The sequence below is a fragment of the Leptodactylus fuscus genome, chromosome 2, assembly GCF_031893055.1.
Source record: "Leptodactylus fuscus isolate aLepFus1 chromosome 2, aLepFus1.hap2, whole genome shotgun sequence".
Taxonomy (NCBI): Eukaryota; Metazoa; Chordata; class Amphibia; order Anura; family Leptodactylidae; genus Leptodactylus; species Leptodactylus fuscus.
In genome coordinates, this window is record NC_134266.1 from 101,731,158 (window position 1) to 101,803,246 (window position 72,089).

The 72,089-nt window shown below is 44.4% G+C and overlaps 2 protein-coding genes across 4 annotated transcripts in view; both read left to right on the forward strand.

The window, feature by feature from the left end:
• Positions 1 to 21,322: 21,322 nt before the first annotated feature.
• On the forward strand, positions 21,323 to 57,609 carry PARL (presenilin associated rhomboid like). Of its 3 annotated transcripts, none has more exons than XM_075264346.1 (11): positions 21,324 to 21,378; positions 29,120 to 29,229; positions 34,538 to 34,706; positions 35,801 to 35,941; positions 39,589 to 39,637; positions 42,793 to 42,888; positions 45,244 to 45,393; positions 49,802 to 49,872; positions 51,992 to 52,093; positions 55,523 to 55,620; positions 57,430 to 57,609. In XM_075264346.1, exons 2-11 carry the CDS (start codon positions 29,168 to 29,170, stop codon positions 57,533 to 57,535), a joined length of 1,044 nt encoding a protein of 347 aa, XP_075120447.1. In that variant the 5' UTR covers positions 21,324 to 21,378; positions 29,120 to 29,167; the 3' UTR covers positions 57,536 to 57,609. The 3 variants fall into 3 exon arrangements, with proteins under 3 accessions (XP_075120449.1, XP_075120447.1, XP_075120448.1); XM_075264347.1 differs by lacking the exon at positions 21,324 to 21,378 and adding an exon at positions 23,540 to 23,557; XM_075264348.1 differs by lacking the exon at positions 29,120 to 29,229 and having other exon boundaries at positions 21,323 to 21,378.
• A 6,578-nt stretch (positions 57,610 to 64,187) lies between these two features.
• The window catches only part of TMEM167B (transmembrane protein 167B), an 8,694-nt gene continuing 792 nt past the window's right edge, over positions 64,188 to 72,089 (forward strand). The window contains exons 1-3 of the mRNA XM_075262702.1: positions 64,188 to 64,258; positions 66,120 to 66,251; positions 71,457 to 72,089. The exon at positions 71,457 to 72,089 is cut by the window's right edge and continues 792 nt beyond it. Coding sequence (XP_075118803.1) covers positions 64,249 to 64,258; positions 66,120 to 66,251; positions 71,457 to 71,539 — 225 coding nt within the window. The 5' untranslated portion in view covers positions 64,188 to 64,248 and the 3' untranslated portion in view covers positions 71,540 to 72,089. The remainder of the gene's footprint in view (positions 64,259 to 66,119; positions 66,252 to 71,456) is intronic.

Below are 72,089 nucleotides of genomic sequence, written 5' to 3' on the forward strand. Positions count from 1 at the left end.
CTCTAAAAACCCCAGTTTAGACCAATTCATGGTGGAGGGAGCCTCTAAACAGCCTAGTTTGGACCAATTCATGGTGGAGGGAGCCTCTAAACACCCCAGTTTGGGCAAATTCATGGTGGAGGGAGCCTCTAAAAACCCCAGTTTGGACCAATTCATGGTGGAGGGAGCCTCTAAACAGCCCAGTTTGGGCAAATTCATGGTGGAGGGAGCCTCTAACCAGCCCAGTTTGGGAAAATTCATGGTGGAAGGAGCCTCTAAAAACCCCATTTTGGACCAATTCATGGTGGAGGGAGCCTCTAAACAGCCCAGTTTGGACCAATTCATGGTGGAGGGAGCCTCTAAACAGCCCAGTTTGGGCAAATTCATGGTGGAGGGAGCCTCTAACCAGCCCAGTTTGGGCAAATTCATGGTGGAGGGAGCCTCTAAAAACCCCAGTTTGGACCAATTCATGGTGGAGGGAGCCTCTAAACACCCCAGTTTGGGAAAATTCATGGTGGAGGGAGCCTCTAAAAACCCCAGTTTGGACCATTTCATGGTGGAGGGAGCCTCTAAACAGCCCAGTTTGGGCAAATTCATGGTGGAGGGAGCCTCTAACCAGCCCAGTTTGGGCAAATTCATGGTGGAGGGAGCCTCTAAAAACCCCAGTTTGGACCAATTCATGGTGGAGGGAGCCTCTAAACAGCCCAGTTTGGACCAATTCATGGTGGAGGGAGCCTCTAACCAGCCCAGTTTGGGCAAATTCATGGTGGAGGGAGCCTCTAAAAACCCCAGTTTAGACCAATTCATGGTGGAGGGAGCCTCTAAACAGCCCAGTTTGGACCAATTCATGGTGGAGGGAGCCTCTAAACACCCCAGTTTGGGAAAATTCATGGTGGAGGGAGCCTCTAAAAACCCCAGTTTGGACCAATTCATGGTGGAGGGAGCCTCTAAACAGCCCAGTTTGGGCAAATTCATGGTGGAGGGAGCCTCTAACCAGCCCAGTTTGGGCAAAGTCATGGTGGAGGGAGCCTCTAAAAACCCCAGTTTGGACCAATTCATGGTGGAGGGAGCCTCTAAACAGCCCAGTTTGGACCAATTCATGGTGGAGGGAGCCTCTAAACAGCCCAGTATGGGCAAATTCATGGTGGAGGGAGCCTCTAACCAGCCCAGTTTGGGCAAATTCATGGTGGAGGGAGCCTCTAAAAACCCCAGTTTGGACCAATTCATGGTGGAGGGAGCCTCTAAACAGCCCAGTTTGGGCAAATTCATGGTGGAGGGAGCCTCTAACCAGCCCAGTTTGGGCAAATTCATGGTGGAGGGAGCCTCTAAAAACCCCAGTTTGGACCAATTTATGGTGGAGGGAGCCTCTAAACAGCCCAGTTTGGACCAATTCATGGTGGAGGGAGCCTCTAAACAGCCCAGTTTGGACCAATTCATGGTGGAGGGAGCCTCTAAACAGCCCAGTTTGGGCAAATTCATGGTGGAGGGAGCCTCTAAAAACCCCAGTTTGGACCAATTCATGGTGGAGGGAGCCTCTAAACAGCCCAGTTTGGGCAAATTCATGGTGGAGGGAGCCTCTAACCAGCCCAGTTTGGGCAAATTCATGGTGGAGGGAGCCTCTAAAAACCCCAGTTTGGACCATTTCATGGTGGAGGGAGCCTCTAAACAGCCCAGTTTGGACCAATTCATGGTGGAGGGAGCCTCTAAACACCCCAGTTTGGGAAAATTCATGGTGGAGGGAACCTCTAAAAACCCCAGTTTAGACCAATTCATGGTGGAGGGAGCCTCTAAACAGCCCAGTTTGGACCAATTCATGGTGGAGGGAGCCTCTAAACACCCCAGTTTGGGAAAATTCATGGTGGAGGGAGCCTCTAAAAACCCCAGTTTGGACCAATTCATGGTGGTGGGAGCCTCTAAACAGCCCAGTTTGGGCAAATTCATGGTGGAGGGAGCCTCTAACCAGCCCAGTTTGGGCAAAGTCATGGTGGAGGGAGCCTCTAAAAACCCCAGTTTGGACCAATTCATGGTGGAGGGAGCCTCTAAACAGCCCAATTTGGACCAATTCATGGTGGAGGGAGCCTCTAAACAGCTCAGTTTGGGCAAATTCATGGTGGAGGAAGCCTCTAACCAGCCCAGTTTGGGCAAATTCATGGTGGAGGGAGCCTCTAAAAACCCCAGTTTGGACCAATTCATGGTGGAGGGAGCCTCTAAACAGCCCAGTTTGGGCAAATTCATGGTGGAGGGAGCCTCTAACCAGCCCAGTTTGGGCAAATTCATGGTGGAGGGAGCCTCTAAAAACCCCAGTTTGGACCAATTCATGGTGGAGGGAGCCTCTAAACAGCCCAGTTTGGACCAAATTATGGTGGAGGGAGCCTCTAAACACCCCAGTTTGGGAAAATTCATGGTGGAGGGAGCCTCTAAAAACCCCAGTTTGGACCAATTCATGGTGGAGGGAGCCTCTAAACAGCCCAGTTTGGGCAAATTCATGGTGGAGGGAGCCTCTAACCAGCCCAGTTTGGGCAAATTCATGGTGGAGGGAGCCTCTAAAAACCCCAGTTTGGACCAATTCATGGTGGAGGGAGCCTATAAACAGCCCAGTTTGGACCAATTCATGGTGGAGGGAGCCTCTAACCAGCCCAGTTTGGGCAAATTCATGGTGGAGGGAGCCTCTAAAAACCCCAGTTTAGACCAATTCATGGTGGAGGGAGCCTCTAAACAGCCCAGTTCGGACCAACTCATGGTGGAGGAAGCCTCTAAAAACCCCAGTTTAGACCAATTCATGGTGGAGGGAGCCTCTAAACACCCCAGTTTGGGAAAATTCATGGTGGAGGGAGCCTCTAAAAACCCCAGTTTGGACCAATTCATGGTGGAGGGAGCCTCTAAACAGCCCAGTTTGGGCAAATTCATGGTGGAGGGAGCCTCTAACCAGCCCAGTTTGGGCAAAGTCATGGTGGAGGGAGCCTCTAAAAACCCCAGTTTGGACCAATTCATGGTGGAGGGAGCCTCTAAACAGCCCAGTTTGGACCAATTCATGGTGGAGGGAGCCTCTAAACAGCCCAGTTTGGACCAATTCATGGTGGAGGGAGCCTCTAACCAGCCCAGCTTGGGCAAATTCATGGTGGAGGGAGCCTCTAAAAACCCCAGTTTGGACCAATTCATGGTGGAGGGAGCCTCTAAACAGCCCAGTTTGGGCAAATTCATGGTGGAGGGAGCCTCTAACCAGCCCAGTTTGGGCAAATTCATGGTGGAGGGAGCCTCTAAAAACCCCAGTTTGGACCAATTCATGGTGGAGGGAGCCTCTAAACAGCCCAGTTTGGACCAATTCATGGTGGAGGGAGCCTCTAAACAGCCCAGTTTGGACCAATTCATGGTGGAGGGAGCCTCTGAACAGCCCAGTTTGGGCAAATTCATGGTGGAGGGAGCCTCTAAAAACCCCAGTTTGGACCAATTCATGGTGGAGGGAGCCTCTGAGTTATCCCTGATGTCAATCAGGGATTCTCTCAGAACACACAAGAGCGGGATTGTAAGGCTCACCATCGCATCCTCAGAGCTCACCCTCCTTGTGGACTCCTCAAACACCCGTAGGATGTCACAAAGGTCTCTCATCCATGGCCACTCATGGATGAGAAACTGAGGCAGCTGACTTTGTGGCACCCTAGGGTTTTGTAGCTGGTATTCCATCAAAGGTCTCTGCTGCTCAACCACTCTATTCAACATCTGAAACGTTGAGTTCCAGCGTGTGGGGACGTCGCACAAAAGCCGGTGTTGTGGCACATGCAGGCATTGCTGGAGAAATTTTAAGCTAGCAGCGGCTACTGTCGACTTGTGAAAGTGGGCGCACATGCGCCGCACTTTCACCAGTAGCTCTGGAACATTGGGGTAGCTCTTTAGGAAACGTTGCACCACTAGGTTGAAGACGTGGGCCAGACATGGAACATGTTGGAGTCCGGCAAGCTCCAGAGCTGCTACCAGGTTCTGGCCGTTATCACAAACGACCATGCCTGGGACCAGGTGCAGCGGCTCAAACCATATTGCCGTCTCATCGAGGAGGGCATCCCTCACCTCGGAGGCAGTGTGCTGTCTTTCCCCCAAGCTGATCAGCTTCAGCACGGCCTGCTGACGTCTACCAACGCCAGTGCTGCAACGTTTCCAACTCGTAGCTGGGGTCAATCTAACAGCGGAGGAGGAGGCGGTGGCGGAGGAGGAGGCGGTGGAGGAAGAGGAGGAGGGGGGTGTTCTTCTCGTGTCCCTGCCAGGAATGTTAGGCGGGGAGACGAGGTACACCGTGCCAGTTTGGGAAGCAGTCCCAGCCTCAACTACATTCACCCAGTGTGCCGTCCCTGTCCGCATGCACTTGTCCACGCGTCGGTGGTCAAGTGGACCTTTGTGCAAAGCGCGGAACTAAGGGCCCGCCTGATGTTGAGTGACACGTGCTGGTGCAAGGCGGGGACAGCACACCGGGAGAAGTAGTGACGGCTAGGGACGGCATAGCGAGGTGCCGCAGTTGCCATCAGGTCCAGGAAGGCGGGAGTTTCAACAAGCCGGAACGCCAACATCTCCTGGGCCAGCAGTTTAGCGATGTTGGCGTTCAAGGCTTGCGCGTGTGGGTGGTTAGCGGTGTATTTCTGCCGCCGCTCCAATGTCTGAGAGATGGTGGGTTGTTGTAAAGAAGCGCCTGATGGTGCCTTTGATGGTGCAGGAGAAGGAGATAAGACAGGAACAGGGGAGGATGAGGAAGAAGTCATCAAAGTGGCGGAGGCAGATGAAGTGGTGTCCTGGCTCGTCCTCTGGAGTGCATCGCCAGCACAGTCAGCAGTGGCAGTGGCAGTGGCAGAGGCAGAGGCGTGAACGGCAGACGGCCTTTGTCCTGCCGTTGCTGCCTGCCACTGATTCCAGTGCTTGGATTCCAAATGACGGCGCATTGAAGTGGTGGACAGGTTGCTCTTCTCAGAGCCCCTAATCAATTTTCGAGAGGCAAATTGTGCAAACAACACTATATCTGTCCTCGGCGCATTCCTTGAAAAAACTCCACACCTTCGAGAAACGTGCCCTTGAGGTGGGAGTTTTTCGGTGCTGGGTATGAACTGGAACATCTTGGGAGATTCCGGGTGTGGCCTGGCTTTGCCTAAGCTGCTGACCTCTGCCTCTGCCTCTAGCTACCCTTTTTGGTGCTGCACCTGCCTCAACATCCACACTACTTTCCCCGCTTGACATCCCCCCTGTCCAGGTCGGGTCAGTGTCCTCATCATCCACCACTTCCAGTTTACTGTCAACTCCAGGGCTCTGCAAAAACAACATGGCCCCCAGAGGGTCCCTCTAAATCTGTACCCCAAAAGCTAAAAAGCGCAGTGCTCCTTCCCTTCTGAGCCCTGCTGTGTGCCCAAGCAGCAGTTTATACCCACATATATAATTTTTTTTGATTAAAGGTCTACCTGAAGCTACTCAAGCAGAGGATCTGCAGGCTACTCTGGAGGGGATATTTAATGCCATTCTGGAGGAACCCCCGACTCATAAAATCAAGCTTGACAGAACGCACTGTGCTCTACGTCCTAAAGGCGTGGGGTCTTCCCCCAGGGATGTCATCTGCTGCCTGCATGACTTCGCCACGAAGGAGGCTATTTTGTCTAAGACCCGAGGTCTCAAGGACTTTGACTTTGATGGGGCCAAGATACAGATCTACCAGGATCTTTCCTGGATTACCTTGCAGAAACGGAGAAACCTACGCCCCTTGCTTCAACTGCCCAAATACCCTACTGCTGGGGTTTCCCCTTTGTCTTAACTGCTCGGAGGAATGGTTGCTCTGCTACCCTTCGTGCCCACACTGATTTAGCTCAATTCTGCGAGATGCTGGATTTGACTCCTCCGGACTTGCCCAATTGGGACCTTGTGGCCCCTCCACCACCTCCTCCACTGATATGGACTGTGGTCCCCCCTAGGCGTCGCAGTCGCCAGTCTCCACGACATCATCCTGTACCTGGCACCCAACAGGCGAATGCATCGCCTCCCTGAGATATGTGACTTTCATTTTTCTCCTTGTGGGATGCCTATGCTAAATTTTTTCTTTTCCTCTCACATGTTCTTATTTTGGTTGGTCCTGTATTGTGCTTCCCTTTAGCTGTAATTTGCCTGGCAGGGGGAGTGGGGTGTGAGTTTTCTTGTTGCCTTTTTTCAACCCCCCCCCCTCCTCTTGCGAATATTTTTTTTGTATGATCTCCTGGTGGTGTACTGCCCTCTCCTCCCATTCCCTCTTATAGGGCTTAGCCTAGCTGCGAGGCGTTAGTTGGTCCTCGTAGGGTGCACCTGCTTAGGGCACTTTTTGGCCCTGGTCAGGGGGGTTAGCCCTGATCAATATGATTGCATTTTATGGTTCTTGGTTTTTTTGCCTGTCTTGTGTCCCCCTGTTTGTTCTCTTTCCTTTTGTTTTCTCCGTTTGTCTGTGTCTTTACAGGTGTAGCATGCTAGGACGTCTTCTGTGGTGGTCTTCGGATTCCCTCCCGTGGGTCCTTGTTCTTGGGGTCCTACATTGGGTGAGATCCCTCTGTGCACTTTCTTGCCTAGCATTTGCTGTATTGTTTTTCTTATTTTATAATGGTTAATTGTATTACTTTTAATGTGAAGGGTCTGGGCTCCAATGTCAAACGCCGCATAGTTCTTCGTGAGCTTCGGTCCCTCCGGGCGGATGTGGCCTTCTTGCAGGAGACCCACTTCGACCAGACGGGCTCTTATAATTTTGTTCGCCACTACTACCCTGTAGCTTACTCAGCGTTTGATAGTCGTAGGAAGGGAGGGGTCGCTATATTGTTGTCCAGGTCATGTCCTATCTCTGTTAAGGCCTCTCACTTAGATCCTCGTGGGCGGTTTATTATATTGGAGGGCCAGCTTCATGGGCACCCCATTGTCCTCTGTAATGTTTATGTCCCTAATACTTCACAGGTTCCCTTTCTTAAACAGGTTTTGCAACAGCTTCGGAATTTTTCGGGCGCAGCGCTCCTTTTGGGAGGTGACTTTAATATGATTTTCTCTGAACGTGTAGTCCGTTTGTCTCTTGTTGATGAACCTCTCAATGCTTCTCAGTTGCGCTTAGCCCGAGAGTTCCGACGACTCGTTCGATCTGCGGCCCTTTATGACCTTTGGAGGGTAGACAACCCTACTGCTCGTTCCTATACTTTCTACTCCCATCCTCATAAAACACATACCTGGATATACTATTTTTTTGGTAATACGCTGACGCTTCGACTTTTGGCAACCACCGATATAGGGACCATTTCATGTTCTGATCATGGTTCTGTCTCGGTTACTCTGTCCCCTGCTCCCCCCTCTTCTAGGCGTTGTCATTGGCGTCTCAATGAAACTTTATTGCATTCTCTTCCTTTCCCGTGAAACTCTCCGTCAGCATCTCTCCAATTATTTTTCCTCTAATGTAGTTTCTGTTCAGTCGCAGTCTGTTCTCTGGGAACATAAGGCTGTGATGAGGGGACACTGCATTGCCCTAGCAACCCACATGAAAAAGGACAGGTTGGCCAGAGAAGTAGTACTGCGTGCTCGAATAAAATCCCTGGTTGATAGTCTAGCGGCCCGTCCCTCTGTCACCTTACTTCGCAAATTGGTTGTTGCTCGGGCGGATCTGCGGCATGTACTCTCACATGCCACTCAACGCCTCCTACTGTACATTCGACGACGGTATTATGAGCGAGGTAATAAGGCGCACACGCTCCTAGCTAAGGTGTTGCGGGATCGCCAGGCCTCGTCAGTCCCCCATGCGATACGTGACTGCGGAAGGGTTCTCCGTCACCATCCTGCTGAAATCGCCTCTCTTTTTGGGGATTTCTATACCAAGTTACAGGGTTGGACTGGCCTACCGGGGAACCGGTGTATCCCCCGGTGGGCCCCGACCTCCAACTGTTAATTCCTCATTTACCCACGGCAGATGTTCAGGGGCCCAAATGGGATCCTGAGCAATGCATTTGGCTCAACACACAGGGGCCCCCATTAGCTGATGCAGAAGCTGTACATGGTGCACTCCCGATATATAGGGAAAGTATATATATAGGAGGACACCAGGTAAAGCTTCAGCATTAGCTAATGGCCGCTTGTAATCCCTCACTTATCTGCTCTAGCAATCGTTCCTTTCTTCCCTGTCCTTGCTGCCTGAACTTCTCCCCTCCCCCTCCCTCCTTGTAAACTATTGCCTCATCTCTCACATCGGAGCGTGTGGGGAAGACAGGGACAGTCTACTCCGATGCTTCGCTTCTGACAAAGATGAGTATACTCTTTTGGTAAAATATGTATATTTAATCCTACTAATATTATAAAGGTGAAAGTTTGTGTGTTTGGATGTTTGGATGTTTATGAGTTTGGATGTTTGTTCCTCAATCATGAATGAATGGATTTTGGGGAAATTTCACACACACACACATATTGCCCAGGAAAAGGTAATAGGCTACTTTAAATTCAGATTTAGATTCAGCAGGGAAACAGTGAGCAAGATGGCGGCAGCCCACATGGTCCCGGCGCCGAAGTTATCCCAGACCACCTACACACTTCGCGGACGGCTAAGGAGAAGGCTGCTGCACCCGACACACCACATAACAGGTCAGTGCAGCGGGTACAGGAGGTTGGGGAGGGGGGTCCCGGGGGGGTGTCCCTAGGTCGGTGTCCCCAGGGATCAACCACATTCCCCAGCTTCATGTCCCCCCCCTACATCGGTCCCAGTGTAGTTGGATTCACCTTGCCACACTCCCCCGCCGCTCTCTCCGCTCGCTCACTGCACATAGGTGTCGGGCGGCTGGCTGAGTATAGCAGCTAGACTGCAATAGAGGCGCCGTAATTCTGCAATGCACTGCAGAATACCGGCGCCTCTATTGCAGTCTACCTGCCTAGGCAATAGCAGCGAAAGACTGACAGGCCAGGGAAGCAGCGCAAGGCTTCCGGCTGTAATAGCAATCTAACGCCAGCCCCCGCTATGCCTCATATATGCCACACGCAGCCAACCGCCCGACAACTATGTGCAGTAAGCGAGTGGAGAGAGCGGCGGGGGAGAGTGGCAAGGAGAGTCCAACTACACTAGGGCCGATGTAGGAGGGGGGACATGAAACTGGGAGCAGAGATGGGGGGACAAGAAACTGGGGGCAGAGATGGGGGGACAAGAAACTGGGGGCAGAGATGGAGGGACAAGAAACTAGGGGCAGAGATGGGGGGACAAGAAACTGGGGGCAGAGATGGGGGGACAAGAAACTCGGGGGCAGAGATGGGGGGACAAGAAACTGGGGGCAGAGATGGGGGGACAAGAAACTGGGGGCAGATGAAGGGGGCGACAATATACTGGGGGCAGAGATGGGGGACAAGAAACTGGGGGCAGAGATAGGGGGACAAGAAACTCAGGGGCAGAGATGGGGGGACAAGAAACTGGGGGCAGATGAAGGGGGCGACAATATACTGGAGGCAGAGATGGGGGGACAAGAAACTGGGGACAGAGATGGGGGGACAAGAAACTGGGGGCAGATGAAGGGGGGACAAGAAACTGGTGCCAGAGATGGGGGCACAAGAAACTGGGGGCAGATGAAGGGGGGGGGGACAAGAAATTGGGGGAAGATGAAGGGGGACAAGAAACTGGAGGCAGATGAAGGGGGGACAAGAAACTGGGGGCAGATGAAGGGGGGGACAAGAAACTGGGGGCAGAGATGGGGGGGACAAGAAACTGGGGGCAGAGATGGGGACAAGAAATATAAGCGGTTCAGCGCCACCGCCAACCCGCAGACGAAGTCGCGGGTAACTGATAGTATGGTATATGAATGTATATAAGTGTATATGTGTGAGTATACTGTATATGCTATAATGTATATGTGAAAGTATATATAGTATACCCCCATCTCTCCCTCCAGTTTCTTGTCTCCCCATCTCTGCCCCCAGTTTCTTGTCCCCCCATCTCTGCCTCCAGTTTCTTGTCCCCATCTCTGGCCCCAGTTTCTTGTCCCCCCCTTCATCTGCCCCCAGTTTCTTGTCCCCCCCTTCATCTGCCCCCAGTTTCTTGTCCCCCCTTCATCTGCCCCCAGTTTCTTGTCCCCCATCTCTGCCCCCAGTTTCTTGTCCCCCCTTCATATGCCCCCAGTTTCTTGTCCCCCTTCATCTGCCCCCAGTTTCTTGTACCCCCCTTCATCTGCCCCCAGTTTCTTGTCCCCCCATCTCTGCCCCCCAGTTTCTTGTCCCCCCTTCATCTGCCCCCAGTTTCTTGTCCCCCCATCTCTGCCCCCAATTTCTTGTCCCCCCTTCATCTGCCCCCAGTTTCTTGTCCCCCCTTCATCTGCCCCCAGTTTCTTGTCCCCCCCTTCATCTGCCCCCAGTTTCTTGTCCCCCCATTTCTGCTCCCAGCTTCATGTCCCCCCCGTACATCTGTGTGTAGTTGGACTCACCTTGCCACACTCCCCTGCCGCTCTCTCCGCTCGCTCACTGCACATAGTTGTCGGGCGGCTGGCTGCGTGTGGCATATATGAGGCAGAGGAGGGGGCCGGCGTCAGGTTACTATGACAGCCGGAAGCCTTGTGCTGCCTCCCTGGCCTGTCAGTCTTTCGCTGCTATTGCAGCCTAGGCAGGTAGACTGCAACAGAGGCACCGGTATTCTGCAGTGCATTGCAGAATACCAGAGCCTCTATTGCAGTCTACCTGCCATACGCAGCCAGCCGCCCAACACCTGGAGCTGGGGAATGTGGTTGATCACTGGGGACATTGACCTAGGAACACCCCCTCCCAACCCCCTGCACTGACCTGTTATGTGGTATGTCGTGTGCAGCAGCCTCCTCCTTAGCCGTCCGCGAAGTGTGTAGGTGGTCTGGGATAGCTGCGGCGCCAGGACCATGTGGGCTGCCGCCATCTTGCTCACTGTGTCCCTGATGAATCGGCACGCCCACCTTCAGCTCCCAACCTATGGTGCCGCAGCCCTGGCTCCAGAGCCCACCCACAGCCTGCCATGCACCAATAGGAGGTGCGTGCACAGATCAGTGCTGGCGGAATGCCAGCTGCTACAGCCGTGTCGGAGGGTTCTTTGGAGGGTCACGGTGGCAATTTGGGGTGAGTGACCCACATTTAAAGTAGCCTATTACCTTTTCCTGGGCAATATGTGTGTGTGTGTGTGTGTGTGTGTGTGTGTGTGCGAAATTTCCCCAAAATCCATTCAGCCGTTTGGCTGTGATTGAGGAACAAACATCCAAACTCACAAACATCCAAACACACAAACTTTCACCTTTATAATATTAGTAGGATAATATTAGTAGGATGTATAAGGCCTGGTTCATATCTGCGTTTGGTAATCTGTTCGGGGAGTCCGCATGGGAACCCCCCTGAACGGATTACCAAAAGCATTAGCAAGTGGTGTGCAGTGAAAGCACACCGACCCCATAGACTATAATGGGGTCCGTGTGGTGTCCGCACTAATCATGTGGACAGGAAAGTAGATCATGAAGTACTTTTCTGTCCGCATGTTCTCTGCAGACACCGCACGGAAAGCACATGGATCCCATTATAGTCTATGGGGTCCGTGTGCCTTCACTGCACACCGTTTGCTAATGCGTTCGGTAGTCTGTTTGAGGGGGGGCCCATGCGGACTCCCCGAATGGATTACCGAACGCAGATGTGAACCAGGCCTGAGTGTATAGGTATATAGTGTGTACAGTCCCATCCACACATTGCAGTAAAATACACGCAGCGGACACACTGCAATTTCTAAAACTGTTGTGGTTTTGGAAATTGCAGCATGTCACTTATACCGACAGACACACCGGCAGTGTCCCTATAGATATAAAGGAAGCAGAAAGTCCTCAGAGGAAACCTCTGTGAGGTTTCTGCAATAAGCGGTGTGGGGCCTTTGCCTTAGTGTCCATTCACATGGAGGAAAATGACGGTGAATTTGGTGCTGAATTTCAACACTAAAAAAAAGCCTTCCATTAGGCTTAGTTCACACTTAAATAACGTGTGGCTTATTTTGGCACCAGAAAAAAACGCTTCCTAATTAGGAAGTGTTTTTTTGACCTTGGCACGCTTTTTGTGGAGCGTTTTTTTGTAAAAAGCGCTTCCAGGCAGTTTTCCCATCCTTTAAGAGAACGGGTCGCAAAAATCGTTGCGTTTTTTACCGTGCATTTTTTTTTGTAAAAAAACGCAACGCGGTTTTTTGCAAAAACCCACGCAGTAAAAAATGCTTCCCATTCACTTCTATTGCTTTCTTCAGGCGGAAAACGCCTGAAGAAAGGTCATGTCGCTTCTTTTTCTCTGCTAGCAGAAAAATCTGCTAGCAGAATAAAAAAAAGCTAGCAGTCTACATAGATTAACATTGTAAGAAGGAGAATTATGACGTGGATTCCGCTGTCAAAATCCTCCTCCATGTCCCTGTGTGAACTAGCCCTAACACTTCAATGTCTTTTTCTGCTAGCAGAAAAAGGAACCCATTGACATCAATGGGAGGCTTTTTTTCAGCGCTGAAATTCCACACCAAATTCCTCACCATTTTCCTCCATGTGAATGCACCCTTTACAGTGTAGTACACAGTATATTGAGATGATCAGGATGAGGCACAACAGCGAGACTCAGCTAAAAACCCTGTGGAAAAAAATAGCGGTGAATCACAATGTATTTTTTTCCACAGTGTATTTCATTGCACTTTTGATGCAATTTCCCTGTACTTTCTCTCAATTGCGTAGCTGAAAGTAACCGGCCACGTTTTTTGAAGTGCACACATTTTAGAGTTTGTGGCTGTTCCACATCTTATTTTTTCCTGCAATGTGTGGATGAGGTAAATTTCTTTCACTTTGTTGATTCTGTAAAACACATTTTTTTTCTGTAGTAGCCAAAGACGTTGTGTTTCTGCAATGTGAGGTTTGAGGTATTTATGGCTTATATACTGAGCATAGGCCAAAAAAAAGTTTAACCATGGACAACCCCTTTAATATGTCCCACACAGTTTAACATCCCCTTTCTGCACAGGATGTTACCCCATCACTGCTCCCACACAATATAATGGCCCCATCACTGTTCCCCATACATTATGGGGGACCAGTAAGGAGGCCACTTTATGATGGGGAGCTCACTGCCATACAAGATTTGGCTCAGAAAACCCCTTAAAACAGGTTGTCTATAAACTGGAGTTATCACTGTAGCGGCCACCAGAGAGATGTAAAAAAAAAAAAAAAAGTATACTAATCTGTCCCCAGCACCCCGTTGTCCTCCGCCTGTATCTGTTCAGTATCATGGCGGCAACTAATTTCTGGAAATCCTGTACCTAATTGGTCTCAGCGATCACAGGACTCCCAGCAAGGAGGTGCCAGCACGAGACTGAACAGACACTGGCGGCGATCAAATTTTACTTCATCACGTACGTTTGAAAGTGTCGGATTCCATCTGAAGCTGGATTTTTATCTACATATTGAATACATCATCACCTGGAGATCCAAAAGGTGTCCGTGCTCGTTGGTGCCGACAATATATATCAAGATTGTGATGAGCTGGATAAACAATTTCTATGTATTTACTGAACATTATGGCTTGGGAACCAACAAAAGATACCCAATATTAGGCTTGGGATCCTAGGCAAAGACACCCACCCTCAGGCTTCGGAACCTGCAATAAAGAGACCGCCTGTGGCTGGCCTTGCACGGCTATCGGCCATGGCTCCTAGGCGATGGGGCTGCCAATTCTCGAAAGACAGCATTATTACAATTCTTAATAGGATTATAATACCAATTCTTAGGGAATTGGTAGTGGTATAACCACCATGGACCAACGCAAGGGTTTGAATAGTGCAGTTACCATTCATTGTGTATGATTAAAAAAAAAACCATGTTCAGTGGCATTTTTCTTTTCTTAAACCGAGAGACTCCAAAAAAACAAAACAAAACGATGATCCTTGTAGAGAAAAATGTGCTCTTTCCAATGATATCAGAATTAATAGATTTTAGGGGTACCCTTTTTGAGAAATTTGACCTAAAAAAAAAGGTAAAATTTGAATTTTATACGTTTTTCATCATATGTGGGTGTGAATATCTCCACAATTACATATGCTTTGACCATGATATTGCAGCAATGCAAAGTCATGTAGATGTTTGGTATACAGGGCAAAGCACCAGTTACTATTGGTTTTTGGTCTTGAGTTATATTTGGGCAAAGTTTGGCATAAATGTCATGCGGCGTGATTTTCAAGCTACTTTGACACAAAATTGCGGCCGATATATTGTTTTCTGATAGCTGGTAATAATTTTATCGCGTTTAGCAGCAAAAGTTGAGCTAGTATGTCAAATTTCAGCATCATAGCCAGTATAGAACTCTAATGGCTATGTGCCAAAGTTTGCCACTCTTAAAGAGGACCTTTCACCATTTTTCCCAAAGGCAGTTCTATATACTGCCGGAAAGCTGACAGTGCGCTGAGCTGCACAGTGTGAGCGAGGAGGAACGCCCCCTCCCTCTGCTCACACAGCTCGTCCATAGACGAGCATTATCAGGGAGGGAGGGGGCGTTCCTCCCCGCTCCACAATACAGCGCGATAGGCGCCGCGAGGCAGAAGGACGTTCCTGGCTGAACTCAGCGCACTGTCAGCTTTCCGGCAGTATATAGAACTGCCTTTGGAAAATTGGTGAAAGGTCCTCTTTAAGAGGTTCGGTCTTTCTGGAGCATTCTGACAGCAATTCGTTCCTTGTATTCGGTCCCTTCTGCTGATGTTAAACTCCCAAATGCCGCCTCCCGTCTCTTTCCCATACGGAATGGGACACGACAGGGTTGCCCTCTTTCCCCTCTAATTTTTGCCCTTTGTGTAGAACCGTTGGCTGCCAGAATTCGATCGAACCCGAACATTGCTGGGGTTAAGGTGCGTGATAGAGAATTTAAGATCTCCTTGTTTGCGGATGATGTTCTTCTTACCCAGACTTCCCTTCACACTACCCTTCCTAATTTATTAACTACTCTAACGGAGTTTGGGGGTTTCTCTGGCTATAGAGTGGATCCTACTAAAACCGAAGCTCTCCCTATTAATATTCTCATCACCTCTTTGCAATTACTTAAGAGTAACCATAACTTCAGTGGCGTGCTACATGCCTTAGATCACGGGTGCCCAATACATTGATCGCGATCTACTGGTAGATCGCAAAGGACGTATGGGTCAATCGTGGGATGCAGGGATCCTCGGTGTCTGCTTGTTCACAGTGCAGGCTGAGAGTCATCTGCGGACACTGGCAGGCGGGGCTGCCGCAGCCCCAGCCTGCCAGTGTCCAGAGTTAACTCTCAGCCTGCGCTGTGAAGAAGCAGACAGCGGGGATCCCTGGGCAGCCACAGAAAGCCGCTGTCTACTGCTGTCACGATCCGCCTGGCCCCGCCCTGGAACGCCCTCTCCCTCTGTTCACACAGCTCGTCCATAGACGAGTATTATCAGGAGCGGGAGGGGGGAGTTACTCCCCACTCCACAGTACAGCACGATAGGCGCTGCTGGGCAGAAGGGCGTCCCTGGCTAAGTGTCAGAAACGCCCTTCTGACTGTAAAGCCCTACGGTACCGGGACCGATAGCGTTTTACACCGGGCACAGATCGGGAAAGCTGAATTCAGCGCACTGTCGGCTTTCCAGCAGTATATAAAACTGCATGTGCCCGATCTGATGAAAGGTCCTCTGTACCCATACAGCAGATTATGACCACATATGGGGTATTGCTGTGTTCAGGACAAATTGTGTAACAAACTGTGTGGGCTTTTAATTCTTTAACTACTTGCCAAAAATTTTAAATATGGCGCTAAATGGACGATTTACTGGAAAAAAAAGTAATTTTTCATTTTTACGTCCCAATGTTAATAAAATCTGTGAAACAGCTGTAAGGTCAAAATGCTCACTCTACCCCTAAATAAATTCTATGAGGGGTGTAGTTTACAAAATGGGGTCACTTTTAGGGGGTTTCCACTGTATTGGTACTCTAGGGGCTCTTCAAATGCGACATGGCACCTGAAAAATATTCCAGGAAAATCCAACCTCCAAAAGCCAAATAGCGCTCTTTCCATTTTGTGCCCCACCATGTACCCATACAGCAGATAATGACCACATATAGGGTATTGCCGTGTTCAGGAGAAATTGTCTATCAAACTGTGGGGGGCTTTTTCTCCTTTAACCCCTTGTGAAAATGAAAACTTTGGGGATAAAGTGACATTTTAGTCATTTTTCATTTACACATCCCAATGTTAGTAAAATCTGTGGAACAGCCGTAAGGTCAAAATGCTCACTATACCTCTTGATGAATTCTGTGAGAGGTGTAGTTTCTAAAATGGGGTCACTTTGGGGGGTTTCCATTGTTTTGGTACTCTAAGGGCTCTGCAAATGAGACATATCGTCTGAAAACTACTCCAGCAAAATCAGAAATGCATTGTGGTTTTGTTCCCACAGCACTTTTCATGGAAGAGCCACAGAAGTTTCCTCTGCGGACTTTCTGCTTCCATTATACCTATAGGGAAACCATCAGTGTTTTCGTAGGTATGATTGACGGGCTGCAATTTCCAAAACTGCAATGGTACTTGAACCCCTAAGGGTTACGTTCACACGGAGGAAAAGGTCGCGGAAATCATTCAGTTGCGGCATCCTGCTCTATGAAGGCCTACATTGGAGCATGTCTCGAGCTGCGGCTGATTCAGCCACGGAATGTGCGGCAAGATCGAGCAGCTCCCATTTAAGTCAAACTCTGTGTGAACTAGCCCTTACTACACTTCTGGCCAGGCAGTTTGGTTCAGGCCACTATGGGACTTTATGCCATGTGCAGGGGCCACTATGAGACATTATATCTTGTGAAGGGGCTGCTGTGGGACATTATGCCGTTTAGAGTGGCCGCTGTGGGATATTATACTGTGAGAAGGTGCCACTGTGGGACATTATAGTATATTTAAATGAAGCGTTATACTGTGTGGGGGCCAGGAAAGGGGGCGCTATGCCAAGGGGGGGACCCAAGTCAAACGTCTGCTATGGGGCCCGAGTCTATGCTAGTTAAGTCCCTGTATATATTTATTATACCCTGCTTGTGTATATATTTATTTATTTATTTGGGGGGGGGTGCAGCTCAGTCTCTTTCATTAATACAGATGAAGATGCTCACTGCACTGTTAACAGAATCAGGCCCTGGGCACATGGTGGAATCTGGCCCTGATTTTGCAGCGGATTTTACCCCCGAAACAGCGGGAGATTCTTCCGTCATTCTGCCTCCAATTGAAAACAATTAGTGCAGGACATCTTTTTTTTTTAAAAAAAGTGTCCTGCTGGATCTTGCCACGGATACTGCGGCTTGACACTCCCCATTGGTTAAGCTTATTTATTTGTGCCTAATCAGCAGTGAAAGACACAAGAGCATGCTGAAAATAAAGAGGAATCAGAGGCAGATGTCTGCCTAAAATTTCTCTTTAGATTCTGATGTCTGATCTACTTGTATGGAATGGACAGTATTACAGGTCACTCAAGCAGGTCCCCCTCAGCAAGAAAACCACACCCAATTTAGATTTTTTTTTTTTATGCTGCAGTGTGCATAGGTTGCTCCAAAAGGTGCCCTCTGAGGCCCCGTTGCCCAAGGACCCACAAAAACCTGGAGCCAGACCTGAGTTCAGCTATCTCCAGTGCTCCCACTGACATGAATGGAGCAGTGCACATGGGCAAATGTTTTCCACTTTGCTGATCAGTGGGATTCTCAGTGGTCAGATCCACACTGAACTGCAAGTTATTCGCTCTCTCTCCTAAGGAAATGGTTTTGGTGGGAAAACCACTCCAAAGTAAACATGGAGAAGATTGGTTACCACCATCTTACATTCAAATTCTGCATCATGCTTTTGCTTGCAAAGGAAACCACAACACAATACTAGACCTGTCATACAATGGATTTCAACAGTATCCAATGCACAGAGATATAGTGAGGAAAGTCAGGTTCTGTTAAGCTGGCCAACTGCTTGCACAGTGGTATTTGCGTAACTTTTCTGGGGAGATAGTTCATGTTGTACATTGTTCGGCCTTTTTGAAAAACTCTATTCTTTGGTGTACTTTGAAGGTATCTTGGAGGTAACTAGGAATGGCAGGGCCCCGTGGCAAACTTTTGAAATTGCCTCCCCTCCAACGGATGGACCCCCGTCGAAGATCAACTGATCCCTCTCTCTGAAGACCCAGACCAACTCCACGCATTCCTGCACGCACTACTATGTTCCATAGTAGCCATTGTACTTAGTATTGTGCCCCAGAGTTGCCCCTGCATACAGTATTATGCCACATTGTGGACACCCATGAAAAATTTTTATACTCTGGAGTCTTTTCAGACCCAGCAATCAGGGACCCAGGGTTGGATACAAACAAAAAATACTGTTATTTACCTCTCCTTGGCTCCGATCCCTGATGATGTCTGCCACCTTCAATGACGTACGGGACAGCACTTGAGCCAGGACTTGTGTCACGGCGCATAAGAACGCAAGCCCCGGCCCATTTGACATCAGGGACGTCACATAAGTAGGCCTTGAGCCAGGAGAGGTAAGTAACAGTGTTTTTTATGTCCCCTCATCTCTTATCATTATACTCGGGGGCCTCCGCAGAAGGAAAAGTGATGGAGGCCATGAGCAGGAGCCAGGATTGTAAGTAAATAGGGCCTGTTACCTGCTGCAGTTGCTCCAGCAGCAATGGCCTATTAAAAAAAAAAATGCAGCGGTAGCAACTGTCACCGGGCCCCCTAATGTCCCGGGCCCTGTGGCAGCCACTACCACGGCTACCCCGGTAGTTACGTCTTGATTGTGCTGCACTTTGATATTTCATTTTGTGCTGCACTGTGGTATTTATTTGGCGATGTAGACAAGGTCCTTCATGCTGCAATGTGGTATATATGTCACATTGTTAGAGTTATTTGTAGTGAACTATGGCAATTATTTGGTGTGGTGTCACTTACCTAGCTGAGTTGTGCTTGTGGCAAATGTCCAATCGTGTTACAAGCGATGTTCTACTAGGGAATCATTGCTATGTACAATCCAGGGTTGCAGAACAGACTGGTCATACAGCTAGTAGTGAAGGCTTGCATATGGACTGGTGTATTAGCACGGATGACATGGAATGATTGATAGATATGGCAGCTAGAATAACCAATGCATTGTTACAAATAACAGAAGTACAAGTGGTGATATATACAGACGTACAAACTAAACTCCAAGGGCAATTCAGAACAGTGGCGGATCCAGGCTTTGCGGGGCCCTGGGCAATTGACTTTGGCGGGGCCCTACTTACCGGAGGGTCTGGCCTCCCCCCCCCCCGCCCAGGGTTTTTTGAAAAAATTAGCTTTAAAAATGCTTTTTAAGGCGTTTTTTTTTTAAAACCAGTCAGCTGTGTTTGACCAACTTATAAAACTGACCTTATTTGTGCACTATTAGCTGCATTGGGAGCGGGCACGCAAGGCCAGCGGCATAGAAGCGACGTCGTCTTGCTGCTGGCTTTACATATGAAACCCTGCTCACCAATTGATGCAAGAAAACCAGGAAGAAAGAAGAGTTTACAGCAGCGAATACTGGTGAATAAGGGCTAGTTCACACGTGGGCAAAGGGGAGGTTTTTGACAGCGGAATTCGCTTCAAAAACCTCTCCTTTAACATGGTGGTCTATGTAGACCACTAGCTTTTTTTTTCCTCCTAGCGTTTTCCGCCTGAAGAAGCGACATGACCTTTCTTCAGGCGGAAAACGCCTGAAGAATTGCATAGAAGTGAATGGGAGGCGAAAACCGCGCGGTTTTCGCCTGCAGTTTCTATAGCACATATAGGAAAAAAAAACCCTAGCGAAAACCGCTAGCGAAAACCGCGTCAAAAACCTCGTCAAAAACCGTGTGGAATGCAAAAAACAGCGTCAAAAAAACTCCTCGAGGTTTTTTACCTTGCACAAATAAGCTAGGCGGTTTTCACGTGTGAACTGACCCTAAGAGACATGGAAATACCCCTTTAAGGGCCTCTCGCTTCTAACCCATACCTCCCAACTTTTGAAGATTAGAAAGAGGGACAAAATGTGCAGCGCGCCCACTTTTCTGTTGCTCCATTCTCATTCATTTCTCATGTGCTCCCACACAGTATAATCCTCCTACAGTCACCCGTAAATTATATGCCCCCCCCTCCATCTCTCCCCCAGTTTCATATACACCCTTTATCTGCCCCTAGTGTCATGTCCCCCCTCCATCTCTGTCCCCACTTTCATGTCCCCCCAGTTTCTGCCCAGTTTCATGCCACTCTCCCCCCATTCATCTGCCCCAGTGTCACGCCGTTCTCTCCCCCCCCTTCATCTGCCCCAGTGTCATGCCGTTCTCTCCCCCCTTCATCTGCCCACAGTTTCATGTCTCCCCCCTCGTCTCTGCCCCAGTGTCATGCAGGATGCCAATAAGCTGAAATCTGGACATACCTCCCGCCGTCCGGAACCGTTTTATTATATTATTATGCTATCCAAGGGCGGACTTACTATCCTGTTCGCAACATCATTGGAGAAAACAGATTATTTATGAACTGTAATAGGATAAATATTAAACATGACAACTAAAAACTGTTTTAATACAATATCTGCATGGGATCTTTTATTGAACAAGAAGAAGAATTCTAGAAAGTACAACAGGTGTCAAATATGTACCACATAGTATCAGAATATGTATCACCTAGTCAGAATTACATGGCTGGGTTCACACAGTGCGGTTTTTCTCTAAGGCTACACATTTCTCTAAATCGGGCAGAAAACCAGTGGATCCCCATTATAGTCTATGGGGTCTGTGGGTCTCCGTGCGGACCCGAATGCCGCAGACCTGAAAGTGAGCATAAGCCAAGCGTTTACTTACTGGTCTTGCGGTAACCACTCGACCAATAACGCAACCGCATACAGCTGAAATAATATGCCGCCATGAAAGCAGCAGAGGCTCCGGGACGGGATTCAGTTATTTCATACGGAAAGCGATAAAAGACAAAAAAGTAACCCAGAACCAGAGAACGTGCAATTACAGAAATCTACCACTAGAGGTCACCAGAGGACCTACGAGTAAATGAGTGACACAGACATATTATGGTACACTGAGAACGCTCTTAAAATGGGCCAAACAACATTTTGGGATACCATAGATTCAAGCATTTGCCTAGTACTGACGGAGACGGACACATTCACCAGCTACATGACATACTCAGTTTGGCAGATCATAGGAATGTTTATGGCAGACTCCTCCTCTGTAGTGGTATTACATTCACGCTGTGTATATACACCTCTCTACATGTCTCTTATCACTTAGCGACAGAATTCTAGGACATGAAATTCATTCACCTACAGAGCCCGACTCCTCCCACACGTGACTGGTCGCATAGTGATGACGTTACGAAAGGTCCTTCAATCCCCAATGATATAATAACTACAGCTCTCTTCCTTCTATTGGTGAGTGATATGACGTACCCCTAGTCTAGTGAGCCTAGGACGGGGTGACAATGTGTGTGACCTACCTCTTTCTGGATAAGTCAGGGTGCCGTGTGCTTGTGTCTGGGAACTGTACAGTAGCTGCTGATAATACACATTGTAGCGGTGTGCAGCATATCGGGCAGGAAAGGCTAGCTTTGTCTAGTTATTTATTGGTGTCTCTAAGCGAATTTATCTTGAATTTCAGAAAATATTGCTAAGCAGTGGCATAACTAAAGTCTTGTGGGCCCGGGTGCAAACTTTTGTCCAAGACCCAATTCTTAATTGTAGCAGTTATGGGCAATGAGGCGATATCTCAGATACTTTAAAGGGATTCTACCACTAAACCAACATTTTTTTCTAATTATCAAGTCGAATAGCCTTAAGAAAGGCTATTCGTCTCCTACCTTGCTCAGTCACCTCCAGCCCGCCGTTCCATAGAAATACTGTTTTTTACCGGTATGCGTCCCCATTGCTACCAGAGAACTGTCTCCAGCGACGCCTCCATCTTCAGCTGCATCCTCCCCTTCTCTCGTCGTCTTGTCTGGGTCAACTCCAACGCCTGCGCAGTCGGCTCTACCAGTGAGACATAACTAGAGCCGACTGTGCATGCCGGCCATTTTTGGGAGGCCGCTCTTACTCTTGTAGTTTAATACAGAAACAGCCTCCCAAAAATGGGCGCTGGCCAGCATGTGCACTCGGCTCTGCTCGTTGCAGTTTGACCCAGCCGGAAGACAGAAGAGGCGGTTGCAGTTGAAGATGGAGGCGTCGCTGGAGACAGTTCTCTGGCAGCAATGGGGACGCCCCCATTGCTGCGAAAGAACTCATTTGCATACCTGTAAAAACCGGTATTTCTACGGAATGGCGGGCCGGAGGCAGCTGAGCAAGGTAGGAGACGAATAGCCTTTCTTAAGGCTATTCTGATGTGGTAAATAGAAAAAAACGGTTTGGTGGTAGAATCCCTTTAAAGAGGACCTTTCACCAGTTTTGGGCACATGCAGTGTTATACACTGCCAGAAAGCCGACAGTGCGCTGATTTCAGCGCACTGTCGGCTTTCCCGATCTGTGCCCGGTGTAAAGAGCTTACGGTGCCGGTACCGTAGTGCTCTATGGTCAGAAGGGCGTTTCTGACCATTAGCCAGAGACGTCCTTCTGCCTCGCGGCGCCAATCGCGCTGTGCTTTGGAGCGGGGAGGAACTCCCCCCTCCCGCTCCTGATAATACTCGTCTATAGACGAGTTGTGAGCGGAGGGAGGGGGCGTTCCTCCCCGCTCCACAGTACAGCGCGATTGGCGCCGCGAGGCAGAAGGACGTCTCTGGCTAATGGTCAGAAACGCCCTTCTGACCATAGAGCACTACGGTACCGGCACCGTAAGCTCTTTACACCGGGCACAGATCGGGAAAGCCGACAGTGTGCTGAAATCAGCGCACTGTCGGCTTTCTGGCAGTATATAACACTGCATGTGCCCAAAACTGGTGAAAGGTCCTCTTTAAAGGGGTAGCGGCCCCCCCACTCACCCACCCAGTGTTACATGCTCTACAGTGGTCTGCCCCACACACAGTGTTGCATGCTCCACAGTGGTCCGCCCCACACACAGTGTTGCATGCTCCGCAGTGGCCCCCACACCGTATTATTCAATTATAGTCTAACCGCTTTTAACTTAGGTTTCCGTTCTTTTGGTTCCCAAGTGGACATGAAGAATGGAAACCTAGCTGCAGTTGTGAACCTAGCGGCAGAATGACATCCAAGTGTATTCCATGACGTACTTACCACTGTGGGGGATTCCAATGAATAATTATAGGATCTGCTGTATGTTCGTCAGAAGCCCTCTCAGAGGACTATTGGTTTGCACGCTAGGTCGTGTGCATCAGGCCAAAGCCACAAGCATCAATAACTCAGTGGACCTGGAGACTGCAAATAACAGCCAAAAATGACTGGTTTTCAGCTGTGATTCCTGGTCAACCAGCCCTGGATTTCAACTATTACATTGAAAAGGTTAAAAACCCTGGGTGAACAAGCAGCAATTGACATGCTGTGTGTTCAGAATACACTGTACAAGATATTGCAGCTCCTCGAGAGTGACAGTGGGCCTCTTGTCTGCTTCTCTGATCAGTGCTCTCCTTGCTCAACCTGTTAAGTTTACATGGACAGCCATGTCTTGGTAGGTTTGCAGTTGCAGAATAATTTCTTCATTTTTGGATGATGGATTGAACAGTGTTCCTTGAGATATGTTTTTATAACCTAACCCTGCTTTAATCTTCACAATCTCTGACCTATCTTTGTGAGGTCATTGGTTTTTCTGATGCTGCTTACTCACTAATGTCCTCTAACAAACCACTAAGGCCTTCACAGAGCAGGTGTATTTATACTGAAACTATATTACACACAGCTGGACTCTATTAACTAATTAAGTGACTTCTGAAGGTAATTGATTGCTCTGGATTTTAAATAGGGATATCAGAGCACAGGGGGCTGAATGCCTTTGCAAATCACACTTTTCAGATTTTTATTTGACTACAATTTTGAAAACCATGTATAAATTTCCTCCCACTTCACAATTATCTGCTACTTTGTGTTAGTCTATCACTTAAAATTTCAATAAAACACATTTAAGTTTGTGGTTGTAAAGTGACCAAATGTGAAAAAATTCAAGGAGTATGAATACTTTTGCAAGCCACTGTATCCTCTGAGATCTTTTTTATAAGGCAGCGAAAGAAGCACTTTAATGCCCTGTGGCAAGTCCCAGTGTTTAATGAAACTCTGCTGGTGATTATTTATATATCCGCTTGAGTTATAGCTGCAAGCTGTTTTGCAGTAATCCAACATTTTTATTTGGGTGCATTGTATTAGTATAATATTGGAAATCCCTTATTCAATGGCAGTGCTCATCAAGGTTTGCTAAGACCTAGCAGCTCTGTTACTCCTGGAGGCACCTGGTGATCACATAACCGCCATGTCCAATAGAGGTAGCTGCCCTGCTGCTTCCTCTGTTTACGACATAGCGCTCATTCACTGCTAATTAGGATGTAAAGGAGAAGTTAAAAGTGGTAATAATCTACTTCTGTGTTCTCCCAAGGATCTTGAAACTCATCCTCCTGCTGCTGTAGGAGAATAAACTGCAGTGAAGGATGTCCCTACAAACTTGACACTGGTTCCATCCATCATAAAAACACAGTGGCCAGTCCCTATTAGGTTAAATGGGTTTTCCCATGAACTTAGGCATACTTAAATTTGTGGATAATTAAAAGTTAAAGGAAATCTATCATATCTAGCAATAGGCATTTTTAACTAAACTTATCTTTGTGTAGCCTTTAGAAAGGCTATTCCAGGGATACCTTTAATTCTATCATTGGCGCTGGTGTTTTTGAATTATCCCAGTTTTAGTGATATGCAAATTAGCCAGCACGAAGCACCAAAAGCCTTCTAGCTGTTGTTTGAGCACCGCAGCAGCATCATCAGTCTTCCCCTTTTCACCGCCCTTTGGAATTAGAGAAGAAATGTAGGAGGAGGGATCCTGTGTAAAGAAGGAGGCTGTGAGAAGGAGAAGGCTGCTGCGGTGCATAAGCAACACTAAGGGCCCGTTCACACGGAGTAAATGCGCATGTATTTTGGCAAAATACATGTATAAAAAATACACGTGTAAAAATAAGACAACCATTGAATTCAATGACATTTTATACGTGTATTTTGACGTTTATTTTGACGTGTCTTTTTACACTTGTAAAAAAAATGTCATTGAAGTCAATGGGAGTCTTATTTTTACACATGTATTTTTTACACATGTATCTTGCCAAAATACACGCGCGTTTACTCCGTGTGAACGGGCCCAAGGCATTCGGTGCTCTGTGCTGGCTAATTTTCAGATCACTAAAACCAGGATAATTCAAAAACGTCAGTGCCGATGATAGAATAAAAGGTATCCCTGGAATAGCCTTTCTAAAGGCTATGCAAAGATAAGTTTAGTTAAAAACGCCTATTGCAAATGATAGATTCCCTTTTTAACCTTCATGAAAAAATATATAGTTAAAATTCCCGGAAAATCTGACAGCGTTGGCTGGAATGCTCTATTTAATCCAGCCACTATGTCTCTTTGTCTTTTGTTTCCTTCTGTCCCTGAGATTCTTTCTGACTTTGCTCCTCCATCTCTAAGTTGCGTCCTTGACTACCCAACGTCTTCCTCCTTCATTCTCCTTTTTTTCCCTCTATCTTTGTTTAACCTACTAACTACCTCTCTTCTTTCTTTCTTTCTTTCTTTCTTTCTTTCTTTCTTTCTTTCTTTCTTTCTTTCTTTCTTTCTTTCTTTCTTTCTTTCTTTCTTTCTTTCCTTTCTCTTTTTTCCCTCTCCTTCTTCTGCTTCTCCTTCCTTTCCCACTTTGTCTCTTTCTTCCTTTTCTTCTTGTCCTTCTTCTTTTACCTTGTCCTCTTCACTTCCACCTTCTTCTCTATCGCCCCAAACCCCCATATCATACCACCTTGTTCCTCTATTCATAAATACCCCTCCCCCCTCAGTTCTTAAAGGGATTCTACCATTAAAACATGTTTCTTTTTTCTAATGACCACGTCGGAATAGCCTTAAGAAAGGCTATTCGTCTCCTGCCTTTTGATGTGGTCTGCGCCGCGCCGCTCATCCGAAATACCGTTTTTTCCCGGTATGCTAATGAGTGTCCGGCAGCAATGAGGGCAGGCCCCAGCGCTCATACGCTGATGGAGGCGTCCCCACTGCTGCCGGAACTGGGCAATCCAGCCACGCCTTCTTCCTTATCTGCCTCCTCCCCTTCTGTGTCCTCTTCTTTCGTCGTCATGGGTGACGCATGCGCAGTCGGCTCTGGCAGTGAGACGCTGTTAGAGCCGACTGCGCATGCCGGCCGGCAGCCATATTTGCTCCGCGAAGTATTTGCCAAACATAGTGTACTGCGCATGCTCAGTAAGGTCCGTACAGCCCTCTAACGCCTGGATGAGTTCTCTCGCGCGTCGGAGGGCTGTACGGACCTTACTGAGCATGCGCAGTACACTATGTTTGGCAAATACTTCGCGGAGCAAATATGGCTGCCGGCCGGCATGCGCAGTCGGCTCTAACAGCGTCTCACTGCCAGAGCCGACTGCGCATGCGTCACCCATGACGACGAAAGAAGAGGACACAGAAGGGGAGGAGGCAGATAAGGAAGAAGGCGTGGCTGGATTGCCCAGTTCCAGCAGCAGTGGGGACGCATCCATCGGCGTATGAGCGCTGGGGTCCGCCCTCATTGCTGCCGGACACTCATTAGCATACCGGGATTTCGGATGAGCGGCGGAGACCACATCAAAAGGTAGGAGACGAATAGCCTTTTTTAAGGCTATTCCGACGTGGTCATTAGAAAAAAAAACATGTTTTAATGGTAGAATCCCTTTAAGCTTTGTCACACATAACCAAGTTCTTTTTGATTTTATAACAAGTCTATTGATAAACTGCAGGATTGTGTTCCTTATGCTATAAGTTACTCTACTATTTTTTGCTATCTACTACTATGTACTCCTTTTATAGTTCATCCTGGGGAAATTTCAGTGATACAGTTTCATGGATGGTACAGTAGTATATAACAAGAGAGAAACACATACAAGCTCATGGCAGATAGAGAGATACTAGGAATCATAGCAACTAAAAAGAAAGAAACAAAGACACACTGCAGAATCATTTAGTTCTCTGTGTGAAGTGATGTTGATAATACAGGAGGGGGGTCACAACATGTAGATATAACAGGCAGAAACTTTTTTTTTTTTTTTGCAGAGGTGGGGGACATTTGCAGCTATCACGATAACATATGGTAGTTCTTTGGTAGGTAGTGAGATCTCCTGCTCACAGCTGATAGTTCGGTATCTTGCATCAGCAATAATGTCCATTAACCATAAAAAATACCCCAAATGTCCTTCATCACAAGCCCTGCTCGTTTCTTCTTACCACTGTGTTCTGCCCAAAGAAGTCTGAAGCCATCCAGGTAGACAGGGTGCTGCTCTCTTGCCAAGCTTCCATAAACTCGTGGGGTAGGTGGGTGATGGTAGGTTCCCAGGCTGTAACAGAGTCCTACGTGTCCACAGTAAAAGAAAGAAATACCAGACAGCTATAGGCATCTTCACACATCAGCAATAAACAATAAAAAGCATCGCCTCGAAAGAAGAAGTCTGCACTTTCATGCAGGTTTCTCCTCCATGCCTTGTCTGCCGCATGGTGACCATGCTGTTCTTAGCTTGTGGGGGGATGGTAACAGGCACATGTGCACACAGGAAAACTCCAGCTGAATCAGGTCTTAAGTCTTGTCCATGCTTTAACAATAGAAACAAAAGGAAAAAAATACCCCACAGGGTCTTCCATTCGATTTATAGTTGCTAATTCATAGTGCTAGTTGCTTGAGTAGAGGATTCTTGAAGATACAGACAAAAATAGTGAAAAGGAAAGATAAAGGTTGCTCTCAGCTTGGAGCTCTGTATCGAGGCTGCCACTCATGCGGCGCCATCTTGGAAAAAAAAAAAGAAAAAATGTATAGTTAAATAACTTGCAGAATTTTAAAGATTTTCTCTAATCTTGCTTGGATACGACCATGCAGGAACTTTATATGATCTGGAACAGAACAGCCTTTTCAGATTACCGTAATTTCTCAAATAAAATTTGCAAAATCTGCAACAAAAAACTCTGCATTTCCATAACGTGGGGACTTAGCCTAAGGCTATGGCATTTTACAGTCACTGCAAATCCTGTCCACACATAATTTGAAAAATATGCAAAGTGGAAATTGCATTATGCGAATTATACCAATGGAGATGCTGGTGGTTTCCCTATAGGTATAATGGAAGCAGAGAGTCAGCAGAGGAAACCTCTGCAGACTTTATGTGAAAAACGGGATACGTTGCCGCCTTGGCTTTTCCCACAGCGCTTTTTTCTCCGGCCTACTACGTGAGGCCTTAGCCTAAAGACATTTTCTCATGAAAAGAACTGTTGGTCTTGGGCACTATAATGTAATGTAAGTGTCATAACAGGGGGAACTGGTGACTCAGTTTTGCTGGATTACTAAATGGAAAGTTAGGTTAAAGGGGCTCTATAAGCAAAATTTTGCTGTATGAGCCCCACATATGCGTGAATAGCCTTTAAAAAGGCTATTCAGGCACCGCTTAATCTTATTTTAAACCCCCGTCCCGTTTTAAAATAAAACTGTAAAAACATATATGTAAATCATACCTTTGCAAGCATGGGGGGCGGTTTTGCACGATACGACGTCATCTTCAGGCACGCCTACCTCTTCTTTCTTCTTCTGTCGGCAATGCCCTCCGGTCCTGGCTGTTCTCGGCTTCATCTTTATCTTCTTCTGGCGGTTCAAATCTGATTGGTTGAAATCCGGCGCGTGCGCAGGTATGATTTACCTATATGTTTTTATAGTTTTATTTTAAAATGGGACTGGGGTTTCAGATAAGATTAGCGGTGCCTGAACAGCCTTTTTAAAGGCTATTCACGCATATGTGGGGCTAATACAGCAAAATTTTGCTGATAGAGCCCCTTTAATTAAAAAAATAACATCTTTTTGAAAAATTGGTGAGGAAGGTTTAAAATTAGCAAAAAAAAAAAAAAAAGGGTTTGAGCAAAATTTGCAGCTCTCTGATCCCAGTAAACTTCTCCAATGTGTTTCATTTGAAACTGTCAAAATTTAAATAGCTAAATTTATGCAAGCAAAAGTGACCCGTTTGTTCTCCCTTTCAGTTATTTAGGGGTATGAGAATCTAAATCCTCTGGTTATTCATAACCAACATGAACCCTGCTTGCTGGATGGTTAGCGCTTGTACAAGGACTAGATTGTGTCATGGACGAAGGTATGTGTTTATTTTGTTAATAATAATAATTTTTATTTATATAGCGCCAACATTACACAGCACTTTATAAATTGTGGGGTTCAAGTACAGACAAAGTATTACATTACAGAGAAATAGTCAATTCACACAATGGGACTGAGGGCCCTGCTCAAAAAAGCCATCACCAGTCAGTGTTTTTTAGTGTGCAAATGGGGCCTGGATATATAGTTAGTCTGAAGCTGCATCATATCCTGGGTGGGAGGGGTGGGGTAATGTGGGAACATGACAGAGGAGGGTTCATTTTAGGCATTGTACCTGCGGAAGGGTTTACATTAGGAATTGTGATAGGCCTGTCGGAAAAGAAGGTGTGTATTTAGATTGCGCTTGAAGATGTAGAAATTGAGAGTTAATCTGGTAGTCCAGGGTAAAGCATTTCAGAGAGGTGGTGCAACTTGGGAGAAGTATTGTAGTGTGTAGGGAAATCAAGAGGATTAAAGCAGACAAGGCCGGAGGACCCGATGGGATAAGCGCAAGAGTTCTTAAAATGTGTGGAGACCAGCTGTGTGGTGTTATTACGCACATGTACAATATGAGTCTAAAGCTGGGAGTGGTACCTCAACTGTGGAAAACATCTTTTTTTTTTTTTTTTAAATGTAGATTGTGAGCCCCACATAGAGCTCACAATGTACATTTTTCCCTATCAGTATGTCTTTTTTGGAATATGGGATGGAAATCCATGCAAACATGGGGAGAACATACAAACTCCTTGCAGATGGTTTTTTGCCCTTGGCGGGATTTGAGCACCAGGGCTCCAGCGCTGCAAGGCTGCAGTGCTAACCACTGAGCCACCGTGTGGCCCCCCCTGTGGAAAACATCTTGTGTGGTACCTGTACCAAAGAAACCCAACCCGATGGGCTACAATGACTACCGACCTGTAGCACTGACATCCCATCTGATGAAGGCCCTAGAGAGACTGGTCCTGACTCACCTACGCCATCTAGTTTGCTCCGCTCTGGACCCCCTCCTGTTTGCCTATTGACTGGGTATTGGGGTAGATGATGCCATCATCCACCTTCTTCACAGAGCTCTCTCTCACCTTGAGAAACCCGGGAACACTGTGAGAATAATGTTCTTTGATTTATCCAATGCGTTCAACACCATTCAGCCAGGGCTATTGAGAGAGAAGCTGAACCTTGGTGGAGTGAACCATCACCTGTCCAACTGGATCCTAGACTACCTCACAAACTGCCCTCAGTATGTGAGAGCCCGGGACTGTGTGTCTGACACTGTGATCTGTAGTACAGGGGCACCATAAGGTACAGTTCTTGCCCCATTTCTCCTCACACTGTACACTGCTGACTTTAGGAACTGTTATAGCCGCATTCGGCTATATCCTGGATCAATCAGTCAGTCCAAATTAAATGAGCATGTTTGTGCACAAATCGCTAATAATGAGACAGACACAGAGTTCCGTATCAAACCAGCCATGCTCTTCGCCCACCTCAGCATTACTGGCTCTTTATTGAAAAGTACACACACTTAAGAGACAAAGAAAGGAGGGGTTACTGCCCCCATGGCATTCCTGAGCTGCTGTCCATCTCCCATTGGCTCCAAACTTCAATGTCCAGCCAGACACCTCCTTGCTCCAGTCTGTGATATTCTGTTACTGGGTGTGCCAAATAAGAATCAAGCTCCATCTTGGTTTTAAGATCCTTTGTCTCTTTGACTATGCAACCTCACCAAGGAAAAATTAGTATTTCGATAACAAACATGCAATACAAAGTATAAGAATCTTGATTCATGTTCTCAGACTTGACAGAACAACTCATCCAGCTGTTACTTACAGAAGTACTCCGATGACTCTGCAATAGTAGGCCTTATTACTGATGGTGACAATAGGGAATACAGAGACTTAAACCGGGACTTTGTTGAATGGTGCCAGCAGAACCACCTCAGGATTAATGCTGGGAAGACCAAGGAGATGGTGGTGGACTTTAGTAAAAGGAGAAGTGCTCCAACCCCTGTGGAGATCCAAGAGACATGTATTGAGATAGTCAGGACCTATAAGTATCTGGGTGTGCTCCTCAATAATAAACTATACTGGGCTGATCACCTGGAGACACAGCACAGAAAGGGTCACAGCAGGCTCTACCTGCTCAGGAGGCTGAGGGCCTTCAGAGTCCAGGGGCCACTTCTTAGGGCCTTTTTCAACTCTGTGTTTGCTTCAGCCATCTTTTTCGGTGTGGCCTGCTGGGGGAACAGTATATCAACCAGGGACAGAAATAGACTTGACAGGCTGATCAGAAGGGCCAGCTCTGTCCTGGGGAGCCCTCTGGACCCAGTACAGGTGGTGGATGACAAAAGGACACTGTCTGTGGTGAGTTCCATGCGGGAGAACAAATCCCACCCCATGTATGAGACCTTAATGGCACTTGGCAGCACTGTAAGTGACCGTCTGCTTCACCCCAAGTGTGAGAAGGAGCGCTATTGCAAGTCCTTCCTTCCAACCATGATCAGGCTGTATAATCTACATCAGACCAAGCAAATATCACTCTGTACAGAAAACTAAATGATTATGATTATGAAATCTTCCTTCTTTCTTCTTCTGTTCCTTAGCTGCTATGGACTCCTAGTATATCTTCTCTTCTCAGCATATGTGTGTTTACTTCCATAATATATTACTGTGTATTATCCTGTATTTGTATTACTATGCTGCTGTAACATACTGAAATTTCCCCACTGTGGGACTATTAAAGGATTATCTTATTGGAAACTGGAGTGGGAGGTTCTGATAATAGAGGATGCTACTCTTAGGTCATTGACTGAACAGAGAGCATGGGTTGCGCGATAGAGATGAGCGAGGATATGTAGGGAGGTTCAGCATTATGGAGAGCCTTGTGGATGAGGGTGATAAGTTTATATTGTATTCTGTATTGAATAGTCAGGCAATGTAGTGATTGACACAGACCGGAGGCATTGCTGTAGTGTCTAGACCAGACGTGGGCAATGTGTGGCCCGCGGGCCACATCCGGCCCTCTGACTGCTTCTATCCAGCCCGCATAGCTAGTGGAAGGTTTTTTAAAGGACCTGTGATGATGTCATCAGAGCCTATCACCAGGATAGGCTATGACTCATTAGTGGGCGGAGCCACACGGGAATGTGTGCTTTCTGCAAGCTTCCGGCAATGGGGGCTGCTGGTTGATAAAGAGAGAAGAGACAGCATGTGTGAGCAAGAGGGGGGGACTAGGGGCAGATGTAGGGGGGCAGTTAAACTGAATGCACATGGAGGGGGGACATTAAACTAGGGGGCAGATGGAGGGTGACATTAAACTGGGGCAGCTGGAGGAGGATATTAAACCATGGGGGTAGCTGGAGGGGGACATGCCTGCCTCTAGTTGCCCCCAGTTTAATGTCCCCCTCCAGCTGACCCAGTTTAATGTCCCCTCTAGTTTCTTCTGGTTTATACTGGGGCACCAGGAGAGGGACTTAATACTGTGGGACATTTGGAGGAAAACGTTATAATGTGGGGGTGTATAATGTTAGGGTGACTGTAGGAGGATTTTACTTTGTGGGGCACATGGAAAAATGATTGAGAATGGGCGGAGTCAGCAGAAAAGTGGATGGAGCTAAATTTGCCGCGACTCGCATGGCCCTCTAGAACCGTTACAATTTTATCATGTGGCCCCATGGGAAAATTAATTGCCCACCCCTGGTCTAGACTGATAGATGAGCCACTGCATTCAGAATAGATTGTAGGGGGAAGGGGAAGATCCATTAGAAGGGAGGTACAGTAATCAAGGCGAGAGTAGATCAGGGTGACAATAAATGTCTTTAATGTATCTGTGGTAAAGCACGGGCAGATTCTGGAGATGTTTCTTAGGTAGAGATGACATGAGCGTGCAAGTGATCAGATGTGGGGGCGAAGGAAAGATCTGAGTCAAACACAACCCCGAGGCAGCGGGTATACTGCCTAGGAGTTATAGTAAGGCCTGGAGACTGCAATGGAGATAGCAGGGTTAGGTCTATTAGATGGTGGAAACAGCAGTATTTCCATCTTTGAGACATTCCGTTTTAGATAGACCGAAGACATGATGTTTGAGACAGCAAAGACACATTCTCAGTTGTTCTGTAGTAGTGCAGGGGTAATGTCATGGGATGACGTTTATAATTGAGTGTCATCAACATAAATCTGGTGATGGTTTGTCCAGTGGGGGCTGTGTAGAGAGAGAATAGCAGGGGGCCTAGGACCAAGCCCTGAGGAACCCCAATGGCAAGGGGAAGAGACAGAGCTTGCAAATGATATACTGAAAGTGCGGTCTGAGAGTTAAGAGAAGAACCAGGTGAGCGCTGGGTCCATGAGGGTGACAAAGTGAAGCATAGTGAGGAGGAGTTTATGGTCAACTGTGTTAAAGGGATTCTACCATTAAAACCCTTTTTTTTTTGTGGATAAGACGTCGGAATAGCCTGTAGAAAGGCTATTCGTCTCTTACCTTTAGACGTGGTCTCCGCTGTGCAGTTCCTTAGAAATACCGTTTTTTACCGGTATGCAAATGAGTTCTCTCGCAGTAATGGGGGCGGTCCCCAGCGCTCAAAAAGCGATGGGGGCATCCCCACCGCTGCCAGAGAAGTGCCTCCTTCTTTGTCCGCCGCGTCATCCGTAGCGGCTGTCGCCGGGCTCCTAATATCCCAGGCCCTGTGGCAGCCGCTACCGCTGCTACCCCGGTAGTTATGCACCTGAGTTGGACCCTGACTCGAGTATAAGCCGAGTGGGGCTTTTTCGGCACAAAAACTGTGCTGAAAAAGTCAGCTTATACTCGAGTATATACGGTAGTCTAAATTAATAGAGCATGTCACACTGGATCAAATGCAATGTTCTTAAAAATGTTGTTGTTTTCTGACTAAAAAAATATCTCCAAAGATATTGAGGTGGATACGGCCTCAAAATCCTGACCAAAAAACCCCGTGTGAACTTACCCTAACAGTACAGGGCTGTCAGTGGCACCACAGGACTGTCAGTGGCACCACCCATTGCTGTCCAAGGTAATTAATGAGCTTCTGTCAGGAAAAAATGCCACTTAAGGGAGCCTTCACATGGAGTATACACTCCACTCATTCTGAACGTGAATGAGCGCGTAAAAAACAGCTTCCATTGACTTGAATGGGTGCCGACATACGAGCGCTCCCTCACATGGAAAGCAATAGGGAAAAAGGCCTCCTACGTGGTTTACGTTCAGAATGAGTGGAGCGTATACTCCGTGTGAAGGCTCCCTAACAATATAACCATATTTATTTGCTTTGCTAAATTACCTTGCCATTTTTCTTTTAAAAGGATTCTTATTGAACAGAGGAGTTGGTTCAGGAAAGTTTCAAGACAGACTGAAAGAGTTGAAGCTGAAATCTGGAGCAACAGTGGGGCAAGAAGTTCCATTGCAAAACCTACCATTGCACGTAGCAGCATACTAAAAAAGCTTTACAAACCACTTCTATTCACTATTGGGGTATGTGACTTACATTTAGTAGTTTAGAGTAACTTAACTAGAGTATAAAGCTAAAATATTTATTACTGGGGAACATTTTCTATTTTTTTTATTGAAGTCTATAACATTTTTTCCATTTGGGTTTTTCAAATAATTTTTGATCCTTTTATGGTGATAAAAATTGCTTTATCTTTATTTTGCAATAAGAGAATGTTTTTTAATTTAAATTTTTTTTTTATTTTTAACGTTTTTCCCTCTCGATCATGGAAATTTTTATGTAGGTGACACCTAGGTTTGTGGCAGGATGGCATTAAAACCTATGATGTTAGTGTGATGTTCCAGACCTGAATTGGGTAGTAAACCTTATCTGAAGGGAGTCCAGCTGTCAGTTCAATTGTTATACCTGGATCACTTTGTTGGAATTATAAGTTGTACTCCTTTTGGTGACCAAAATAGAGAAACATTGAAAAAAAATAATTTTGAATATTTCCATCCTAGTGAAAAAAAAAGTAAAGATGCCATAAAAGTATCATACAAATAAATTTAAAAAAATTTAAATTACTTTTGAGACACATTCTCTTTTTTTTGTTGAATTTCTCTTTATTATTCCATATTTTATTTATCACAGACAATTGCTGGGTTCACACTAGTGTTCGGGTCTCCGTTATCAGGTTTCCGTCTTCTGCATGCAGAACCTGTCATGCCGAGTCTGGCCGTGAGCGCCAGTGAGCGTTTTATGCTGTCCGCGGCGAAACAGTTTTTTTTAAACCGGACACAGAGTACTGCATGTCCGACTCTGTGTCTGGTTAAAAAAAAAAAAAAAAACAGTTTCGCCGCGGAGAGCATAAAACGATCACTCGCGCTCACGGTCAGACACTTTTCAAACCCATTCAAATGAATGGGTTTGAAAGATGCCTGCAGGTTTCCGTCTCCTGCCCAGTTTTGTGCAGGAAACGGAAACCTGCAGAACGGAGACCCGGGCGCAGATGTGAACGAGCCCTTAGCTGTGGGGTGCTCTACATGATCTATACACTTTATTGTGTACTGTGTGTATGTAGAAGATAAGATAATGTCATTATGCAGAGACCTATCAAAATACTAACAAGTGTGGTCAGTTCTCAGGTTGTTCTTTTGGAGCTGCTGCAATCTGGCAATATGAATCATTAAAAAGTAAAATGAAAAATTATCTAGATGATATTCGAGCAGACTGGTTTGAACAGCTACGGCCGGCAAAACATGGGGATTTGAGGAAGCAGGTACAGTGCTAATTTTACTGAACTAAATAAAGTTTTCAAAGCAGATCTCTTGTGTGGGGGTGCACATTATGTGAACGTCCTAAAAAAATCCCACTTGGATCTAAGCAATAGTGAGAACGTGGTCCTAGACAAACATTTTCAGATTGCTGCTGATTGCTTTAGCAGAATTGTCTAAAAAAAAAAGCAGCATTTTATACCTGTAGGTGTTGACAATGTATGAAATCTGTGTCATTTCCATGGAACGGTGCCTTCTAATTCATTTTGTGTTTCAGTTGGACTTTAGTTGTGGTTTATGTAAATCCTTGTGTGAATATTCTTTAAAAGCATAGGCACATAAAACATTTATTTGAACGGACTCTTGTTATTAATTACAGTGCCCCAAATAAATAACTATACCAGGTCAGTGAACCTCAATAGCAGTGCAGGAAACAAGGACACAGACACTGGATGGCACACAAGCTCAGGCTTTATTTACTTGCAGTGCATTAGTTGCCTTTGCAAAGGCACACATAACCAAAACAAAAACCTTCTCGGCTGAGAACTAAACTAGACACAAACAAACTTTTCCCTGTCTGTACAGAAGCATGGCTACCAGACTCCCACCTTGGCAACAACAACGGGTGGCACAGTACCTGCTTTGTATGTTCAGTCTGAACAGGTCAGCTCTGTCAGTGTGGTGCCACACTTCCCAGTCCTCACACACAGACTATTATCAGGCCTTGATTAGTCAGCTGACCTCCCTGGTGTGGGTTTTTACCATACACTCTTTAGGTGCCTGGCTGGAATGTACCTGTCTTCCCAGACCACACCCTTCACTCTCACATACCCCCCCTCTCAGTTCTCAGAACTCCAGACACCAAACAATAAGCCCGGGACAAGGCATCTGCATTGCCTTGCAGTTTCCCGACTCTGTGTTCCACTGTGAACCTAAAGATCTTAAGTAACAAGAACCACCTAGTCATCCTGGGATTCTTGTCCTTGGTCCTGCTCATCCAAGTGAGGGGCGAGTGGTCGGTCACTAAACAGAACTGCCTCCCCATCAGATAGTACCTCAGGGCCTCTAATGCCCATTTTATGGCCAGACACTCTTTCTCCACTATGCTGTAGTTCTTTTCTGGCGTGAGTTTCCTGCTCAGGTAGGTGACCGGATGTTCTTCTCCATTTACCTCCTGAGACAGGACAGCTCCCAGACCTACATCTGACGCGTCCGTCTGGACCACAAACTCTCTCCTAAAGTTGGGCGTAATGAGGACAGGAGATCCACACAAAGCCACCTTTAGCACCTGAAAAGCACTTTCAGCCTGGTCATTCCACTGCACCATGACAGATCTTTTACCCTTTAGAACAGGGGTGGGCAATTAATTTTCCCATGGGGCCGCATAAGAAATTGAAACTATGCTAGGGGGCCGTGCCGTGGCAAATTTAGCTCCACCCACTTCTACGTTAACCCCGCCCATTCCCAATGATCTTCCATGTGCCCCCACAAAGTATAATCCTCCTACAGTCACCCGTACATTATATGTCCCCACATTATAATGTTCCCTTCCCACAGTATTAAGTCCCTCTCCTGGTGCCCCAGTGTAACAAGAGGTAGACTAGAAGGGACATGAAACTGGAGCAGCTGGAGGGGGACATTAAACAGTTGGGGTAGTTGGAGGGGGGCAATCAATTAATGACAGCTGGAGCGGGACATGAAACGGGGGAACTAGAGGGGGGCATTAAAATCGGGCAGCTGGAAGCAGACATTAAACCGTAGGTGTAGCTAGAGAGTGACATTAAACTGGGGGCAACTAGAGGCAGACAGGTCCCCCTCCACCTACCTCCATGGTTTAATGCCCCATCCAGTTGTCCCAAATTTAATGATCCCCCAGTTTAAGTGCCCCCTTCATCTACCCCCAGTTTCATGTCCCCCCTCCATTTCTCCCTCAGTTTCATATCCCCCTTCATCTGCCCCATTTCATGTCTCCCTCCATCTTTCCCCCATTTTCATGTCCCCCCTCCATATCTCCCCCAGTTTCATGTCCCCCCCTCCATCTGCCATCTCTGCCCTAGTATAACATTCCCCTTACATCTCTGCGCCTAAGTTGCAGACAGACAGACAGACACATATAGAGACACACACACACTCCACCCTGCATCTCACATTCCCCTCTCAGTACCTTATGACACACACCACGTCTCCATCTTCTTGCACTGTCCTGCCGGCACTAAAACACGCCTCCCTAGACACGCCCCCCTAGACACGCCTCCCTAGTCAAGCTATGTGGGCCGATCTGAATCAGTCAGAGGGCCGGATATGGCCCGGGGGCCGTGCTTTGCCCAGGTCTGCTTTAGAAGGTCAGTCGGGAGCAGATACCGTGGCAAAGTTGGGTATAAACCGCCTGTAATACCCAACAATGCCCAGGAATGACCAAACTTGTTTGGTGCTCAGAGGTCGAGGCCATTCCCGGATAGCGTCGACCTTGTTGACCTGGGGTTTGATTATGCCACGGCCGATAACATACCCCAAATAGCGTGTCTCCTCCATCCCCAAACTCTCCCAGTCATTACTGAAAATGATGATGTCATCCAGATACGCTGAGGCATATTTTCCATAAGGTTTCAACACAATGTCCATTAGCCGTTGGAACGTGGCTGGGGCCCCATGGAGCCCGAACGGTAACATGACATAGTGAAAATGTACCTCAGGGGTGATAAAGGCAGTCTTTTCTTTGGCGCTATTTGTCAGGGGTACCTGCCAATATCCCTTAGTGAGATCAAGCGTAGAAAAGTACCGGGCCCCTCCCAGTCTTTCAATAAGTTCGTCCACCCGAGGCATGGGGTAGGCATCAAACCTAGACACCTCATTTAGTTTCCTGTAGTCATTGCAGAAACGCAATGTCCCATCCGGTTTGGGTACTAGAACAATGGGACTGGCCCATTCACTTTTGGACTCCTCAATGACTCCTAATTTTAACATTTTCTGTTTTGATGTGAATTCCCTCTCACACTCTTAGATCTTTTGGTTCTGGATACTCCAGAGATTCTCAATAGGGTTGAGGTCAGGGGAGGATCATGATTACACTGTGAATTTCTCTCCTTTTATGCCCATAGCAGCCAAAGACCAATGAGGTACTGTATATACTCGAGTATAAGCCTCTACTCAGACTCTACACTGCAATAAATAAGTGATTTAGATACAATTTTGGTAGTGCGTGTCTTTTAAGGCTACCTGCACGCATCGGAGAAAACATTGACATTAAAAACAGATGAAACTGTCAGTTTTACACGTATATTTTACTTTGGTGTGTCACTTATTTTTCATTAGTTTTCTGGCTATGATTCCCTTATTGGGGCCAGGTTATCCACTTTTGCGTGCAGTGTGCTTATCTTATAACCCAGTCACAATAAGAAAATCTTGGCTGTGTCTCTGACAAGTGGCAGACCATAGACAGTTCCTTCATTCCTAATCGTATCCTTTGGCAACTAAGCAAGGCAAAAAGGCCGACCACTAAGATGGTTATATAAAATCCTTAAGAGAATTCCTGTTTAACTCTTCCTTTCATCCGCATCCTCTCCCTTCTCTAGGTTGTACATGATGAAGATATACTATATATATTTGTATAATATATCTATTTTTTTTTTTTTTTTTTTGTCTTGGTTTGTAGGTGAATGAGTGGTGGAACGGTCTGAGTGATGGACAGAAGACTGTGTCTGGCAAGTAATACTGCTGTTTACATGTTATTAATGAGTAACTGTCACTTCAGTGGGGCAGCTGTGCTATCCCCAAACAGCAGATTAGTGGGATTTTCTGCTTTCGGACCCTTGCATATCTAATATTGATGACCTATTCTAAGGATAAACTATAAATATTAGAAAATGGATGATCCTTTTAATATTGTGTGCGTGAGAGGAGGTTGGTTAGAAGCTTTTTCTTATATATTTTATTAGGAGAATCATACATTTTTACTGGGGCAAGTGATTGTCAAAATGTTAGCTCTTTGAACAGCAGCTCTGTATGTTCCCCAGAGCAATCTTTTCACTTTCCCCCAATAAACATAATCTCATTACACTCAGCAGTCGTTCCCTCCACTCAATACACATAGGCTTAGTATACTCAGCAACCACTCCATCATGTACCTCTGCTACCTGTCAACAATAATATAATCTGCCAGAGGGAAAAGCCACTGCAGTACACTTATAGTCAGTTAGTGCTCCTGCCAGCCAATTCCAGGTTCCACAGCAACACACAAATTCTTTACTGTAGCTTTGCTGTCATGGTCTCTCCTCATTCCACTGTACAGTGTCTAATAAAATACTGCTGCTCTTTAACCCCTTAGCGACCCTTGACGTAACTGTACGTCGTGGGTCGCATGGGGATGTATGGAGCGAGCTCACACGCTGAGCTCGCTCCATACACGGCAGATGCCGGCTGTATCATACAGCCAGGACCTGCCACTAACAGCAGCGGTCGGTGCCCGAGCCGATCGCTGCTGTTAACCCTTTACACACTGCGGTCAAACGTGACCGCAGTGTGTAAACGGCGCCGGCGGCACGGGCGCCGCCATGTTTCCCCGATCGCCGCCCTCCTGAACGTCACATGAGGGCGGTGATCGGTTGCTATGACAGCCGGAAGCCTATTGAAGGCTTCCAGGCTTGTCTCTGCACGAGATCTATTAGACGATGCCAGAGGCATCGTCTAATAGAAGTGCTGCGATTTTCCTATTCACTGCAATACTGTAGTATTGCAGTGAATAGTATGAGCGATCAGACCCCCTAGGTTTCAAGGTACCTAAGGGGTCTGATCATAAATGTAACAGAAGAAAAAAAAAAGTTTTTAAAAGTATTAAAAAAATAAAAAAAATATAAAAGTTCAAATCACCCCCCTTTCCCTAGATTAGCTATAAAAGTAATTAAAGAACATTAAACATAAACATATTAGGTATCCCCGCGCTCCAAAATGCCCGAACTATTAGAGTATTAAAACATTTATCCCGTACTGCGAACGGCGTAGCGGCAAAAAAAATAAAAACCGCCAAAAAGCGTTTTTTTCAACACTTTGCCTCCTATAAAAAATTGAATAAAAAGTGATCAAAGCATCAGATCTTTCCCCAAATGGTATCAATAGAAACGACATCTTGTCCCGCATAAAAAGACACAACAACCAGCTCCATACATGGAAATATGAAAAAGTTACAGGTGTTAGAACATGATGACACAATTTTTTTTTTTTATTTTGCAAAGTTTATCATTTTTTTAAAAGTATCAAAACATTTCAAATACTATATAAATTTGGTATCACCGCGTTCGTACTGACACGTAGAACACAGGTAACATGTCATTTGTACCAAACAGTGAACGCTGTAAAAATTAAACCCATAAGAAAATGGCGCAAATGCATTTTTTCTCCAATTGCACCTCATTCTGAATTTTTTTCCAGCTTCCCAGTACATTGCACAGCATATTGAATGGTGCCATTACAAAGTACAATTTGTCCCGCAAATAATAAGCCATCATGTGACTCTGTGAACTGAAAAATGAAAAAGTTATGGCTCTTGAAATGTGAGGAGGGAAAAACGAAAATGCGAAACCAAAACATGGCCTGGTCCTTGAGGGGTTAAGCAAATAATAGATACCCCCCTTAGGCCTCAGGCACACAAACGTACTTTCACCCGCAATTGGGAATCAAAAGTATGGGCACATGCATTTCAATGGGCCATATTGAAGAGCTGCAAGTTATAGACCTATACCTACTCATTATTGCGGGTCCGTCAATTCATTTGATTGTATGGTTCAGTAAAAACCAGAGGTGACACACAGATACATCAGTGAGTCATCCTTGCCATTTTTACTGAACTATAGACCTTAATAGACTGCAGAATTGTGTGCAGGTGGCCTTACACATAACCAGAAAATAGGAAGTGTGTTGAGTTCGGTCACTAGTTCTTTTACCTGGCTCACCTTGCTGCAATTATGGGATGTACTCCCCATGGTGGCCAAAATTGAGAAACTAAATATTATTTAAATTTTAATATTTCCGTCCTTGTGAAAAAAAATACCAAACATGTAAAAAAATAAAAAATGTAAAAATAAATTACTTTTGTGACACATTCTTACTAACTCTGTGTTGCTAGGGAAAGGCTGTATTCACTTCTATATAGCATGTTCTATTCAGGCATATTACAGTTAGTATTACATGCAGATGCAGTTTCTCTAATCCACCTCTCCATGCCGTGGATGTTTATTTGTTGGTTTTGGGTTTTTTCGTTTTTACTTCTAATCTAACATTATTCAGCTATTCTTGCTGATCAAATGCTGTTAGCACTGCTTCTTTCTCATTCTGTCCAACATGGCTCCCTCCCAATTGACTACATATCTGCCAGGGCTGCTACAGGCAGTGAGAGAGAAGCAGTGTTAATTAGAGATCAGTTGTTGAAAAAAGTAATTAGAAGGGGGCAACATGGTGACTCAGTGGTTAGCACTGCAGCCCTGCACCGCTGGAGTCCTGGGTTCGAATCCCACCAGGAGCAACATCTGCAAGGAGCTTGTGTAGATTTCCTCTCATTCTACAAAGACATACTGATAGAAAAAAAAAATGTACATTGTGATCCCTATATGGGGCTCACAATCTACATAAAAAAAAAAGCGAACAGAATTCCTTAAAGGGGATTGTTCCCATAATTATACTTATCAGATCACTAAGGGACTATTTACTTCTGTGTGACAGTTGGGGCAATAGCTGTGAATGGATACAAGGAAGAGGCACCAGCTTCCTCCAAGATCTGGCACTTTTATTCTATCCACACACCTTAATGTAAAAAATAAAATTAAAATATTTTCTTTTACAATTACTCTTGACAATCTTTCCACAGGCATAATTGCAGCTAATGTTCTTGTATTCTGCCTTTGGAGAGTACCCAACCTCCAGCGCATAATGGTCCGATACTTTACTTCCAACCCTGCATCTCGTAAGTGTCCTTCTTCCCCTCTGATAAAATTTTTATTTATTTGTTTATTTTTTTTGTGTTTACTTGGTATTGATCATAATAAGAGATATGTTGTGTCTGACTTCATTTTTGAGTACCGTATTTTTCGGACTATAAGACGCACTGGACTATAAGACGCACCTAGGTTTTAGAGGAGGAAAATAGGGCAAAAAAATTTTGAAGCAAAAACTGGTAAAATATCTAATATATGGGAGTTGTAGTTTTGCAACAGCTGCAAGGCCACATTGACAGGTGACCCTGCAGCTGTACGGGGACGCATAGAGTGTTTTTTTTTGCGGGGCCAGCTGTACTTTTTAGTTATACCATTTTGGGGGATATCTATTGCTTAGATCACCTTGTATTGAAAAAAAAACAGGAGGTGATTTAGAACTTTTATTTATTTCATATTTTTAAAGCTTTTTTTTTTTTTTTTTTTTTTTTTTTACTATTTTATTCCCCCCCGGGGGCTTGAACCTGCGGTCACTTGATCGCAAGTCCCATAGACGGCAATACAACTGTATTGCCGTCTATGGGACATTCTGTATATTAGTATTACGGCGGCTGGTCATAGACCCAGCCGCAATACTAATATATAGCAGTGACAGGCCTGGGAGCCTCATTAGGCTCCCGGCTGTCACCCGAACAGGTCGGCTCCTGCGATATCGCCGCGCAGGAGCCGGCCTGCAACTTTACAGGTACGGGGCCGGTGGGGACCGGCCCCGGGGGAGAAGAGGCCACCAATACTGACCCGGCATCCGCTGTACTAGAGAGGCGGATGCCGGGGAGGGATAGACGCCGGGGCCTGAGACATCGCTACGATCCTCTGCCCTGCATGAAGCCAGCGGCGGGGGCACGGAGGAGCCCCTGCCGCTGCTGGCTTCATGCAGGGCAGAGGAGCGCAGCGATGTCTCAGGCCCCGGCACCTGTAATGGCGTCTATCACTTGCCGGCTTCCGCCTCTCTATTACAGCGGATGCCAGGCGCCACCTTCAGACTATAAGACGCACCCTTCTTTTTCCCCAAAATTATTTTTTTTGTATTTCCGTCTTATAGTCCGAAAAATACGGTAAATAGAATTATTTTTCTTTTTTTTTTTTTTTTACGTGGTTTATCTATCAGAGGAATGTAAAATGTTACTAAACATTTCCAAACATGTTAAAATACATCACCAACCTCAAATATTTGTGAAATTAACAATTATAATTTTGTGTTCATTCATAAAGAATTATATATATTGCCATTATGATATTATCCCTGGACCCCCGTCCCAGCGCAAAACCCTTCTCGTCATAATGTATTATTTTTCCATACATAGGCAATCTACTGTGAAGCCATTATCTTCAAGAAGAGTTTGGTGTCCACAATATTAAAATTGGACAGTAGCTACAGCATTGTTCAAGGTCCTTGCCTTTTTTCTAGTTACTGTTTATTATTATGTCAGACCTGGGCAATGTCCCCTCAGTACAGCTTTCACAGTGTGCGAAAAATATTTTTAGAAGTTTGTAGAACAGGTGTTTTACAGTAATTTTTTTTGTTTTATATGGGAAGGGGGGTGTGTGATTTGAATTTATTCTTTTATTTTTTTCATATAAAAAAAACCTTACATTTTTTTTCTATAACTATTTTATTAGCCGTCTTATGGGACTTGAACCTGCAATCATTTTGATTGCATGTCCTATAGACTATAATACACCTCTCTCAACTCACTGTGGGACTTCGCTATGAAGGCTCCTATGATAGACCTGGAAGCTTTCATAAAACTCACGGATGTCATAGTAACAGAATGGCTCCCACACCAATAAAATTATGAGGCCAATGGGGGGGGGGTTACTTTGGAAGGCCAGTGCAATACCCACGATCAGAGTGCAGAGTGCAGCAGATACCAGATATCTATAACAGCACTATAGTAAAGCTGATGTCGGGGTTAAAATCTCCTTCAGAACTAAATTCATCCTTAACAAATGAGTTTGGGACATTTTCTTGAAATTTGGATCATCACTGTTAGACTTTCTAAGCCTTCTAATATCCGAAATAAAACAGAGATATGATATGAAATAATTTTTAACACATTTGGGTGGTATGACTGAAAAGCAGAACATTGCCAGAATTAGTGAAACATATATTGATCAATGTTTACCACTAACATGAAGTGTAATGTGTCACGAAAAACAAATCTCAAAATCACTTGGGTAAGTTAAAGCATTTCAAAATGATTGCCACATAAAGTGACACTTGCCAGTTTTGACAAACGGGGCTGTGTCCTTATGGCAGTTTTCGTTCGTGTCTTTAAGGGGTTTAATAAGCATCTTTTTTCACTTTTTTTTTTCTTTCTTTACAGATAATGTGTGCCTTCCGATGATTCTTTCCACATTTAGTCATTTCTCTTTCTTCCATATGGCTGCAAATATGTATGTGCTATGGACATTTTCATCCAGTATTGTCTCTATTCTGGGCCAAGAGCAGTTTTTTGCACTTTACATGTCAGCAGGTAAGCTTAAAGGGTATTATATATTAAACATGTGTTAACATCGGACATGCAACCAAAATCATTTTACAATTATATAGAATCAAAAAGCAGACAGAACTCCTACAGGTTTCTTGCAGGGGAATATACTTTTCTTTTTGTGATAATTGGAGGATATAACTTACTCAGACCATGAATGGCAATATCAACATTTGTCAATTGTACGACATAAAAATAAATCGCCTGGTATACAAGGGCACTGCAAGGAAAACTCATATCCAAGATATTGACTTAAAATGGACATCTAACCCATTAAGCCTTATGCTAGGCTCACACCTGCGCTTGGGCTTCTGTTCTTCGTGTCCACTTGGGGACCTGAAATACGAAAGCCCAATCCGTTTAAAAAGCGGTTACCAACAGAAAACTGTGAACCCGATAGACTATAATAAGATAAGGTAAGTGTTTCAGTGTGTTATAGCAGCATGGTAAATACAGATACAGGATAATAAACAGTAATATATTACAGAAGGAGACACACATAAGCTGAGAAAAATACTAGGAATCCATAGCAGCTAGGAAGAAAAGAAATAAAGAAGACTTCAGGATCATTTAGTTCTCTGTGTGGAGTGATCTTCACTTGGTTTGATGTAGATTATGTAGCCTGACAGCGGTTGGGAAGAAGGACCTCCAATAGCGCTCCTTCTTACACTTAGGATGAAGCAGTCGGTCACTTACAGTATTGCCAAGTGCCGTCAAGGTCTCATACATGGGGTGGGATTTATTCTCCCACATGGAGCTCACCACGGGCAGTATCCTTCTGTTACCCACCACCTGTGCTGGGTCCAGGGGGTTACCCAGGACAGAACTGGCCCTTCTGATCAACCTGTTAAGTGTATTTTTGTCCCTGGTTGATATACTGCTCCTCTAGCAAGCCACACTGAAAATGATGGCTGAAGCAATCACAGAGTTTATAAAGGCCTTAAGAAGTGGCCCCTGGACTCCAAAGGCCCTCATTCTCCTGAGCAGGTAGAGCCTGCTGTGACCCTTTCTGTGCTGTGCCTCCAGGTGATCAGCCCTGTCCAGTTTATTATTGAGGAGCACACCCAGATACTTATAGTTCTTGACTACCTCAATGCATGACTCTTGGATCCCCATTGGGATCGGAGCACTTCTCCATTTACTAAAATCCACCACCATCTCCTTGGTCTTCCCAGCAGTAATCCTGAGGTGGTTCCGCTGGCACCATTCTACAAAATCCCGGTTTAAGTCTCTGTATTCCCTATCATCACCATCAGTGTTGAGGCCTACTATTGCAGAGTCATCGGAGTACTTCTGTAAGTAACAGCTGGATGAGTTGTGCCTAAAGTCATCAGTGTACAGTGAAGAGACATAAGGCAAGAACTGCACCTTGTGGTGCCCCGTATTACAGATCACAGTATCAGACACAGTCCCGGGCTCTCATATACTGAGGTCGGTTTATGAGGTAGTCTAGTATCCGGTTGGACAGGTGATGGTCTACTCCAACACAGTTCAGCTTTTCCCTCAGTATCCCTGGTTGAATGGTGTTGAACGCACTGGTGAAATCAAAGAACATTATTCTCAGTGTTCCCGGGTTTCTCCAGGTGAGAGAGAGCTCTGTGAAGAAGGTGGATGATGGCATCATCCACCCCAATGGCTGGCCGATAGGCAAACTGGAGGGGGTTCAGAGCAGAACACACTAGTGGGCGTAGATGTATCAGGACCAGTCTTTCTAGGACCTTCATCAGGTGGGATGTCAGTGCTTCAGGTCGGTAGCCATTCAAGTCCATCAGGTTGGTTTTCTTTGGGACTGGTACCACGCAAGATGTTTTCCACAGATGTGGTACCACTCCCAGCTTTAGACTCATATTGTACATGTGCGGTCTTTACATATTGTAATGAGGTCTGCCTGGTTTACTCCTGAAAAATGTGGAGAGAAAAATCCTGCTTGATATAAATACTGAGGGGACCCCAGACAGTATTATATGCTCCACAGTAGGCCTCACACAGTATTATACACTCCATAGTAGCCCCCCCACAGGATTATATGCTCTACAGTGGCACCCACACACAGTATTATATGCTTATCAATACGCCCCCCCTCAGTATTATATGCTACTCCATACGCTCCCCCAGTATAATATGCTCCTCTGTACCCCCCCAACACACACAGTATTATATGCTTCACAATACACATCCTCCCCGTGTTATATGTTCTTCTGTATGTATCCCCCATTATTATATGCTCTTTAGTATGCCCCCCAGTATTATATTCTCCTCAGTACGCATCCCCCACTATTATATGCTCGTCAGTATGGCATTCACACACATTCACACAGTCTTACTTACGTACCCATGAGAACCCGCCAGCATCCACTCCCTTTTGACTGCGGGTGCTGATGACTCACGTCAACGCGCCTGCGTCGGGGCAGAGGTCAAACTCTGCAGTCAGTGTAGGCCGCAGTCACACGATCTGAGGCCTACACTGACAGCTTTCAGCTGTATGTGCATTTGCACGGGCAACGGGCAGTCCGCTTCTTTTTGCCACTCACGGAAAAAAGAAGCCTGGCGGTCTACATAGACTACCATTGTGAGGGGGCGGATTATGACGTGGATTATGCGGCCTACATAGTGGCACACACTCTCCCTGATGTGGACGAGTGTCCCCAAACCGTGGTCTATAGTCTCTCACTCTGCCAAATCAGTATCCCTACGCTATGCTGAGGATGGCCCAATAGGCTGAAACAGCGCTGTCCATAGCTGGGAATCTGTTCCTTTTGGGACAGAAATACTGATTTGGCAATTAAATCCACATCATGATTAAAAGACTTTATAACTGAGTCGTCCATGATGTTAAGGATGCTGCCCTCTATAGGGTGGTGTACAGAGTGCACTCTGTTCTCCTAATTTCATCCAGGAGAATAGATTTGCATATTGTTTACCCAGAATCCCTAGCGGAGCAGGAATGACTTGTAAGTCTCCGTACTGCCTATGTAGGCACACACTCTCCCTGATGTGAACGAGTGTCCCCAAACCCTGCTAGTTAAAGGGAACCTTGACATCTGTCTCTCTCACTGCCTGACCCCTCCCCCCATATTCCCCCAGAAGACGTGATTAGAAAGTGGACATAGTGACTAGGCTAAAGCTATCCCCACCCAATATGAACACTTAGGTTTATTTGCCTATGACTATGCTTTCAAGCATTTATAATTTCACTTTGCTGCAACAGAAAAATTACAGAGGAACACCAAAGGGAAGGTACCGTATTTTTCAGACTATAAGACGCACTTTTTTTCCCCCAAATTTGGGGGGAAAAGAAGGGTGCGTCTTATAGTCAGAATGTGGCGCCTGGCATCCGCTGTAATAGAGAGGTGGATGCGGGCGAGGGATAGACGCCCTGAGACATCGCTGAGCTCCTCTGCCCTGCATGAAGCCAGCAGCAGCAGCGGCGGCGATGCTATTCCGCTCCTCCGTCCCCCTGCCGCTGGCTTCATGCAGGGCAGAGGAGCGCAGCGATGTCTCAGGCCCCGGCACCTGTGCCCGCGTCTATCCCTCGCCGGCATCCGCCTCTCTAGTACAGCGGATGCCGGGTCAGTATCGGTGGCCCCTTCTCCCCCCGTACCTGTGAGGTTGCAGGCCGGCTCCTGCGCGGCGATATCGCAGGAGCCGACCTGTTCGGGTGAGAGCTGGGAGCCTAATGAGGCTCCCCGGCCTGTCACTGCTATATTAGTATTGCGGCTGGGTCTATGACTAGCCGTAATACTAATATACAGAATGTCCCATAGACGGCAATACAGTTGTATTGCCGTCTATGGGACTTGCAATCAAGTGACCGCAGGTTCAAGCCCCCGGGGGGGAATAAAATAGTAAAAAAAAAAAAAAAAAAAAGCTTTAAAAATATATAATAAAAATATGAAATAAATAAAAGTTATAAATCACCTCCTGTCCCTAGAATATATATATAAAAGTAGAAAATCATATATCATAAACCACCGGGGTTTTTTTCAATACAAGGTGATCTAAGCAATAGATATTCCCCAAAATGGTATAACTAAAAAGTACTTCTGGCCCCGCAAAAAAAAAAAAAAACACTCTATGCATCCCCGTACAGCTGCAGGGTCACCTGTCAATGTGGCCTTGCAGCTGTTGCAAAACTACAACTCCCATATATTAAATATTTTACCATTTTTTGCTTCAAAATTTTTTTTCCCTATTTTCCTCCTTTAAAACCTAGGTGCGTCTTATAGTCCGAAAAATACGGTAATTACTTTCTCCTGTACATGTTTGGGCTAATTTATGGTAAAAGAAAACCTGAGAGGTTCCCTTTAATATGAAAATGGAAGACTTTCAATTTATTGATAGTGTAAATCAATGGAAATGCAGAATTACATTTCTTTTTTTTTATATTTTGTAGGAGTTGTATCTACATTTGCAAGCTATGTGTGCAAAGCAGCCACTGGACGCTTTAGCCCATCCCTTGGTGCTGTAGGTATTTTTACATTTTACTACACAATTTCTCGGACATTCCACCCAAATCTAGTTTCACCTTCTGGTCCATTATGGGAGTCAGTCTCTCACTTCTTTTTGATGCTTGCATCTCATATCACTCTGGTATGGTTGCATTATCAGCAGTCTGAATCCATCTCCAACGTTTTACTTGAGTCTATGAAGATATATATGCAATTTGTACAAACAACAAAGCTTTACGTATGATGAAATGATGGACATACATATTTCCCACAGTGATGACTGAAATTGCTATCACAGCTATTGATGATGATTAGACAAAATTCTGCCTCCTTGGCTATATATTTCTCAACTTATTTAGGAGAATATAAAGAGGTCAATAATAACACTGCACTCTACTTTAGTACTCTAGCCCATGTGAGGCTGTACTGATACATTACATTAAGGAATTGATAGTAAAGCATAGAGTTTGAGAAACTTTGAAAACTAAAATTCCAAGCATAGAGTAGACTACGCTACAGGAAGTTAATACAGGAGGACATTATTATCAAAACAGTCTAGGAGAAAAACTGTCTTTTTAACCAGTTACAGCTAAGCTTTAATTTCTTAAACTGCCCTAGTAAAATATCTGAACTATGGATGTATGAGGAAATTACAATTTTTCCTATACACAAGGTTCACACCTGCACTCCTGTGTCCGTTCTTCGGGCAGGCACTTGGGCACCTGAAATCCAAACCCAATCTGCTTGAAAAGTGTTTACCTGTGGAGACCCGTGGATTGCATATACCGTAGTGGGGTCCACTAGGTTTCCTGTGGAAAAATGTGGAGAGAAAACATCTGCTTGCAGGACTTTATTTCTCCGCATTTTTCAAGCAGAATGGGGGGTAGAATCCTCCCATGGAAACTGAGTGCTGGTGTGAATCCAGCCTTAGACAGTTTTGAGGACTCTGCTTTGTTTTGCATAAAATAACTGCAAAGTATAAAAAAAAAAATAAAAAAAATCAGGTGGAGAGTACAGTGATGTAAAAGAAGTTTGCTTTGCATGTCTTCTTTAATGTTGTGAAAGCAACAATATTTTTACAGCAATGGAAGGGACAGGAAATTGTATTTCTGATGAAAATTTACAATGGCAGTACTTGCTTTATTGTTCTAGTGTTTTACTGGTCATGACTTTTCCTGTGGCTGTCACCTCACTGGGAAAATTGTGCCCTCAAACCACTGTTCAAAGAGACAGCACTTTCCCTACCTCTTCTCCCAAAAGAAGATATGTACAGTGGTGGCCAAAAGTATTGGCACCCCTGCATTTCTGTCAGATAATACTCATGTTCTTCCAGAAAATGATTGCAAGCACAAACTCTTTGGTATTAATATCTTCATTTATTTTGCTTGCAATGAATAATCACAAAAGAGAATGAAAAAAAAGTCAAATCATTGATCATTTTACACAAAACTCCAAAAATGGGCCGGACAAAAGTATTGGCACCCTCAGCCTAATACTTGGTAGCACAACCTTTAGACAAAATAACTGCGAACAACCACTTCCGGTAACCATCAATGAGTTTCTTACAATGCTCTGCTGGAATTTTATATAAAACTATCTAGACAAGATAGACGGATAATTTCTTAGACCAGGTTCTTAATTTTCGTAGTATTATATGGGTTTTATAATGTGATCATTAAGAGTATGTTTACACTGAGTTTTTTGCAGGTGGATTTTGCCGCAGAATCCGCCTCAAAATCCACCTGCAAAAATTACTCCCATTCATTTCAATGGGAGTCCCTCACTTTTTTTCCCGCTAGCAATTTTTTTTTCAGCAAGTGGGAAAAAGAAGCGACATGCCCTATCTTCCCCGGGATTGCATGGCTGAGTCAGCCCCAGCTCGAGATCCCTCCTGATTAAGCCCATTCATTCAGGCCTAATCAGGAACGGGATGCACTGATGGAATGCTGATGCACTGCATCGGCATCATGTTGTGGCTAGCTACGCAGAGAACTCACACGGTGGAAAAGGTTTCCGCTGTGTGAATGGAACCTAAGATCAAAATAGTTGTTATAGATTTAATAACAAAAAGGTTAAATTTCAATTACATGTTTTCTAAATATGCTTGTACTTTTATAAATTTCTTTCTGTCTTAGTCTGGAGCAATCATGACAGTCCTTGCTGTGGTGTGTACCAAGATACCTGAAGCCAAACTCGCTATCATTTTTCTACCCATGTTTACATTTACAGCAGGAAATGTATGTATGAAAACAAAAATTACTCCGTTTGTTTCTAATGACATACTGTTACCATATGTTTGTTTTTTTTCCCAGGACACATACAGCAAACTTGTTTTGGGTTTTTCTGCCATGCCATGGGGTTGCAAATATAGAATAGATCCAATAAACACAGATTTTTCATTGATTGAAAAAGATGTCTAGTTCTGTAAAGTTTTATCCTCCGTTTCCGTATAATAACAAAGCTAATTTCTAAGGGGGCGTTCACACTACTATTGGTGTCCGCTCAGCAGTGTCCGTGGCTATTGTCTGTACAAGATTTTAGCAATGGACATTAGCTGGTCCGTTTGCAATTTCCATTCATTTCAATGGGATTTTATCTTGTGTAATTTAGTGTCTGTTTGTGTACTTTAGTGTCCGTTTACAACCATGTCCGTTTTTTCAAGCGGACAAAAAAATCCTACATGCAGGACTTTCAAAAAACTTGAAAAAACGGACAGCAAGTGTCCATTATTTTTTTGACATTGAGGTCTATAGGCAACGGACATATAACAGACAGTAACTGATAGCAATCAGTTACTGCCCGTTATTTTGTGTTCATTTATTTTCTGCGCATGCTCAGAAAGCATAAACTGCAAAAAAATGGACAGTATTAAAAAAAAAAAAACAGACACTAACTGCTAGCTGACACCAACTGATGCTATCTGATATTAATGGGTCCGGTTTTTTTAACTGATCACACCTGCTTTCGGAAATATAATCTGCTTAACCCCTTCCCGCCGATGGCACTTTTTCACTTCCTGACCAAGCTCGATTTTTCAAAACTGACATGTGTCACTTTATGTGGCAATAACTTTGGAACGCTTTAACTTACCAAAGTGATTTTAAGATTGTTTTTTCGTAACACATTGTACTTCATGTTAGTGGTAAATTTTGGTTGATATGTTTTGTGTTTAATTATAAAAAAAATTGGAAATTTGGTGGAAATTTTGAAAAATATGCATTTTATAAAGTTTGAAATGATGTACATTACATACAGATAGTCAGACCGCCAAAATTATATCATAAATCTCATGTCCCAGATCTCTGCTTTATGTCGGCATCAAACTTTAGTCACCCTTTTAATTTTTACGGACATTATAAGATTTACAAGTGAAACAACAATATTCAAAATTTTCAAGAAATTTCCAAAACCCATTTTTTAAAGGGCCTAATCCAGTTATGAAAGCGTTTTGAAAGACCCTTGTATTAAAGCCCCCCATAAATCACCCCATTTTCAAAACTGCACCCCTTAAATAAGCCAAAACAACATATACCTAGTAATTTAACCCTATAAGTGCTTAACAGGAATTAATACAAAATGGAGGTGAAATTTTCAAATTTGAATTTATTTTACTAATATTTTCGTTTAGCCCTAGAATTTGCACATTCACAAGGGGTTAAAGGAGAAAACGCATCCCACAATTTGTTAGGCAAGTTCTCCCGACTACCATAGTACCCCACTTGTGGGTGTAAACTAATATATGAAGGCACAGCCAGACGCAGGAGGGAAGGCGCGCCAAAGAGCTTTTAGAGGGCAGATCTGGCTGTGATCAGTTTCAGGAACCATGTCGCATTTACAAAGCCCTTGAGGAGTCAAAACAGTGGAAACCTCTAGAAAGTGACCCCATTTTGAAAACCGCACCCCTCAAAGAATTTATCAAGTGATGTAGTGAGCATTAGTAACCCCGAAGTGAATGTGTAAGCTGTGCGGAGTAAATTGGGCACACCAAATCCCATTCTATTTTCCCACTAGCTCCTATGACACGGACGGGGAAGAGGGGCATTCTGGGGGATCAGCGCTGCTGTATTATCTCTCATAAGCTTTAAATATGGGGTGCCCCCTGAAAACGCTCGCACCGCTTACACATTTCCTTCTAGTCGCAGCCACTTATGTCCTAATGATTTGGCGACTTTTGGGGTTTTTATCTTCACATTGTACAAGGTAGATTTTTATTTTTATTTTCTGGCAATGTGGCCATATGAGGGCTTGGTGTTTGCGGTATTAGATGTACTTTTCAATGCCACCATTTTGGGGCCTGTAACTTATTGACTACATTTTATTAACTCTTTCTGGGTGGGATGTAAAAGGAAACATCAATTCTGGCATTGCTTTTTAGCATTTTTTTTTTTTCCCGTGCAGCGTACAGCATAAGTAACATGTTACCTTTATTCTGCGGGTCAGTACGGTTACGGCGATACCTCATTTATATGATTTTTTAATGCGTTGCTATTTGTGCAGAATAGAATTCAATTCAGGGAAAAAAATCTATTGTTTTTGCATTGCCATCTTCTGAAAGGCATAACGTTTTTATTTTTCGCTAGACAGAGCTGGTTGAGGGCTTATTTTTTGCGGGAAGACCTCTTCTTTTTATTGGTACCATTTTGGTTTTCATCTGACCATTTGATTACTTTTTATTGAACATTTTGTAAGGGAAAGGTGGTGAATAATCATTATTTCGTGTTAAATAATGTTTTAATTTTATTGTTCAGGTTATTACGGACGCGGCGATACCAAATATGTAATGTTTTTTTCTATTTTTCTTTATTTTACATAATAAAACATTTTATATGGGGAAAAAGAGATTTTTGGGGCTTTATTTATTTATAATTTATTTTAAACTTATTTAAACTTTTTTATTTTGACTTTTTTTTCACTTTTTTTTTCTGTCCCCATGGGGGATTGAAGCAGTGATCGGCTGATCACTGCTTCACTACACATACGCTGCAATACACGTGTTACACGTGTATTGCAGTGTATAGGAAGCTGTCAGCCTGTGTAGACGCACAGGCTGACAGCTTCATTTACGGCAGGATCAGCCAGGCGTGAGGACGGGGTAAGTGAAGGGGCAGACCCGGGGTCACTGATCAGACCCGGGGCTACCCCCTACGAACACCGGCACCCCCCGAAACCGGCGCGGGGGGGGTGCCGATCGGCACCATATGACATTGTAACCCCGGAGGTGCCGGTGGTCATGTTGATCACCGGCATCTCAGGGGTTAACACCCGCGATCGGACCCGGTTCCAACCGCGGGTGTTACGGGGCATTGTCAGCCGTGTATTCCGGCTGACACCCGCTGTGCATGGTGCGCACACAGTTTCTGTGTGCGCACCATGCATCCGCAGTAATAGTACGGCGGTTTGCGGGAAGCCCTTCCCTGCAGCGCCGTACTATTACGGCGAATGTCGGGAAGGGGTTAAAAAAAGCAGTTATCCGTGGACCCCATAGACTATAATGGGGTTCTCCGGATTTCCGACTCGTTTCCACTGTAAAAAGCGGAATGGCAAATGGAATCTCCGAGCAGAGATCAGGTGAAGGTGTGAACCTAACCTTATTCGCACAAGAAAAAGTGTCTAGGTCTTAGTATTTTTATGTGTGTCTCATACATTATTATGTTTGCCCTACATAGGCTCTCAAGGTTATCCTTGCTTTGGATACTGTGGGCTTGGTACTGGCCTGGAAGTTTTTTGATCATGCAGCTCATCTTGGTGGAGCCCTTTTTGGAATGTAAGTTTTCTACTCCTGTTTGAATGATATTATTTTTGCAGTGTCACTTTTTTTTATTATTTCTATAAAATAATTTACTCATTGAAATCCTTCTGGCCTTTCATAATGTGCTGTTGGAGCAAACAACATGAAATGTTATGTCACTAATAAATTCATTGTAAATGGCACACTTCATGTTAACCACATTGACTGAAAATTATTATTAGCTAACTGCACAGTAACACTAGGTTCACACTAACATTCAGGTTTCCGGAGACTTAAAAAACCGATAACATGTATAATGGGGTCCGCCAGGTTTCTGCCAGTTTAATACTGATTTATAAGGTTTTATATCCGATTTTAAGCTGATTCCGCAGCGGAGTCTGCTACAAGCACTCAAACGCAAGTGTAAATCCGGCCTTAATGAGATTAATAATGCTGCTATAATACTTAAAAGGGTTACCCTCATTAAAAACATTTAAAACCTATGTAAAGAATATGTGATAAATGTATAATTACTGGTGATCTGACTGGTGGGACTTCTGATGATGGTACTGAAGGAGTACTATACTCAGCTATCTCCAAAGGTCACAACAGTTAATTGAAGCAGTGGTCACACATGGGCACTACTTCTCCTTTGACACAGGAGACTCTGGAACCCCCAGTCCTGTGGTCAGTGGAGATCCCAACATTTGAATCTATGTATAGGTGATAATTATTCTTATGGGCCAACCCCTATAAAGTGGTATTCCAAACAAAGACATTTTGTCAAAAGCCATAGGACTCCAATTATCCCAATAGGAGACTTGTATATTGGCAAAATCCATTCTGTTGACGATCACATGACTGTTAACATGAGGTCTTATACAGATTGCAAAAGCAATCAACCAACATCTTCTACACGTAGTTATTGATTATGGATAAACCGTGTGAGGTGCCAAAGGAAAGGTTTTTCCTGGATTGGAAAAATCTTCCTTCCAGAAACCTGACACACATGTCCATTGTCTGACAGCTCAAATTTGATCCTTTTGGCCTGTTTATATTTACATTACTTTTAAAAAATAAGCGGATAGGTTTAGGATAGGACACGGCTTCGCAAACTGACAAATTTTGCATTATTTGTGCCAGAAAACTGTTGTATTTAGGAGCTGAAATCAGTTACAAACAATAAATATAATAATTATGAAATACAAAAAAAAAAAAAAAATGGTGTTTATAAAAATTATATACTTGAAAGTCTTCATAGAAGTATAGGTCTATAGTCTTGGGTCTTGAAAAATTGACGAGTTGTGTCAAGATGGCTTTACGGGCAATACAAAGGCAACTGCTTCCAGGCAATATATAACAAACAGGACCCACAAGAAACAACCTAGAACAAACACTGATATTAGAGACATAAAACACTAAACAAACAATTAAAAAAATATAATATCCCTGTACAATTAAAATTTGCCCTATTTTATAGAAAAAGTTATTAGGACTGGAGAATTATACGCCAGCCTAAAAGGGTTATCTAAAAAGTAAAAATTGTGGCTCAGCAACTACACAGTGTACGGAGCTGTCTGCTTTGGGCTTAATACACTGTAAAGAGAACAACTGATTGGTCGAGCTAAAACAACCAGCCCCAGCACCAATCTCAAATTTATTAATTACCTAGCCAAGATCAATTATTAAATCCTTGATAATTCTTAGATTCTTGGATAAAAGCTTTAATTTAATCAGCCCAAAGAGTTGCAAAACACACATCCAGTGAACTGTATAGTTTCATTTTGTATCCATTTAAAGTGTTTGACTAATAGCAAAATATTGTTTTAATTGTTTCCCCTTCAGCTGGTATGCTTTGTATGGCAATGAGCTTATCTGGAAAAAGAGGGAGCCATTAGTGAAAATTTGGCATGAGTTCCGGACTAACCCCCCAAGAAGTGGAGGATCCTGATATTTGAGTACATGGAGAGCAACATTCTTGATAATAAATGGAGACTTTATGGACTATCTTCAGTCCTAAATTAATTTGGATACTCTTTATTACCTATAGTTTGATATGTATTGTAAATGTTTGTGATTCTTTTTCTGGAGAAACCTTGGTTAATGTCTGATTAAGTAAATACAAAACATCCTTTTTGGGCAATAAAAGGTGTTTAATGAATATCCATGTGTCTTAAAACACAACGTTTTAAATGGAGTCTGTCACCAGGAAAAAAGTATCAAACTAATGATATTTGCATCAAAGTTAGTGTTTTATTCTTATGCAAATTAGCTGAGAAAGGCTTTAGAAGCATTTCATCTCCTGCCAGGGCTTCACTCAATGCTTTAGATAACTGCAATCAATTTGACAAAGTGGAAGATGTCAATGGGTGGCAGGACTAGGCGGCAGTTAGGAGCAGTAATTCAGAGCAAAGAGTGAAGCCAAAGCAGGACAAGAAATGCTACTGAAGCCATTTTCAGCGAATTTGCATAAGAATAAAACACTTTCCATGAAAATAAAGCTACAATGCAGAATAAGGAAAACATCTTTTGAAAGAATAGAAGCCACCCTACATTAGTATAATACCTATTTTCCTGCTAACCGACTCCCTTGAAGCACTAGCTGAAAATTAAAGTTTCATAATGCTTCTTTCATACCAGCAATGGGTTGTACAAGATTTGTCAGGGACAGGGCCTTGGTGGTCACCAGTCCCGTAACTGTGGGTGACTATGGCTGGTTAAATTCAAAGGCTCTAGCTAGCACTGCAGTGCTAGCATTGAAGAACTCACACCACACATCAAGCGTTGGTACAAGCTGCTCCCTTAGTCGCAGCAGAGCACATAGAGAGCCTTTATTGAGCATGTGCAGGTTTTTATATCCAGTTTCAGGAAGTAAACAACAGCAAGCTCTATCATGGGTCTAATTGGTTGGTCGGGGTATCCACTTCCTGTGAAATCAGCACCAGGGTACAACTTCCGGGATTGCGGCTTCCTGTCGGTGACTTTCTGCGACATCAGCACCAACTACTTCCATGATCACAGCAGTGACTTCCTGTGACATCAGCACCAACTACTTCCAGGGTTGTGGCAGTGGGCAATGCGAAGATGCGGAAGTGCCAGTTAACATGTTCTTATGGGAAAACCTGCGGAGTCTCCACGTGGTCATGTTTACATCTGAGTGTAGCAACCAAGTGCAGGTGCCATCTTGTAAGGGTACATTCACACTGAGTATACGCTGAGATCATTCTGAACGTAAAACAAGTTCAGAATGAGCGCGTAAAAAGCAGATCCCATTCATTTCTATGGGAGCCGGCATACGTGCGCTCCCCATTGAAAGTAATGGGAGGCTTTTTTCCCCTATTGTTTTCAATGTGATACGTGCGTATCACATTGAAAGCAATAGGGAAAAAAGCAGCCTATTCATCTCAATGGGGAGCGCACGTATGCCGGCTCCCATAGAAATGAATGGGATCTGTTTTGTACGCGCTCATTCGGAACATGTTTTACGTTCAGAATGAGCTGAGCGTATGCTCAGTGTCAATGCACCCTTAGGGTGCATTCACACTGAGTAAACGCTAGCTTATTCTGAACGTAAAACACGTTCACAATAAGCGGCGTCTAAAGCAGCTCCATTCATTTCTATGGGAGCGGGGATACGAGCCCTCCCCATAGAAATGAATGGGCTGCTTCTTTCACTGCGAGCAGTCCCATTGAAGTGAATGGGGAGTGCCGGCGTATACGGCAAGCTCTGCTCATGCCGGAGCGTACACGCCGGCACTCCCCATTCACTTCAATGGGACTGCACGGAGTGAAAGAAGCAGCCCATTCATTTCTATGGGGAGCGCTCGTATCCCCGCTCCCATAGAAATGAATGGAGCTGCTTTAGACGCCGCTTATTCTGAACGTGTTTTACGTTCAGAATAAGCTAGCGTTTACTCAGTGTGAATGCACCCTAACAGCGTTCAGCACAGCAAACTTGTCATATTCTCTGGTACATTGTTAAAAGCTTAAAATAAATAGGAAAGTTTTTATAGTTTCAATCTTCACAGATTAGAAAGGTGGGTGGGGCAGCACGGTGGCTCAGTGGTTAGCACTGCAGCCTTGCAATACTGGAGTCCTGGGTTCAAATCCTGCCAAGGACAAAACCTGCAAGGAGTTTGTATATTCTTCCTGTGTTTGCGTGGATTTCCTCCCAAGCTCCAAAGACATACCAATAGGGAAAAATGTACATTGTGAGCCCTACATGGGGCTCACAATCTACAAAAAAAAAAAAAAAAAAGGATTAGAAAGGTGGGTTTGCTTTTTTAATATTGAAACAGCGCCTGGGCTTTGTGTGGTATTGCACCTCAGACTCATTCTCCAAGGCCATGTTTACACACAGGATTCTGTCAGGAATTGCCTATACTACACCTAAATCCTATACTCATAAATCCTCTCTTTCTTAGATTTTAAACATCTTCTTAAAACCAAAATTTTCATGTCATTGGTGATATTGTGATCTTCATTGCAGAAATGTTTTGACACGGGAAGGTCCATTCTTTGTTCTCTAATTGTATGGCGATGTAAGTTCATTCTGACAGTCAGTCAGGAACGTCCTTTTTCCCAGCAGCGCCTATCGCGCTGTACTATGAGATTGGGGAGGAACGCCCCCTCCCCTCCTGATAATGCTCGTCCATAGACTGGGGGGAGGTAGCGTTCCTCACCTCTCAGCGTCATCACTAGGCGGTAAGCAAAGCCCCCTCGCACAATAGACGCTACTGTGAGGAAGGGCGTTACTGACTGACTGTCAGAAATGCCCTTCTGACAGTGAAGAGCTATGGTAACGGCACCGATAGCTCTTCACCGAGGACACAGAACGTGAAAACTGCACTGAATTCAGCACACTGTCGGCTTTCTAGCGATGTATTAAACTGCATGTGTCCCAAATGGTGAAAGGTCCTCTTTAAGGATTAGGCACAACAGTGAGATGCAGTTTTTCATTGAGCTTTTGTCCCTAGCACCTCGTTGTCTCCTGCCCATGTCTGTTCAGTCTAATGGCCTTATTTCTGGAAATCCTGTATCTAATTGGTTTCAGTGGTCCCATTAGGTGCAGGACTCCCAGCAAGGAGGTGCCGGCACGAGTCTAAATGGACACTGGCGGAATGGGGACAGGTGAAGGCACTTTTTATTTATTTTTTATTTTACACCTCCCGCCAGGCACATGGGTTGATCCAATTCCTGGACAAATCTTTAAAGGATTTATCCATATTTATAATATTGACGGTCTGTCCTTAGGATAGGCCATCAATATTACATCTGTGATGATACAACAGCCAGGACCTCTGCAGATCAGCTCTTCCAGGACAGTGTGGCTACAGGTAATGGTAACATTTCTAGGAGCTGCGCTGTTCACTTTCCATAGAGAGTGTAGCAGTAGGTTTAGGTAGTATGTTGTTGCACTTTGTATGGCAGGTGAGCAGCATGGCTCCCGAGATGGTATTACCTTTAGCTGCCCTGTCTCGGTATCGCTGGTCTGCAGGGTCCTGGTGGTGGGCCCCTAGAAACAATTCCACTGGTGGGCCCTGGACACCCCAGTCCGACCCTGCACATAGCACTTTGCTAAATAGGCCAAAAAGTTAAACTTTGGTCTCATCTGACCAGAGCACGTTTTTCCACATGTTTGCTGTGTCCCCTATGTGGCTTGTGGGAAACTGCAAATGGTACTTCTTATGTCTTTCTTTCAACAATGGTTTTCTTCTTGCAACTCTTCCATAAAGGCCAGATTTGTGGAGTGCACAACTTATAGATGTCCTTTGCTCCTCCAGAGTGACCATGGGTCTCACAGTACAGTGCAATAGACGCTACTGTGAGGAAGGGCGTTCCTGATTGACTGTCAGAAACATCCTTCTGACAGTGAAGAGCTACAGTACCGGTACCGATAGCTCTTCACCGGGGCACAGAACATGAAAGCCGAACGTGAAAGTGCGCTGAGACCGCATGTGCCCCAGGAGGTGAAAGGTCCTCTTTAAAGATCAGGTGCAGAAGCAACAAAGCACATGCCCTTCCCCACACTATACATTGAGTTATCAAATAGGACCGCTATACCAGGACTAAATACTGTCACATCACCCGCTGACCGCTATACCAGGACTAAATACTGTCACATCACCCTCTGACCACTATACCACGACTAAATACTGTCATGTCACGCACTGACCGCTATACCAGGACTAAATACTGTCACTTCACCTGGTGACCACTACACCAGGACTAAATACTGTCATGTCACGCCCTGACCGCTATACCAGTACTAAATACTGTCACTTCACCCACTGACCACTATACCAGGACTACATACAAATGCAATGATAAAAGGCACTCTTTCCCTTCCAAGCTCTGCCATGAACCCATACAACAGTTTATGACCACATATGGTGTATTTTTGTTTTCAGAAGAAATTGAGTAACAAACTGGGGTGCTTTTTCTCCTTTAACATTTTGTGAAAATGATAAATTTAGACCTTATGTGAAATTTATTGGAAAAAAAGTGTTTTATTATTCACATCCCATTGGTAGTAAATGCTGACTATATGCCTCATAAAATTCCTTTAGGGGTATAGTTTCCAAAATTAGGTAATTTGTTGTGGCTTTCAACTGTGCTGCTACTTCAGGGGTTTTGCTAATGCGGCATGGCGCCTGAAACCAATTCCAGCAAAATCTGCCTTCTGAAAAAGCCAATGGTGCCTCTGTCTCTGGGCCAATATACTATATATTCAGTATCGAGAAAAATATTTAAAGTGATCACTAAATGGAGTAACTAAGTTGCGTAATTGTTTATGTAAAGTAAAGTAAACAGTCTTAGGTTTAATATTATTATACGGGGTCTGGATATATGTAATTGTGCCCTTTTAGGCCAAGCCCCTTAAAAGGCCACTTCCATTGTTGCCATGACTTGCCATTTGTGAATAAACATATGAGGGGCTTTCCTAGGTTGATATCACTGTTAAAACAGCATGAATGAATATACCCTAAGGCCCCTCGGGCTGGAACCGCTGCGCTAAAGCGCTGCGGGAACAGCCGCGGCGTGAACGCATTGCGGTTCTTCCTGCAGCCCTTTGAACAAAAAGTTCACGGAGTGTTCCACAATGGACGTATTGTTTCAATTATATCTATGGGAAAGCCGGCGGTGTGTCCGAAGATATAATTGACATGCTGCAATTTTCAAAACCACAATGGTTTTGGAAATCGCAGCGTGTCCGCGCTGCAATTTTTTCCGCAAAGTGGGCATGGGATTCGTATGAATCCCATCCACTTCGCAAGTACTGTATAACGCCACGATTTTTCCCGCGGCGTTTCCGCCATGGCCAAATCGCAGCGTTTTCATCCCTTGAGGCCCCAGCCTTAGGCTGAGGTCTCACATTGCAGACACGTAGCTTTTTTTGTTGCAAACTTCAGCCAAAGCCAAGAGTGAATTGAGCAGATGGTAGAAGTAGGGCTAGTTCACATGGGGACAAGGACGCTGATTTCGCGGCCAAATCAGCCTCCATAAAATGTAGCCCTATGTGAATTGCTGGCTTTTTTTTTTTTTTTCTGCTAGCTTGCTAGCAGAAAAAGAAGCGACATGACTTTTCTTCAGGCGTTTAACGCCTGAAAAAATGAATTGGAGTCTATGGGGCGCTGAAAAAAACGCTAGCGGTTTTTGGTCGCTTATTTTTGCAGCTGTTTTGGCAAAAACAGCGACTGAAACCGCTAGCGGTTTTTTATCATGTACTTTTTTGTAGTGCAAAAAAAAAAAAGCTTAAAAAAAAACAGCGACCGAAAAAGCGTCAAAAACAGTGTCAAAAACAGCGTCCAATGCAAAAAACAGTGTCCAAAAAAGCGACGCTGAAAAATCAGTGACAAAATCAGCTAGGCTTTTTTCACGTGTGAACTAAACTTCCTAGATATTTCTCATTTCTTTTTTAGGCTAAGGCCCCACGGGAAATCTCGCAGCAATAAAGTGCTGTGTGAAAAACCACGGCAGGAACGCATCGCGGTTCTTCCTGCAGCACTTTAAACAGAAAGTTTGTGGAGTTTTCTTCCGCGGACTTTCTGTTGCAATTATACCTATGGGGAAACTACTGGCATTTCTGTAGGTATAATTGACATGTAGCAATTTCCAAAATCGCGCTGGTTTTGGAAATCATGGTGAGTCCGCTTGGTGGTTTTTACTGCCACATGGGCATGGGATTCGCTAGAATCCCATCCACTTTGCATGTACTGTAAAACGCTGCCATATTTTGCCGTGGGCAAATTGCAGCTCTTCCATCCCATGGGGCCCCAACCTGAGTCATTCTTGACTTTGTCTCAAAAAAAAGCAACACAATCTGCAACAAAAAATACTGCGTTTCCACAATTTGGGTCTAGCTTTTGGCTATTAAAGCGTAGGTCATCCTTGAAATTCTGTAAGTGGAGATAGAGCTGTAAGGTTCTGTAGTGTATGCCTCATAATCTACAGTAATTCAAGGAACACTGTAGGACACGAAAAAAGCAAAGTTGTACAAAACGTAAATGCAAACTATAAAGCAGCTGCCACTAGTCTGGTGAAAACGCGAAGGAGTAACTTTAGCCTTCCAGCTTTCCGTAGTGTGCGTCACATGATCACTGGTGTCGTGTAGTTCCGGCGTCATCGCAGTGTTGTGGTAGAGGAGCAGGAAGAGAAGGCACCATGACTAACGGTAAACGAGTTGTTGTAACGTAACTATGACTGGAGACAAGTACAGCATCAGTTGTACGGGGATCTCTTTTGTGATCGTTATTACTGCTCTTGTCACGAGGTGTTTGTGTGGGAGGATCCTGTAGACGTGGCAGAGTAAACGGTGCCTGCCTGTCCCGACGTGGCATAGCAACTTCATGCAATGAATAATATGTTCAATTTCCCACTACTGTTTATTACTCCATTTTGTGTTATGTATCAGAGATTGACTTTATGGAGGAAGATCGTGGACTGTTGTATTGAGCTGGTACTGCCAACATGATTAAAACACACCATATACACATTAATATAGGGATTCCTTATTTTTAGTTCTGGAATGTCACTTTACCTTATGGCTTTTCTCTCATGATTAAAGTGTGATGGGCTGTACTAAGTATTATTACTGGGTGCCCTCCTTCACTGCTGTGCAATGGATCCATTGTGGTTAGGGTCCCCTTGCAGAGACCTCAACTGAGAATGTCCTTCCCTGGGGCGATTTGTGAATGGAATGAAATGTCATGAATAGAGATGAGCGAACAGCGTTCGATCGAATTGATATTAAATCGAATATCAGGCCGTTCGAGGTGTTCGATTCCAATCGAACACCACGTGACAAACTCACTAAAAATTTGATTCCCTTCCCTGGCGCCTTTTTTGCACCAATAACTGCGCAGGAGAGGTGGGACAGGAAATACGACAAGGTAGGCAGTGAAAAAAAAATCAGAAAAAGGAATTGGCGGCAGGAAACAGATAACCTCCAATTTAGACGAATGGTGGATTTACCATTCGACTAATTTGGGACTGTGAACTATATGAATGTGAGACAGGGACAGATCTACAGGCAGGTTTAGCTAGGGATAACCTTTATTTAGGGGGGAATGTCACTCACACAGCTCTTTGGGGCTCTATCTTGTCTGGATCCCTGTCAGCTTGCGATATGCGCTAGATGACTTTTTCCCATAGGGATGCATTGACCAGTGTTGATTGGCTGAATGCCCGTACAGTGGCCAATCAACGCTGGTCAATGCATTCCTATGGCTCAGAACTACTAAAGGAATAGCTGAGTTGAGCGTGTTAGTACTACTAAGGAATAGCCAGCTGAGTGTGCAATGTGGGAGATTATCCTATTCACTACACAGCATGTACCCCACGCTGTGTAGTGATTACCCCCCCTCCCCCTGGTGTCCGCTTACCTGCAGCTCTTTGCTCTTGGTCCACTTCGATCCATAGTCCCGGTTTCAGAGCGCCCTGCCCCCCTCTCCCCAACTATTATTATATAGAAGGCGGGGCTCAGGAGAGTGTGGGCGGGTACTGGACGGGGAGAGTGTGTGCGCCACCATTCACTTGAGAGCCAATACCAACAATGGCTACAAAGGAAATGGGGTATATATGGGAAGCTTTAATACTTTTCCCTTTTGCTCAATCCACTCCTGGCTTTGGCTCAAAAAACCGCAGCAAAATCTGCAGCAAAAAAAGCTGTGTTTCCGCAACGTGCGGCTTTAGCCTTAATGGGGATATTAGCTGCTGAAAAAATGATAGGACACCATGTATGAAGGCTTATACTGCCATAGAACAGTTTGCCCTGCATATATAAAATAATAATTTGTATTTATGTAGTGTCGACATATTCTGTAGCATATTCAGCTACAAATTATAAGGTTCATGTATCAACAAAATGAGACATTACAGAGTAATAAAACAATTCACATGATGGGAGGGTGCTGCTTGCATGAGCTTACAATTTTTATGCGGTAAAAGGGGTGAGTCAAGGGGGGTACTCTTTAAGGTTTTTAGAATTCGGTTTTAGAATTTTCTTTAATGATTTATTAACTTTTGCTTTTTAGCTTACACCTTGGATGGACTTCTGGTGTTTGCTCTGCTCTTTGTCTGTACCTGCGCTTATTTCAGGAAGGTTCCACGTTTACGTTCATGGCTGTTGTCTGAGAAGAAAGGAGTATGGGGAGTTTTCTACAAGGGTAAGTATGTAGGTTTTTATTCTTAGTATAGTCATTTTCCTGGACTGGCTACCAGCTCCTTAAAGGTGAATTCCCATCTCAAGGATCATATGCACACTTGTAGATTAAGCTAACTGAAGGGTATAATCCAATACCTAGTTGTCATGCTCCATTTGTCTGATGGAGCTATAAATTCCTCCTCAATGTTTGCAGCTGGTTACAGACCTGTTTAAGGGGGCATTCATACGGAGTAAAGTGGCGCTGATTCTGCAGAATCAGTGCTGATAAAAAGACTCCCATTGACTTTAATGGGTTCCATCTTCCGCGCGAAAACATTGAAATCAATGTGAGGCTTTTTAACACATTGATTTCAATGTGTTCCGCGCGGAAGACGGAACCCGTTGAAGTCAGTGGGAGTCTTTTTATCAGCGCTGATTCTGCCGCGAGTTATCGTGGCAGAATCAGCGCCACTTTACTCCGTGTGAATGCCCCCAAACAGGTCAGAATGAAAACACAGTCCCTGCTCCCATGCATCTGTATTTTCTTTTCTCCTTTTCCCTGTACGCTTTCAATTTTGATTCCTGATAAGGGCTAAATATATATATTTTTTTTTTTGAGCAGCTTCTATTATGTGTATATTAGTTTAGGGATAACTGTGCTGCTAAACCACTTCCCACTGGTAGCATTTCTTGATTTTTGTTTTGGATTCTGCCTTCCAAACCCCGTAACTTTATTTTTCCTTTCACAGAGCTATATGTGCTTAGTGTTTGTGGGGAAAATTGTTCTTCATAATGGTACCATTTATTATTCTGTACAGTGTTCTCAGAAGCTGTAAAAAAAAAAAAAAAAAAACAACACAGATATGGGTGGAATTGGAGAAAAGAACATTTGTACAACTTGCGGTCTTCATTTTTATGGTGTTATGTATACTGAGCAGCAAAAATGTCACCTGTATTGTTTTTTGTTGTGATTCCGGGAATACAAAATATATATGCCGTATATACTAGAGTATAAGCAGAGTTTTTCAGCTGAGTTTTTGTGCTGAAAAAGCCCCCCTTGACTCGAGTCAAGCAGAAAAAAAAAAAAAAAAAATTATATGTATGTAATATTTCATTTATTTATTTTTAGTTGTTTTTTTTTGTTTGTTTTTTTTTTGGGGGGGGGGATGTCTATGACCAGCAGTAGCAATGTTTAGAATCTCCAATAAAATAGTGGGAAAAGAAAGAGAAGCTTTACAAAAAATATAATAAATAAAAGTTCTAAAGCACTCCTTTCCCTAGAATAAATATAAAATTAGAAAATTACTGTGAAACACATACACATTAGGTATCCCTGTGTCTAAAGTGCCCGGTCTACTGAATATAGGGTATCTGCTCCTGTTCCGTCGGGAAGTGGTTAATAGGAGCACTGCAGATACCCTGTATTCAGCCAGGCTGAATTCCAAGTAGGGGAAAAAAAAAAACAGTCCTCAAGCTCAGGGAAGGGGCAGACAGACAACCAAAACACCTCCTCTCCTTTCCCCAGCACCCAGCGACTACTGCACCCAAAAACTCTGACCATTTTAATTTTTAAATTTCTCCAGTAGCTGCTGCATTTCCCGGCTCCCTCCGCCCCTCCTACTTGAGTATACTTGAGTATATATGGTAGTTTTAGCTACGTTTTAACCACTTACAGAAATGCAAAACTATGCAAAAAAATTTTTATACATAAAGTTACCATATTCTGACACCTGGAACATTTTTATATCTCTGTGTATGGGGATGCGTATGGCATCTTTATTGTAGCACCAGATGTACTTTTTAGTTATACAATTTGGGGGACTGTCTCTTGCTTTTCGTTGTTTAAATGAAACTGAAAAAAAGTGGCGGCTTAGCACTTCCCCCCCCCCCCCCCCCCACTACGGCATTCACCGTACGGTAAAAAAGATTCGCTGCATTACTATTGACGTTGGCCATAGATCGCCTCAATAGTATTATTTCTATGACAGGCTTGGATGTTTTTATAATGCTCCTGGCTGTCATAGGAGCAGATTGGGACCTGGCCTGCAACAGTAAAGGTGCGGGTTAGGTCGTCATTTTTTTTTTTTTTTTCTTTGAACGCTGAATCCTGATCATGGACACTTCACCTGTGTTAACCATCTGTTTTTTGACGCTGCTTCACTGATTCCAAAGCAGTTGTAATCCTCCATCGTTCCCGAGCAACAAGCACAATTAGTTTTGCCTCCTGATGTGCAAATTAAGCGCTGTAATTTCATAAGGGCAGTGTCAGGCAGGTGGACATTGTTCAGAGCTCAGAATCATTGCCTGCTCCTGTCTGACACTGCCCTCCTGACAGTGCAGAGCCTAAATAGCATATTGGGCACCAAAATTAACTGCATTGATTGTTCAATGGGGGCTAGAGAAAAAATTCCAACTGTTCCAGTGGCTATTGTATAATGATTGATGTAGAGTTGGACTTGTTGGAAGTGGTGAAAGGTCCTCTTTAAAGGACCCTAAGGCATACATGGCTGTAAATTCTTCCTGTCTAGTTGGTCTAGAACCATATTTTCTTGGAAAATTATAGTTCTATACTGTTATAAATAGTAAAGCCTGGGCATTTACTCTTTGTCCATTGTCTTTGTTTTTTGTTTTTTTTTCATCCCATGCAGTTCTCCTTGAGTGGGAGGGGTAAAATGTATCTGGCTTCATCTTTTATTTGTTTTTATTTCTCAATACCTCTGCCTACTCTTTCTATCATTTGGTTAATAAAACCATTGTTTGGTTTGGAAAGCAGCATTTCCAGTTTTTCTAGGTGTACTTTAGCTATTGAGAAGTTTAACACATTAACAATGGAAAGATAAAAATTTTAAAGATTATTACTTCTTAAATTGCCATGTTTTAAGAGTAAAATTTTTAAAAGATTATATTTATTGTCAAGGTTATTAAGAATTAGTAGTGCTATATAAAAAAAAAGATCAAGTAGAAGAGTAATTTAATTTACTTGTAGGGTTATTAGTGTTCAAAGAGAATACCAGAGTGCATGTATACTGAGCGCTAGTAGCAGCACATGCTCAAATAGTATTTCCATTACCAAATTCATATTTCTTTTCCTAACGTAATAATCCGCTATTCACTTTGCATAGAAATATACAGCAAGGCTGAGAAAATGGTTTCTAAGCAGCAGCTATTACTTAGAACTGTTTCAATCTCCATGGCAAGATTATTGATCTGTCTGTAGTGAAATTTACTGAGGATTGAACTTACATCTACCAGATAAGGAAGGGGACTGATTTGTGGTGATGTGAAACAGAGTAGTGAAAGACAAAGTATATACACAGGATTTTTGGAGTTGAAGGTAATGAAAGAAATACAGTAGATGTCCAGGGTTTTGGAAGTTGTGGGTAGAAAACAGAGAACTTTTTCATGTGAAATTGCCTAGCAGATCACCCAGAAATGGACACCTCAGCCGTGGTACTAAAAGGTGGGGGATACATGAAGAAGGAAAATTTATTGCCTCTGTTAAACTAAATATGTCGTCCTGAACTGACCCACTATTGTAGCCTAGTTGTTAATTATGCCTGATGGAGAACTCGCCTCTTAGACCGTGGTTCACACAATTTGCAGTTACCACAGACTCCAGAGCACAACCACCTGTAAATAGGTACAGCTACAGTTCATTAAAAACAAGTGTCCAGACAGCTATGCATGTAAGGGCTCGTTCACATCTGCGCCGGCACTCCGTACTTCAGGTATCCGTTTCCTGCCTAAAACAGAGGCAGGAGACGGAAACCTGCAGGAGTCTTTCTCACCCATTCATTTGAATGGGTGAGAAAGCTGTGCGGCGGTGAACGTTTTAGGCTCTCCGCCGCGAAACCGGGTTTTATAATCCGGACACAGAGTCGGACATGCAGTACTCTGTGTCCGGATTAAAAATCCGGTTTCGCGGCGGAGAGCCTAAAACGCTCACCGCCGCTCACGGCCGGACCTGGTCTATGGTTTCCGTCTTCTGGCATGCAGAAGATGGAAACCATAGAACGGAGACCCTGAACGCAGGTGTGAACCTAGCGTAAAAAAGTAAATAGAATACAGCAGAACAGCACAATAGACCCTTCATTGAGGAAGGTGCCGCTCGTTACAGTCACAGTATTATTCGGACAGCTGCCTGGTAATTAGTAGTGCACCTGTGTGCTCATCACATGACCATCGACTGTAAATCACATGACCATGGTCAGAGTTTTATCCTCTAGAAGTAACAGAATGAATGATAGCAAGCCGAGATCTAGAAAACTGTGAGGAATTGATACAGAAAGTATATTGGAAAATTGTATATCTTTTTATTCTACATTTGTTTGTCAATATTACATAGTTACATACATAGTTGATGAGGTTGGTTAAAAACATTAGTCCATCAAGTCCAACCTATAACTCTACAATCCCTACAGTGTTGATCCAGGGGAAGGCAAAAAAAAACTTGCCCTATTTCAGGGGAAAAAATTCCTTCCCGACTCAAATCTTGTAGTTAGTATAAAAACCCTGGATCAACGTGCCTTAAAATCTAGAATCCATAACCTGTTATACTTTTCTCTTCAAGAAAGGCATCCAGGCCCTCTTTGAACTTGTTTAATGAATCCGCCATCACCACTTCCTGGGGCAGAGAGTTCCAGAGCCTCGCTGTTCTTACTGTGAAGAATCACCTTCTATGTTTCTGGTGAAACCTTCTCTCCTCCAGACGTAGAGGATGTCCTCTTGTCACTGTCACTGGCCTAGGAGTAAAAATATCCTTAGAAAGTTCTTTGTATTGTCCCTTCATGTATTCATAGATTGTTATTAGATCTCCCTGTAGACTTCTTTTCTCTAAGCTGAATAACCCCATGTTTGTTAATCTCTCGTTGTACTCCAGTCCACCCATTCCCCTAATCATTTTGGTTTCCCATCTTTGCACTTTTTCAAGTTCACTTATGTCTTTCTTGTATATTGGGGCCCAAAATTGCGCACAATATTCTAAGTGTGGCCGTACCAGTGATTTGTATAGAGGCATAACTAAATAATATTGGTCTGAAAGTGGCCAAACCCTTTAAGGAAAATGTACATTTGCTGTACTGACAGGATTTTGTAAAAATGTGCATTGTCATGAAAGATAATGCCTTCTGTGTTTGGTAAGTAATCACTAGAAAAATAATTTCTATTATTTGATCTGTTGCTTACATGACAGCTTACTATATCCTAATGACACCCATTTCTTTTCCAGCTGCTGTGATTGGGTCCCGTCTGCACTTACCAGTCGCGTTGTCCTGTTTTGCCATGGCCTTCTATGTCTTGTTTATAAAGTGAAGTGGTGATGTCTTCAGTTCTTCTTCAATATCCCTATGTATTATATCCCCAGCAAAGGATATATGGAAAATGTAGAAAGGAAATATAACTACGTACAACTGAAGACACTTGGTGGTGGCTACAATGGAATATAAAAAGATGAAGTGAACTTGATAAAACTTTTCAGAAAAATATTTTGAATGTAATTTTGATCTTCTTCATTTTAGTAGTGACTCTGCAGCGGAACATCTTTCTTCTCTCTATAAAACCTTTTAGAAGACCTGTACAACTTTGATACACCTTTTCTTAGATATGTTCCAAATTGGGTAAAAGGACCTTCTTTTTTCAGAAATACTGTAGCACTTTGCTTTTAACCATGGGCTATTTCGAACTCCATTCCAAACAAAGCCAATGGACAGCGTAGCAGTGTTTTAGGAGAAAAAGTTGACATTTTTTTTCTGCTAAAGGTGAAATATACTTTTCTATATGGGAAGTGTTGGATGCAAACTTTATTATTTTTCCCTCTTCTTGGTGTATAATCAGTTAGATTGCATTTTAGTAGCTTGCCATG

Bases quoted from the DNA above. Each gene is read 5' to 3' on its own strand.
- PARL (XM_075264346.1), top strand. From the start codon at position 29,168: ATGAACCCTGCTTGCTGGATGGTTAGCGCTTGTACAAGGACTAGATTG. The intron at 29,230-34,537 runs GTATGTGTTTAT...TTCTTTTAAAAG, and splicing joins AGATTGTGTCATGGACGAAG to GATTCTTATTGAACAGAGGA. The intron at 34,707-35,800 runs GTATGTGACTTA...AAGTGTGGTCAG, and splicing joins CACTTCTATTCACTATTGGG to TTCTCAGGTTGTTCTTTTGG.